At 41.7% G+C, this 50887-nt stretch overlaps 2 protein-coding genes across 2 annotated transcripts; both read right to left on the bottom strand.

Annotated features, from left to right (window-relative positions):
• Positions 1 to 7294: 7294 nt before the first annotated feature.
• On the bottom strand, positions 7295 to 9797 carry LOC109872078 (actin-related protein 2/3 complex subunit 5). The gene is made up of 4 exons (XM_020463179.2): positions 9533 to 9797; positions 8947 to 9019; positions 8630 to 8806; positions 7295 to 8410 (listed from the first exon to the last, which is right to left on the bottom strand). Exons 1-4 carry the CDS (start codon positions 9670 to 9672, stop codon positions 8348 to 8350), a joined length of 453 nt encoding a protein of 150 aa, XP_020318768.1. The 5' UTR covers positions 9673 to 9797; the 3' UTR covers positions 7295 to 8347.
• An 8988-nt stretch (positions 9798 to 18785) lies between these two features.
• Positions 18786 to 44700, bottom strand: pla2g4aa (phospholipase A2, group IVAa (cytosolic, calcium-dependent)). Its single transcript, XM_020462473.2, has 18 exons — positions 44607 to 44700; positions 42105 to 42208; positions 41690 to 41774; positions 41366 to 41514; positions 41037 to 41150; positions 40833 to 40870; positions 40557 to 40701; positions 40162 to 40298; positions 39621 to 39846; positions 37419 to 37533; positions 35102 to 35239; positions 34630 to 34719; positions 31327 to 31392; positions 30923 to 31168; positions 30458 to 30642; positions 27916 to 28105; positions 20131 to 20288; positions 18786 to 19505 (listed from the first exon to the last, which is right to left on the bottom strand). The coding sequence occupies exons 2-18, from the start codon at positions 42135 to 42137 to the stop codon at positions 19365 to 19367; spliced, it is 2256 nt and encodes a 751-aa protein (XP_020318062.1). The 5' UTR covers positions 42138 to 42208; positions 44607 to 44700; the 3' UTR covers positions 18786 to 19364.
• Positions 44701 to 50887: the final 6187 nt, after the last annotated feature.

Raw genomic sequence — 50887 nt, 5'->3', positions numbered from 1 at the left:
CAAATGGAACATGAAAAATAGATCAATGATGGCTAGAAGACCGGTGATGATGGCTAGAAGACCGGTGAGGATGGCTAGAAGACCGCCGAACAAGGAGAGGAACCGACTTTGGCAGAAGTCGTGACACATGGCGGTCGCTCAGCCCGGCGTAGCGAAACTATGATGTGAGGGACCGGGAGCTGTTGGCTGTTATCGGGGCTCTGAAGGCGTGGAGACATTGGCTTGAGGGGGCTAGACACACTTTCCTCATTTGGACTGACCACCGCAATCTGGAGTACCTCCGGGCGGCGAGGAGAATGAACCCTCGCCAGGCAAGGTGGGCCATGTTTTTCACCCGTTTTGTTTTCACCCTATCCTACAAACCAGGTTCCCAGAACGTGAAGGCAGACACACTATTCCGGCTGTATGACACAGAGGAGCGGTCCACGGATCCCACTCACACAATACCGGCTTCTTGCCTGGTGGCAACCGTGGTATGGAAGGTGGGCGCGGACATCGAGCGGGCGTCACGTACAGAGCCCACTCCAGTTGGGCGTGACCGGTTGAACTGTTGGGCCCACACGTCTGGTCATCCGGGTGTCGGTCGGACAGTGCACTGTCTCAGTGGGAAGTACTGGTGGCCCACGTTAGCCAAGGACGTGAGGGTTTATGTATGTTTCCTCCTGCTCGGTGTGCGCCCAGTGCAAGGCACCTAGACACCCGCCCAGAGGGAAATTACAACCCCGACCCGTTCCACAACGGCCGTGGTCACACCTATCGGTGGATTTCGTGACGGATCTTCCCCCGTCACGGGGTAACACCACAATCCTGGTCGGTTTTCTAAGTCCTGCCGTCTCCTTCCTTTGCCAGGTCTCCCTACGGCTCTACAGACTGCGGAGGCCCTGTTCACCAACCTATTCCAGCACTACGGGGTGCCTGAGGATATAGTTTCTGATCGGGGTCCCCAATTCACCTCTAAAGTCTGGAGGGCGTTTATGGAACGCCTGGGGGTCTCGGTCAGCCGAGAGTAACGGGCAGGTGGAGAGAGTTAACCAGGATGTGGGTGGGTTTCTGTGGTCTATTGCCAGGACCGGCCGGGGGAGTGGGCGGTTTTCATCCCTTGGGCGGAGATGGCCCTAAACTCCCTCCACCACGCCTCCACTAACCTATCACCTTTTCAGTGTGTGCTGGGTTATCAGCCGGTTCTGGCACCGTGGCATCAGAGCCACGGTATGGTCCGGAGGAGAGGTGGAGGACATCCTGGATCCGTCCTTACTGCAGGAATTTAATTAATTAATTAATTAATTAAATTTATGTTTATCCTTGTTGGATTATTGTTGAATTTGAGTAAATATCGTGGCTTTACTCATACCTGTGTCCTGCGCCTGACTCTGCCTTATTCCATTCACCTAGAACATTGACATGGCGAGTTACTGCAAGTCGTAAAGAAAACAGGAGCTGCCTCCACTATTGCAGCATCATTTCAACTTCCACATTTCAACATTATCAAATCACTTATGCTTAGTTTAAAGCTGCACTATGCAGAAATTTGATTGCTAAAAGTCTAATAGTTCGCTACTTTCAGTTTGTCTGAGAAAACAAGCACGTACAGTGTAGAGAATCATTGCACCATCTAAACTTCTGTGAAATATCCATAATTAAAAATATTGTTTTTCAACTGTTTGAAGCTGGGGTAGAAAACTGAAATTAAAAGATGCCAAAACTAAACTAAAGAACGTGAAGCATAGAAATAGAGCACATAGAACATATCTACTGCTTCTTAGACTTGCTTTCAATAAGAATGACCAGAGCTATAACTCACATTTCTATGTGAATTTGGTCGGATCGCCCAAAAAGTTACATATTGTAGCTTTAATACAGTGAAGATACCAAAAACAATTTAGTCCAATCAACATAAGTTAAATATAATGTGTCTGTCCATGGTGCTGATTGGTGTGTGCAAGTATAAAAAAACATGTTGACTCACACTACTTATAGAGAAATGTTAATGGCATCCTCCTCTCTTTCATGTTGCCGAAACGATCCATGACTCTGTCATACAGTACACGCTTTTAGTGTTTGTTGTCCTAGGCTACCTGGATAAAATGCTTGCTCGCCTGCCTAACTTTCTTTCATGGGAAAGATGCGCCAGGCCAGGTAGTTAACATTGGCCCACTACATCTAGCTACATATTGAACTTCCTTCCTCTCAGGCCAGGGGCACGACAATGTATGAATTTATGGTTGGATCAGAATCACCGTTATAATCATTGGCCAGTAGGGATAATTAAGTAAAACCACAAGTCCAAATCCCTATCCACATCCATGGCTAATTTAGGAAAGGGAGGATTTTAGATTCAGTGGCTAACTAGCCACCGGTAGTCAACTACACAACCATTCAAGTTGCTGTCCTCTCCACCTCGGGACTGAAGGAAGGGAGGAGCGGAGGATTGGTGAACAACGTTAAAGGTATAAACACCAGAGAGAGGAGTTGAAGGAGGGTCAGAGAGGAGAGCAGTGAGGAGTTGGAGGAGGGTCAGAGAGGAGAGCAGTGAGGAGTTGGAGGACGGTCAGAGAGGAGAGCAGTGAGGAGGGTCAGAGAGGAGAGCAGTGAGGAGTTGGAGGAGGGTCAGAGAGGAGAGCAGTGAGGAGTTGGAGGAGGGTCAGAGAGGAGAGCAGTGAGGAGTTGGAGGGTGTGGCCCAGGGAGGAGGTGAAGAGAAGTAAGAACAATAGAACCCCCAGTCTGGAGAGACCCGTCGTTGTCCACCATCTAACCAGACAAACGACAAAGGAGAGCCCAGTTCAGGAACCCACTACACAACCCCCACCCCCAACTCTAGAGGACCAGCCTCTTCAGACTCCAGCATGTTTAATCTTGGACCCAACCCAAGTAAGACCTGACTACACTCAGTATCAATGCAATGGAAGAAGAATTAGCCTTGTCCCAGATGCTTTAGTGTTGTCTTTCCATTAGCCTGACAATGACCACAGGAGACGGCACGACAGCACAAACACATTGGGGACCAGGCTAAATAACTAGTTCTGATATTATATGAACAGTATCTATTGAGTTTGATATTTGGTATTTGTGATGATTTGTGCTTTATTTCATGCGTAACTTTGTTACAGGCAACTTTGAGTCTCTCTACACAAAGGAGAGTATGCTGGGTAAAAAGGATGTGGGTCTATGCTGCCATGTGCAAAAGTGACAGCCAACAGGTGAAGCTTATTCCAGTTTGTTATGGAATTCTAATTCTGGTCATATAGTTGGAAAACTGTGTGAGATAGAACATTCAAATGTTGCATTGCTATTTATATTTGCATGATCGAAGAAGTGAAAGCACACTAATACAGTTGAAGTCGGAAGTTTACATACAATTTAGCCAAATAAATTTAAACTCAGTTTTTCACAATTCCTGACATTTAATCCTAGTAAAAATTCCCTGTCTTAGGTCAGTTAGGATCACCACTTTATTTTCAGAATGTGAAATGTCAAACTAATAGTAGAGAGAATGATTTATTTCAGCATTTCTTTCTTTCATCACATTCCCAGTGGGTCAGAAGTTTACATACACTCGATTAGTATTTGGTAGCATTGCTTTTAAATTGTTTAACTTAGGTTAAACATTTCAGGTAGCCTTCCACAAGCTTCCCACAAAAAGTTGGGTGAATTTTGGCCCATTCCTCCTGACAGAGCTGGTGTAACTCCAATACCTCCAATACCTTGACTTTGTTGTCCTTAAGCCATTTTGCCACAACATTGGAAGTGTGCTTGGGGTCATTGTCCACTTGGAAGACTAATATGTGACCAAGCTTTAACTTCCTGACTGATGTCTCGAGATGTTGCTTCGATATATCCACATAATTTAAAATTCCTCATGATGCCATCTATTTTGTGAAGTGCACCAGTACCTCCTGCAGCAAAGCACCCCCACAACATGATGCTGCCACCCCCATGCTTCACGGTTGGGATGGTGTTCTTCGGCTTGCAAGCATCCCCCTTTTTCCTCCAAACATAACGATGGTCATTATGGCCAAACAGTTCTATTTTTGTTTCATCAGACTAGAGGACATTTATCAAAAAAGTATGATCTTTGACCCCATGTGCAGTTGCAAACCGTAGTCTGTCTTTTTTTATGGCGGTTTTGGAGCAGTGGCTTCTTCCTTGCTGAGCGGCCTTTCAGGTTATGTCGATATAGTCGTTTTACTGTGGATATAGATACTTTTGTACCTGTTTCCTCCAGCAACTTCACAGGGTCCTTTGCTGTTGTTCTTGGATTGATTTGCACTTTTCGCACCACAGTACGTTCATCTCTAGGAGACAGAACGCGTCTCCTTCCTGAGTGGTATGACGGCCGTGTGGTCCCATGGTGTTTATACTTGCGTACTATTGTTTGTACAGATGAACATGGTTCCTTCAGGCGTTTGGAAATTGCTCCCAAGGATGAACGAGACTTGTGGAGGTCTACAATTTTTTTTCTGAGGTCTTGGCTGATTTTCTTTTGATTTTCCCATGATGTCAAGCAAAGAGGCACTGAGTTTGAAGGTAGGCCTTGAAATACATCCACAGGTACACCTCCAATTGACTCAAATGATGTCAATTAGCCTATCAGAAGCTTCTAAAGCCATGGCATAATTTTCTGGAATTTTCCAAGCTGTTTAAAGGCACAGTCAACTTAGTGTATGTAAACTTCTGACCCACTGGAATTGTGATAGTGAATTATAAGTGAAATAATCTGTCTGTAAACAATTGTTGGAACAATTACTTGTGTCATGCACAAAGTAGATGTCCTAACCGACTTGCCAAAACTATAGTTTTTTAACAAGAAATTTGTGGAGTGGTTGAAAAACGAGTTTTAATGACTCCAAACTAAGTGTATGTAAACTTCAAACTTCAACTGTATATGAATTTCTCATCATGTTGCTTTTTCACTCAGGTGGCCATAAAGTATGTGACCAGAGGAATGGCAGAGCCATACATAGAGCTTGTAAGTAACCTGTTTCAGTTTACACAACTGCAAGGACTCTCAGGTTAAGTATACAGAAAGTCACCTTTTTTAACCTTCTTACCCCACTATCCTCTCCATCCACTTTTCCCTCCCCTCTCACCTCCAGCCTGGGGAGCGGAGTGCCTTGTCATTGGAGGTGACCCTGGTGCAGATTGTCTCATGGCCCCCGTCCTGCTGCTACGTGCTGGGCCTGCTGGAGTGGTTTGAGGAGCCTGAGCGGTCCCTGCATGGACTTGTTTGACTTCATTAAGAAGCTAGGTGGACAGGTGGACAAGTGTCTGGCCAGGAACATCAGGTGATGCTCTCGTGAAGTCCTGTGTGGCTCAGTACGTAAACGTTTGGCACAAGAAATGCCAAGGTTGTCAGTTGAATTCACACAAGGATCACATACACCTACTACAAATGTATGGATTCCCTGTTCTGTACTCTACTCTCTAGTTGCTACTAAGTCACAAACTAAGTCGCTTTGGATAAGAGTGTTTGTTAAGTGGCATATATTCTGATTATGTTATTACAGGTGATGCTGGCTGTTCTATATTCTGATTATGTTATTACAGGTGGTGCTGGCTGTTCTATATTATAATGAATTTATTACAGGTGATGCTGGCTGTTCTATATTATAATTATGTTATTACAGGTGATGATGGCTGTTCTATACTCTGATTATGTTATTACAGGTGATGCTGGCTGTTCTATACTCTGATTATGTTATTACAGGTGATGCTGGCTGTTCTATACTCTGATTATGTTATTACAGGTGATGCTGGCTGTTCTATACTCTGATTATGTTATTACAGGTAGTGCTGGCTGTTCTGTACTCTGATTATGTTATTACAGGTGATGCTGGCTGTTCTATACTCTGATTATGTTATTACAGGTGATGCTGGTTGTTCTATACTCTGATTATTTTATTACAGGTGGTGATGGCTGTTCTATACTCTGATTATGTTATTACAGGTGATGCTGGCTGTTCTATACTCTGATTATTTTATTACAGGTGGTGATGGCTGTTCTATACTCTGATTATGTTATTACAGGTGGCGCTGGCTGTTCTATATTACGATTATGTTATTACAGGTGATGCTGGCTGTTCTATACTCTGATTATGTTATTACAGGTAGTGGTGCTGGCTGTTCAGCATTGCCGCGACTGGGGGGGTCCTGCACCGTGACTTCAAGGTTGAAAACCTGCTGGTGCAGACAGAAAACCTGTGAGTCAAGCTCATCGACTTCAGCTGTGGAGACCTGCTGAGAGAATCGTCCTATAGAGACTACTCAGGTAGGAGACAACAAGGGAATCGCTGGTCAGGGTTCAGTAGGCATGTTCAGTAGGCACGAAATGCAAGAAAACGCTCTGAAACTGAGTGAAATAGGTAGGCGCTATCTGAACTCGTCCAGTAAGAAGCACTTTTGTTAGTGTGCCCTAATGAACATGACCCAGTTGTAAAGATCTTGAAAATGTCTCAGAAAACAGGATATTAGTAATTTACAGTAATCTCCCTGTAATGTTTCCTCCCTTCTTCCTTCCCTCAGGTACAGAAGAATTACTGTCCTCCAGAGTGGGTGCTGAGTGGTGTGTACCAGGGTCGCCACCATCTGGTTACTGCAGGTACTGCTTTACGGCCTGGTGTGTGGCCGCCTGCCTTTCAACAAGGAGGCTGACATCATCGCTGGGCGCCTGTGCTTCAAAAAGGACCCGACAAAAGGTGAGGGGGTGCGCAGAGAGAGAGAAGTTTCTGTTGCTAGGTATGAGTATGTTCTTGGATGTGGTTATGGATACACGAGTGGGTTAAAGGTGGGTACCAGTCTTTTTAGCTAAAATTCCACACCTGTCATTTTCCAAAGAGCTTGGACAAATGACAGGAGTGGCAAGGAGTGGAATATTAGCTAAAAGGACTGGTACTCAAGACTAGATTAAAAGGTGATCAAATACAAAAAAAGATTGAAGAGACCCAAAGGCCAAATCTCCATCCTACCGCTGTTTCACCATGATACAGAGTGTGAGAGGCCTCTTCTGGAACAGATCCTCCTCCATGACTGGATGGCTGAGGGAGAGGTGACCCAGGGGGAGGGGTGACCCAGGGGGATGGGTGATGACAAGCTTTAGGAGAGTGGGAGACCTACCAGCTGAGTCACCTGTGGTGGCTCACAAGATTCAAATATGACAACAACAAAGATCATGGAAGAATTGCAAAAATAACCAGCATCTGAATAAAGAATTCCAAGAAAAATACAAAACACATACTCTGAGTGGAATGTAGTTTTTGCAGTCAGCAAATGTCCGAAAATGAAGAAGAAAAAAACTCATTAGGTGGATGTTTGTTTATTATGTCCAGAAAATTAATATACAGTATATCAAAAAGAATATCCCAATAAGGCATTTGGTCATTTGATCAGAAGGTTTAAAGTAACACATTATTTCCTCAATACATCTACAAATGGATTTGTCAAGAGATTATATTTTTCTATACTTGTTGTAAATACATTATAAAAGAGGATGCCCTCTGAGACGTGTCCAGGAACATGTGATGACATCACTACATTCCAAAGGACTTGTTCCTAGCTTGGTCCCAGATCTGTCAGTGCTGTATATTAATGCCCATTGGAGTTGGCTAAATAGGACAAATAGATCTGGGACACAGGAGGTTGGTGGCACCTTAATTGGGGAGGACAGGCTCGTGGTAGTGGCAGAGTCAGTGGAATGGTATCAAATACATCAAACACATGGTTTGATGCCATTTTATTTGATACGTTCCAACCATTATTATAATTCGTCCTCCCCTCAGCAGCCTCCACTGATCTGGGACCAGGTAAACTAGTTCAAGCATAATCACACACAAACTGCTCTGCATTAGAGGGAATGAAATCTTACCGTATGGTGCCATCTATCCACCATGATAGCACAAAATCTAACTCTGAAAACGGCATATTATTACATGTCATCCTTATGACATAAAGATGATTTAAATCTTACGATATAAGTATCTCATCTTCTTTCACAACAAAAGCACAAAATGTTTGACAAACGTTGGATTCTGATCAAATATCATAAAGCATTTTAGGACTGAGAAGAGGCCATTTGAGACAGGTCGCCTGGTGTCTGCGAGCTTCCTTCAAGCGTAGAAAGGAAACCAGTTCTGGGCCCGTAATTATATAGCGTCTCAGAGTAGGAGTGCTGATCTAGGATCAGGTCAACCCTGTCCTTGTAATCTTATTCATTATTATATAAAAAGCTAAACTGATCCTAGATCAGCACTTCTACTCTGAGATGCTTTATGAGTACAGGCCCAGGGGGTTATAGTGCCAGCACATCCCCTAAGAGGGTGGTCTCAGTGGAAGTCAGTCAGGTCCAGTGCAGCTCTACACAGTTTTCCTGGCTGTCAGCACTCTCACGATGGAACCCACTCCTCCAGCAGAGAGAGCCTAGAATCCCACACAGTATGAACACAGTGAATACAAATAACAACAATATAACAGGAATATGGAAATAACAGTTAATAAAGCAATCTAACAGTAAAGAGTACTTCAGTGAGCACTTCTTAATAAAAAATATATGCATGTGCTTCATCAGTGTGTGTGTTTCACACACGCCTACGACCTTGTAAGTGCTTCCAGCCATTCACCAATAAGGATAAGGATTACCTTTTCGTGCCACTGCAGCAGGGTAGCACTGCTGTTTTCAGAAGGCTTCTCAAAGCCCTTGTAGATGTACTTCATGAGCAGGTCAACTCCGTTCTTATCCAGAGACTGTACAGCCTTCTCAATGTCACTGCTCTTGAAGGCACTCAGTACTTTAAGCATCAGGGCTTCAGCACGATCCTAATCACACACACAGTGAAGGAAGTAGACACTTTTACATGCCTCAAGCTCAAGGTGTATTTTGAGGAACAAGCTAGTTTTGTTTCACATGGGACTGTTAACGCTCAACATGGTTCTATTATGTTGTAATGAAGGCTGACCTTAACATTTTGGTTTTTGGTGTTGATGGGGGGATTCTTGAGTACAGCCTGCAAAGCTTCCATCAGGTTCCCTGTGCATCAGTGTTAAGGAAAAGATAGACAGACAAACTATACAAAAGTTTTATACTAATGAGAGCGCCACAGTAATTCTTGATTCACCTCTCTTCAAAAATGTTTTAGAATCTCAATGACTGACTGATTGATTGACTGGTGGAATTCACTTCCTACCCACCAACTTGTCTGAACCTGCTTTGAAACAAATGACTGTCTTCAGGTCATAAACAAAATATTAGGCCTACTACTACCACCATCACCAAACCTTTACTGAATAAAACACATAATCTGACTGCAGAACGTATTCTCGTTATATGAAAAAGGAAGATCGTTGGATCAATGACATGAGAGCACCACGCCCTGACTTGGTGACGGGCGCACGCACAAGCACCGACTTTATCTGCAACATAGTAGCATCATGACTTGTCAGATGGTCTAAAATGCAACATTATAACATAACTGTGTCGGCTTCACGTCACTCCATTAAATTTAACAGTGCACTTAGTACATCAAAGCAGTGTAAAAAGGATATTGTCTGATCAGTGAATCCACTTCTGCTTCATCTGGACCGACCTGACTCTCTCCATTATCCTCATCGTCCACAAATTTGTTCTCGTCGTACTCGTCAACGTCCACCTTCCTGAATTGGTTCGAATCGTTATTCTTCGACATTTTGAAGCGATATTTCGTTGTTTAAAGAAGAATTAGGAAGAATACTGCAAGCTGTCTGTGCTGCTTTACAATTTAAACATTTCTGCTTTCATTTCCTGTCTCGAGCTGACAGCTTCACTTCCGTATAGAGGGCGCTCTCTAGTGGTTGATGTGTGCTAGGCATATACCGTCTATGGTGATATGTCTAGATGGGCCAGTACTCATACATAACAGTAGATGGTGGTATAGGTTGAGAAAAAGCTAACTCTCTCCACAACCAAAGAGGGTAAACTGTGGCAAAGCTTTGAAAGGATCTCGATTGGTACCCTTGACTGAGTTTTGCGAAGGAAGCAAGGAGAGAAGACGCGAGGAATCAAGGAAATACAATTGAGAATCTCCAGTTGTGAATGAGACTCAGACTTTTTGTGTGTGTTTGGGTTTTACTATCCTTGAGAGGACCAGAAGTGCTCACAAAGATAGTAAAACAAGGAAAATTCTGACAAGTCGGGACATTTCGCTAGTACCCACAAGGAAAATTATATTTTAGGCTCAGGTGTTAGGTTTACAATTAGGGTTAGAATTAGTGTTAGGGTTAAGGGTCAGGAGTTAGGTTTAGGGGTTAAGGTTAGGTTTAGGGAAAATTGGATTTTGAATGGAAATCAATTGTTTGGTCCCCATAAGGATAGTAAAACAAACGTGTGCATGGAAACACATATCCTCAAAGATGGACGGCAGGTGGGAGGAGGGGAGATCAGATGGGACTATTCTAGCCAATGAGAGGGCAGATACGTCTGCGAACAACAGGCACAATTTAGTAGTTTTTCCTCAAAGTTGCCTGAATGCCACTTGCATCCACTTACATCAGTACATTTGTATCAGCCTAAACATTACGAAACTTCTATTCCATCGAATAAATCTGATGTAATTCGATACTCTCATTGACCTCCATACAAAAAAATCCCCACTTGGCCTATTTATTTTACACGGACAGATTTTGGGTGGAATAAATCTTCCCGCTTCGCCTCTTCCTCTCTACTTAGTCAGCTAGGTTAACATATGACATGAGTCAACTGCACACTCCCGCTCCAGTTTATTCCAGTTTCTGAATGGAATACATATTGAGGGTATACAGTAGTTGGCGATTCACCTAGAAAAGTGGTAGTTTGTGTTTCACCTAGACAGGTTTTGCTCGCGGTTTGAGCAAGAACATAACTGATTCAATTATTTAAACAAGTGCTGCCCATAAACTATGTGAATGGCCTACATGTATCAACTTTCAGAGTGAATACTTTTGTTTATATTTTGTGCATATTAATTGAATATTGCCAAATGCATCCGAAAAAATATTGCGCCTATTTATTGGAACCCTTGCTGTTAATAGATCGCAAATTAAGCAGCATACAACTGACCTAAACGTTTGGAAATGATAAATTCACTTTCTCATCCATATAGCCTTAAAACGCATCTCAGGTGCAAGTGCACTGTTTAGCTTCAGACCCCTTCCCTTTCTCCACATTTTGTTACATTACAGCCTTATTCTAAAATGGATGATTAAATAATAGTTTTTTCTCAATCTACACACAATACCCCATAATGACAAAGTGAAAAAAAGGTTTCGAATTTTTAGCAAATGTATATATATAAACAGAAATACCTCATGTACATAAGTGTTCAGACCCTTTGCTATGAAACTCGAAATTGAGTCTCATAGCAAATTGAGTCTAATATATACTATACAGTCTTCAGACCCCTTGACTTTTCCCACATTTCGATATGACTTATTCTTAAATTCATTCAATAGTTTTTTCCCCCTCATAAATCTATACACAATACCCCAGAATGACGTAGCAAAAAAACGTTTTTTAGAAATGTTTGCAAATGTATTCAAAATATAAAACTGAAATATCACATTTAAGGAGTTAAGGTCAGGTTTAGGGAAAATTGGATTTGGAATGGGAATCAATTGTTTGGTCCCCACAAGGATAGTAAAACAAACGTTTGCATGGAAACACGTGTCCTCAAAGATGGACGGCAGGTGGGAGGAGGGGAGAACAGATGGGACTATTCTAGCCAATGAGAGGGCAGATACGTCTGCGAACAACAGGAGAACTATGTAGTTTTTCTCAAGATTGCCTGAATGCCACGTGCATCCACTTAAATCAGTACATTTGTAACAGCCTAAACATTACGAAACTTCTATTCCATCGAATAAATCTGACGTAATTCGACACTCTCATAGACATTCATACAAAAAAATCCCCAATTGGCCGGGCAGATTTTGGGCGGAATAAATCTTCCCGCTTCGCCTCTTCCTCTCTACTTAGTCAGCTAGGTTAACATATGACATGAGTCAACTGCACACTCCCGCTCCAGTTTATTCCAGTTTCTGAATGGAATACATATTGAGGGTATACAGTAGTTGGTGATTCACCGGGACAGGTAGTAGTTGGTGATTCACCTAGACAGGTTTTGCTCGCGGTTTGAGCAAGAAATACATGTATCAACTTTCAGAGTGAATGCTTTTGTTTATGTTTTGTGCATATTAATTGAATATTGCCAAATGCATCAGTAAAATAGTGCGCCTATTTATTGCAAAACTTGCTGTTAATAGATCGCAAATTAAGCAGCATACAACTGACCTAAACGTTTGGAAATTATAAGGTAACTTTCTCAGCCATATAGCCTTAAAACGTAACTCAGGTGCAAGTGAGGGGGGGGGGGGGGGGGGGGGTCGCTAAAATATTCTAATGATTATGATCATATTTCTTAATTTCAAATATTATGGCGACACTATACCAAAAAATGGTTTGGTATGGTTTAGAAACTTGGGAACCAAACTCGAGTTATCACTTGGACATGTTGAAATATCTTCATGTCTATAATAAAAACATTCAGGCTTCTATAATAACTGTCAATTTATTGAAAAAAATCTGAATTTGGAATTTGGCAGTTTGGAAAAAACTAATCCCGTCTGAACCGTCCTATGGAATAAAGGACGTTCTGGAGTAATAATTACATAACAAACGTTCTCTAGTAATGCTAGTCCCATACAAATAGGGTTTATGTGTTACTAATTACAGTGATGTAAAGTACTTAAGTAAAAATACTTTAAAGTACTACGGCAGTGTAGCCTAGTGGTTAGAGCATTGGACTAGTAACCGAAAGGTTGCAAGTTCAAATCCCCAAGCTGACAAGGTACAAAATCTGTCGTTCTGCCCCTGAACAGGCAGTTAACCCACTGTTCCCAGGCTGTCATTGAAAATAAGAATTTGTTCTTAACTGACTTGCCTAGTTAAATAAAGGTTAAAAAAAAAAAAGGTGTTTTTTGGGTTATCTGCCCTTTACTATTTATATTTTTGACTACTTTTACCTTTACTTCACTACATTCCTAAAGAAAATTATGTACTTTTTACTCCATACATTTTCCCTGACCCCCAAAAGTACTAGCTACAATTTGAATGCTTAGCATTACAGGAAAAAGGTACAATTCACACACTTATCAAGAGAACATCCCTGGTCATCCTTACTGCCTCTGATCTGGTGGACTCACTAAACATAAATGCTTCTTTTGTAAATTATGTCTGAGTGTTGGGGAGTGTTCCCCTGGCTATCAAAAAAAGTAATAAAAAAGGAAATTGTGCAGTCTTGTTTGCTAAATATAAGGAATTTGATGGATAGCATTTACTTTTACGTTGTACTTTTACTCAAGTATAGTGTTTTTTCCACCACTGTACTTAAGTACATTTAAAATCAGAGACTTTTAGACTTTTACTCAAGTAGTATTTTACTGGGTTACTTTCACTTTTACTTGAGTAATTTTATATTAAGGTATCTTTACTTTTACTCAAGTATGACAATTGAGTACTTTTTCCACCTCTGACTAATTATATACTGGGTGGTTCGAGCCCTGAATGCTGATTGTCTGAAAATCATGGTATATCAGACCATTTACCACATGTATGACAACATATATATATTTTTACTGTTCTGATTATGTGGATAACCAGATTTTAATAGCAATAAGGCACTTTGGAGGTTTGTGGTATACGGCCAATACAGCACGGCTGTATCCAGGCACTCTGCGTTACATCGTGCTTAAGAACAGCCCTTAGCCGTGGTATATTGGCCATATACCACAAACCCCCGAAGTGCCTTCCCATTCAAAACAGAAAAAGAAAAAAATAAGTGAGTCGGCATGCAATTTCTACATGATGAGTGTGCGAGTCTTTGACATCTGTGCTAGTGGAAGCAAAGGAGCATATTAGAAGTAATAATTCGATGTCTAGACAGCTGGTTCACTACAGAAGAGAAGTGGAATAGAGCTGAATCATTGTCTTGAAATCTATTTTTACCAAGAGCTGTATGTGTGGATTCCTTCCACTTGCATACATCGCATGTACTGTATACAATCACACAAATAAATAATCTCAATGTTCAAATGCATATTCAAAGAAACATACACATTCACAGAAAACTGGATCTATATTTCTTAACAATATTAGTGCATCAAGAATGACAATTCAATTTACATGGACTTTTTCTGTCAAAGATTTATTGCCAATGAAATTAGTTAATACAGAAACACTCATTTAGAAAGCAAATAGCAGTTACATTTTTTATGTAAAAAAAGATCTCCCATTTTCTAAACACATAAATTCACACACATATTGTCCAGTCCTTGTGATGCCAATTTCTTTATCATTAATTTATACTTGTAAACAACCTGGTCTACCTGTACAACAGGAGCCCATTACTTTAATTTATATGAACCATTACCTATACATTTACAGGTTTACAAAGATAGATTTCAAACACATTGAAACTGTTCATGAATCATTGCAACTCCTGGCCCACTTCTTGAATACGTCTCAGCAGGCCAGTAAACTATTCATCATCTATTATACAGTGCATACAGAAAGTATTCAGACCCCTTCCCTTTTTTCACATTTTATTATGTTACAGCCTTATTCTAAAATGGATTAAATATTTGTTTCCCCTCAATCTACACACAATACCCCATAATGACAAAGTGAAAAAAGGTTTAGAATGTTTTGAAAATGTCAAAAAAATTAAAAACACAAATATCTTATTTACATAATTATTCAGACACTTTGACTTTTTCCCCCCCAAAAATAGTGTTAGCCTTATTCTAAAATGGATTAAATCGTTTTTCCCCCACATCAGTCTACACACAATACCCTATAATGACAAAGCAAAAACAGTTTGCAAATGTCTAAAAAATATCAAACTGAAATATCACATTTACATAAGTATTCAGACCCTTTACTCAGTACTTTGTTGAAGCACCTTTGGCAGCGATTACAGCCTCGAGTGTTCTTGGGTATGACGCTACAAGCTTGGCAAATCTGTATTTGGGGAGTCTCTCCCATTTTTCTCTGCAGATCCTCTCAAGCTCTGTCTGTTGGATGGGGTGAGTCGGTGCACAGCTATTTTCAGGTCTCTCCAGAGATATTCGATCGGGTTCAAGTCCGGGCTCTGGCTGGGCCACTCAAGGACATTCAGAGACTTGTCCCGAAGGCAGTCCTGCGTTGTCTTGGCTGTGTGCTTAGGGTCGTTGTCCTGTTGGAAGGTAAACCTTTCCCCCAGTCTAAGGTTCTGAGCGCTCTAGAGCAGGTTTTTATCAAGGATATCTGTACTTTGCTCCATTTATCTTTCCCGCAATCCTGACTAGTCGCCCACCATGCCACCACGTGCTTCACTGTAGGGATGGTGCCAGGTTTCCTTCAGACATGACGCTTTGCATTCAGGCAAAATACTTAAATCTTGGTTTCATCAGACCAGATAACCTTGTTTCTTGTGGTCTGAGACTCTTTAGCTGCCTTTTGGCAAGCAGGCTGTCATGTGCCTTTTAATGAGGAGTGGCTTCCTTCTGGCCACTCTACCATAAAGGCCTGATTGGTGGAGTGCTGCAGAGATGGTTGTCCTTCTGGAAAGTTCTCCTATATCCACAGAGGAACTCTGGGTTCTTGGTCACCTCCCTGGCCAAGACCCTTCTCCCCGGATTGCTCAGTTTGGCCGGGCAGACAGCTCTAGGAAGTGTCTTGGTGGTTCCAAACTTCTTCCTTTTAAGAATGATGGAGGCCACTGTGTTCCTGGGGACCTTCAATGCTGCTGAAATGTTTTGGTACTCTTCCCCAGATCTGTGCCTGGACACAATCCTGTCTCAGAACTCTACAGACAATTCCTTCAATCTCATGACTTGGTTTTTGCTCTGACATGCACTGTCAACTGTGGGACCTTATATACATGTGTGTGCCTTTCCAAATCATGTCCAATCAATTGAATTTACCACAAGTGGACTCCAATCAAAATGTAGAAACATGTCAAGGATGAGCAATGGAAACAGGATGCACCTGAGATTAATTTAGAGTATCATAGCAAATAAGGTATCTGTTTTGCAAAAAAAAATGTTGCAAAAAAATGTAAAAACCTGTTTTCACTTTATCATTATGTGTATAGATTGATGAGGATAATAAAAAATAAAAAACATTTTAGAATAAGGCTGTAACATAACATTCGGAAAATGTCAAGGGGTCTGAAAACTTTCTGAATGCACTGTAAATAAGGGGTCAACCCTTCTACAGGTATGGGTTCACTTAGTTGCATGATAGGGCTAGTGGCAGAGTAGCTACAGTGGCTTGCGAAAGTATTCACCCCCTTGGCATTTTTCCTATTTTGTTGCCAACCTGGAATTAAAATTGATTTTTTGGGAGGTTGTATCATTTGATTTACACAACATGCCTATCACTTTGAAGATGCAACATATTTTTTTATTGTGAAACAAACAAGAAGTAAGACAAAAAAAACAGAAAACTTGAGCGTGCATAACTATTCACCCCCCCAAATTCAATTCTTTGTAGAGCCACTTTTTGCAGCAATTACAGCAGCAAGTCTCTTGGGGTATGTCTCTTTAAGCTTGGCACATCTAGCCACTGGGATTTTTTCCCATTCTTCAAGGCAAAACTGCTCCAGCTCCTTCAAGTTGGATGGGTTCCGCTGGTGTACAGCAATCTTTAAGTTGTACCACAGTTTCTCAATTGGATTGAGGTCTGTGCCATTCCAAGACATTTAAATGTTTCCCCTTAAACCACTCAAGTGTTGCTTTAGCAGTATGTTTAGGGTCATTGTTCTGCTGGAAGGTGAACCTCCGTCCCAGTCTCAAATCTCTGGAAGACTGAAACAGGTTTCCCTCAAGAATTTCCCTGTATTAAGCGCCATCCATCATTCCTTCAATTCTGACCAGTTTCCCAGTCCCTGCCGATGAAAAACATCCCCACAGCATGATGCTGCCACCACCATGCTTCAATGTGGGTATGGTGTTCTTGGGGTGATGCGTGGTGTTGGGTTTGTGCCAGACATAGCGTTTTCCTTGATGGCCAAAAGCTCAATTTTAGTCTCATCTGACCAGAGTACCTTCTTCCATGTTTGGGGAGTCTCCCACATGCCTTTTGGCGAATACCAAACGTGTTTGCTTATTTTTGTCTTTAAGCAATGGCTTTTTTTCTGGCCACTCTTCCGTAAATCCCAGCTCTGTCGAGTGTACGGCTTAAAGTGGTCCTATGGACAGATACTCTAATAACCCTGAAGGAGCTGCAAAGCTCCACAGAGGAGATCTTTGGTCTCTTTGTTGCCTCTCTGAATAATTCCCTCCTTGCCTGGTCTGTGAGTTTTGCTGGGCGGCCCTCTCTTGGCAGGTTTCTTGTAGTGCCATATTCTTTCCATTTTCTAATAATGTATTTAATGGTGCTACGTGGGATGTTCAAAGTTTCTGATATTTTTTATAACCAAACCCTGATCTGTACTTCTCCACAACTTTGTCCCTGACCTGTTTGGAGAGCTCCTTGGTCTTCATGGTGCCGCTTGCTTGGTGGTTCCCCTTGCTTAGTGGTGTTGCAGACTCTGGGGCCTTTCAGAACAGATGTATATATACTGAGATCATGTGACAGATCATATGACACTTAAATAAAGTCCACCTGTGTGCAATCTAACTAATTATGTGACTTCTGAAGGTAATTGGTTGCACTAGACCATATTTATGGGCTTCATAGCAAAAGGAGTGAATACATATGCATGCATCACTTTTCAGATATTTTTTATTTTTTATTTATTTTTAAAACAAGTCATTTTTTTTCATTTCACTTCACCAATTTGGACTATTTTGTGTATGCCCATTACATGAAATCCAAATAAAAATCCATTTAAATTACAGGTTGTAATGCAACAAAATAGGAAAAACGCCAAGGGGGATGAATACTTTTGCAAGGCACTGTAAAAGCAACCCAGAGGAAGAGGATCCTTTGTGAGACACCGTCTATAGCATAGGGCCATCCCAACATGGAATGTGTGTGTAATGAGCTTCCTGTGTGTTGCATGCCCATTTCAACTTGCCAGCCTCAGAGAAATTCTAGGTTTGTTCAACTCCCCACATGCCTTTTCACCCTCACATCACGCCATTCAGCCAGGCCTTCCCCTGGAGGAGTGAGCTAACACTCCTCCCCAGACATCCCCTGCTTCTCTCCCACTGGGTAAAACAGGGGGAAAGGAGGGGAGGAGACATTCCATCATCCCTTCCCCCACTTCTCTTCTACAGTCTGGCGGAGGGAGAAGAGGAAGGAGGAATTGAGAGCCAGGTCTCCATTGTGTAAATGCTGTGAATAGCAAGCTTGCCTAGGCAGAATGTGGGTGCCAATAGAATTTCACAGATTGCCTTACAGAAGGAGTGTTTTTAGAGGCGGAGCTGTGGACTTGCAAGCCTGAGCTCCTCATTAGTATAATGGTCAGTATCACCTCCTGTCACACGGGGGCCGGGAGACCGGGGTTCAAAATCCTAGACTGGAGAGTACAGGCACAGTGTGACAAAGAAAACACGCTATTTTCCCCCATCTGCTGCAACAGAGACAAGGTTGCCCTAAATCTCAGCAATGTTTCCACGATAAAGCAAAAGACCAAACAACCTTCCCCGGTATATATGGAACAAAATACTAATAAATAGATGAAAAAGGGACAAGAGACCGTTAAAGATAGTTAGAAAGGCATAAAGAAAATATCATTGGTAAGGAGTCATTCTAATTCAACTACAGATATTTCAAGTTTGGATCTGCAGCAAATACGTGAGTCAGTAAAATCCGTTTTAGAAGTAAATGTTCATCCCTTGACAACGCCACGCCTCGACTGACCCCTGCCAGAGATACATTGCATCGCTAGGCAGGCCTTCACACAAACATGCATTCCCAGGTGTGATCTCTCCTCTCTCCTCTGCCTGCTGCATGAAGGGACGGAGTGTGTGTGTCCTTGTGTGTGTGAGAGAGTGAGCGACCCGTTTAAAGATTAACCACACCACCCCAGATGCTAGGCCAGGAATATACAGAAAAAGGTGTGCTGCATCCTCTCCCAAACAATAGTCATACAGAGCTCAAAAGAAGAGGCTGCATAGTTGCTTTAAGTCACCCTGGTCTCAGATCAGTTTGTACTGTCTTTCAAACTCCCATGGCCATTGTCGTGAGTTGGCAAGAAATCACAAACAGGTCTGAGACCAGGCTAGCTTGAAGTGAGGCTTTATATCCCATTCAAACAGAGATAAGCCTTGCAGCTACAAGGATAGGTTGGTTACCATTCTTATCTGTTCTTAGAGCTGTAACGTTTTGTTCTATCAAAAAACTTGTCATGGATATAGAAAGGTGTCTCTGGTGAAGTTATATGGGAAGCTTAGCTGAGCTAACGTTCCGTTTCAAGAACTTCTTGTTTTCAATCTCATTGAGTGAGATGGAGACGGAGCAGCGTGAGGGGTTCTCCCGTCTCTGGCTGATGCTGTCCATTATCGCATCCTTGATCACCTACAGCAGACAGAGATGAAAGAGAGGGAGAGAGAGAAGGAGAGAGAAAGAGAAAGAGAGAGAGAGGGAGAGAAAGAGAAAGAGATGGGTGAGGGGGAGAGACCAACATAAGATGATAGAGGAAACAGAACAGAGAAAATACAGCACTGAAAATACAGATCATACATCACATACTACAGGCTAATAATAAACACATGTATATCACATTCTGGCTCTCCATCACAGCAGCAGTTACACACTGTCAACAACACCTGGCTGTGGTGAGATACACAGAGATTTGATGGGGAAACGAGAAAGTGACATTTTGTTCCAGAATAGTAAAAAAAAAAATTGAGGACGTTCATTTGCTTTAACTCGAGTGTTCCATTTGTACATGTGCATTTGCAGGGCACAACACAAAAGAAACCAAGCCAAGCATCATACAAGTTAGGCCTAATGATAAATAGGCACATATTATTTTCCAGTGCGGGCCTTAATTTAAATTTTCAATTTAAATTTGTATTATTTGAGTACTCGAGTACTCTAAATAAAATAATGTGAGTACTCGCAGTCAATTTAAAAAAAATGCCCATCACTACGTGCATCACTACGTGCATTTGCTTGTTTGTGTGTGTGTGAGACGCACCTCGATGTTGTTGAGCGTGTTGAACTCCATGAGGTTGTGGAGGCGGGTGAAGGCCTGGTTGGAGTACTGGAAGTTGAACGTGGAGTACGGACTCTCGGGGTCGTCGAAGACATCAAAGTCACCAAACTCCTTCTCTTTATCCGTCTCTCGAGGGACTCCTGATGGATAATAGAAAAGAAGAGTGGTTGTTGTTATTTTAATGCACATATAATCTTTACAACTCACTCACTAAAATATAAATCAGAAAGACAGTAAAAAACAAAAACAATGACAAAGGTGACTGGCTTATGTCAGTAAATAAATTCCAGCGTCTGTGTAGAGATGACGAAACAATGGCAGATACTGAAACGGAAAGATAGAGTGGAATTGGTAGAGGATAAAATCTCAAAGATAGTATTTTGCTGAAAGTAAGTTAAGAGAGAGTGAGGGGAGAAGGAGAGTGGGCATCCTACATTTTTAAACAACAGTGTCTTACAATAGGTTGGAATTCTGCAATAGTGGAATTTTTTAAAATCAGATATGTGGTAAGCCATATCCCATAGAGATGGAATGAACAACGAGTCAATACCTAAAATACCCTTTTTAAGTCATGAGATAAGTCTTTACAGTAATACTTAAGTTTTAAGTTGATAACAAGACAGTAAAGTTTAGGTAAGAGAAGCCAGTTTATCTGATGAGCAGTTACCTTGGAGGTGTAAATATGTGATGTGAGAAAGTTTAATTTTAAACAGCAGACTAAACATTTCTTTGAGACAACAGTTTAATTTGGTAACCAGTTTATGAAAGGTATAAGGCACCTTGAGGGTTTGTGGTATATGGCCAATATACCTTGGCTAAGGACTGTATCCAGGGACTCCGCAGTGCGAAACAAGCCCTTTGCCGTGGTATACTGGCCATATACCACAACCCCTTGTGCCTTATTGCTTAAACAGCCCTGCTGTCCTTTCCACGTATACTGTAGGCCTATGTCCCAATAAACAGTAGTTGTTTCCTCTTCTCATTTCCCTAGTGATAGGGAAAGATCCAAATGAAGTCACCAGTGGGATTTCACCTAGCTACCATGACAACATCCACCAATTCTGACATAAATCCCATTCATGGAATAGAGGAAGATGATGAAGCCATTGCAGTCATTAATGTAGCAATAGACAGATGGGTCGTTAAAACTTCTTATGGCTGCAGGGGCAGTATTGAGTAGCTTGGATGAAAGGTGCCCAGAGGTGCCCAGAGTAAACGGCCTGCTCCTCAGTCTCAGTTGCTAACATATGCATATTATTATTAGTATTGTATAGAAAACACTCTGAAGTTTCTAAAACTGTTTGAATGATGTCTGTGAGTATAACAGAACTCATATGGCAGGCAAAAACCTGAGAAGAAATCCAAACAGGAAGTGAGAAATCTGAGTTTGGTCGATTTTCAACTCAGGCCCTCTTGAATTCACATTGGGATATGAATAAAGTTGCACTTCCTAGGGCTTCCACTAGATGTCAACCGTCTTTAGAAACTTGAATGAGGCTTCTACTGTGTTGTGGGACTGAATACAAGCTGAATGAGTCAGCTTACTGGCAGAGAGCCATTTCCTAGTCATGTGCATTCCACATGATATCGCCCTGCGTTCCGCCAACCAGAATTCTCTGGTTGGAACTTTATTGAAGATTTATGATAAAAACATCCGAATGATTGATTCTATACTTAGTTTGAAATGTTTCTTCGACCTGTAATATAACTTTTTGAAGTTTTTGTCCGAAGTTTTTGTCCAAACACACAAGCATTTGGATATGTGTACCTAACGCTAACAAAAGTAGCTACTTGGACATAAATAACAGACATTATCGAACAAATCAAGCATTTATTGTGGAACTGCGATTCCTGGGAGTGCATTCTGATGAAGATCATCAAAGGTAAGGGAATATTTATCATGTAATTTCTGGTTTTTGTTGACTCCAACATGGCGGCTAATTTGATTAATTTTCTGCGCGCCGTCTCAGATTACTGCATGGTTTGCTTTTTCCGTAAAGTTTAAAAAAAATCTGACACAGCGGTTGCATTAAGGAGATATCTATAACTCCATGTGTTTAACTTGTATTATCATCTATATTGATGATGAGTATTTCTGTTGAATCGATGTGGCTATGCAAAATCACTGGATGTTTTTGGAACTAGTGAACGTAACGCGCCAATGTAAACTCAGATTTTTTATATAAATATGAACTTTATCAAACAAAACATACATGTATTGTGTAACATGAAGTCCTATGAGTGTCATCTGATGAAGATTATCAAAGGTTAGTGATTCATTTTATCTCTATTTGTGCTTTTTGTGACTCCTCTCTTTGGCTGGAAAAATGGCTGTGTTTTTCTGTGGCTTGGTGGTGACCTAACATAATCGTTTGTGGTGCTTTCACTGTAAAGCATATTTGAAATCGGACACTGTGGTGGGATTAACAACAAGATTACCTTTAAAACGGTATAAGATACATGTATGTTTGAGGAATTTTAATTATGAGATTTCTTTTGTTTTGAATTTGGCGCCCTGCACTTTCACTGGCTGCTGTCATATCATCCCATAACGGGATTGCAGCCCTAACAAGTTTTAAGTAACAAAACCGATGTGTGTCGCAACCCTTAAGGCAAAACAGACGTGGTTGGCTCAATATCAAAGGATTGATGGCAACATGTAAGCTATATTTCTTCTCCAAATTTTTATAATAAACAAATACTTTTGCACAATGAGCACTTGCTGTCTTTCAAATACATCGTTACAGTTGTTGGTTAGCTAGCTAATGGATTTTTGCTATATTAGTATAGTCGTGACATGATAGCCATGAAACTGCTAAGTAGTTAATAAATAAATAGTTAACCAAATGACGACCAACCCGTAGCACTCACGTCGGTAGCACTCACGTCGGTAGCCTTGAAGTGCTGTGAAAGGCTGGTCATGGCTCACATCAACATCATTATCCCAGAAACCCTCAACCCACTCCAATTTGCATACCGCCCCAACAGATGATGCGATCTCTATTGCACACTGCCCTTTCTCACCTGGAAAAAAGGAACACCTACGCACCTATGCTATTCATTGACTACACATTCAACACCGTAGTGCCCTCAAAGCTCATCACTAAGCCAAGGACTCTGGGACAAAACACCTCCCTCTGCAACTGGATCCTGGACTTCCTGACAGGCCGCCCCCAGGTGGTAAGGGTAGGTAACAACACCTCCACCATGCTGATCCTCAAAATGGGGGCCCTCAGGGGTGTGTGCTCAGTCCCCTCCTGTACTCCCTGTTCACTCATGACTGCATGGCCAGGCACGACTCCAACACCATCATCAAGTTTGCCGATGACACAACAGTAGAAGGCCTGATCACCAACAACGTTGAGACAGCCTATAGGGAGGAGGTCAGAACCCTGGCCATGTGTTGCCAGGACAACAACCTCTCCCTCAACGTGATCAAGACAAAGGAGATGATTGTGGACTACAGGAAAAGGAGGACCGAGCATACCCCCATTCTCATCGACGGGGCTGTAGTGGAGCAGCTTGAGAGCTTCAAGTTCCTTGGTGTCCACATTACCAACAAACTATCATGGTCCAAACACACTAAGACAGTCGTGAAGAGGGCTCAGCAAAGCCTATTCCCCCTCAGGAGACTGAAAATATTTGGCATGGGTCCTCAGATCCTCAAAAAGTTCTACCGCTGCACCATCGAGAGCACTGGTTGCAACACTGCCTGGTATGGCAACTGCTCAGCCTCCGACCGCAAGGCACTGCAGAGAGTAGTGCATATGGCCCACTACATCGCTGGGTCCAAGCTTCCTGCCATCCAGGACCTCTATACCAGGCAGTGTCAGAGGGAGGACCTAAAAATTGTCAAAGACTCCAGCCACCCACGTCATAGACTGCTCTCTCTGCTACCGCACGGCAAGTGGTACTGGAGCGCCAAGTCTAGGTCCAAAACACTTCTTAACAGCTTCTACCCCCAAGCCATAAGAATCCCGAACAGCTAATCAAAGGGCCAGACCCATCTTTTACACTGCTGCTACTACTGTCTGTTTATTATCTATGCATCACTTCAACTCTACCAACACGTACATATTACCCTCAATTACCTCGACTAACCAGTGCCCCAGCACATTGACTCTGTACCAGTACCCCCTGTATATAGCCTCGCTATTGTTATTTTACTGCTGCTGTTTAATAATGTGTTACTTCTATTTTCTATTTTTTACTTAACACTTATTTTTCTTAAAACTGCATTGTTGGTTAAGGGCATGTAAGTAAGCATTTCACTGTAAGGTCTACTATACTACATTGGCGCATGTGACAAATACAATTTGATTTGAAATGGTTACCCAGACTATCTTGCACTGACTCTATGCATACTCGCAATACTATACTGAACAAAAATATAAACGTAACATGTAAAGTGTTGGTCCCATGTTTCATGAGCTAAAATAAAAGATGACAAATGTTTCACACACAAAAAGCATATTTCTCTCAAATTTTGTGCACAAAATTGTTTGTTTACATCCATTAGTGAGCATTTCTCCTTTGCCAAGATAATCCATTCACCTAACAGGTGTGGCATATCAAGAAGCTGATTAAACAGCATGATCATTACACGAGTGCACCTTGTTATGGGGACAATAAAAGGCCACTCTAAAATGTGCAGTTTTGTCACACAACACAATGCCACAGCGTGCAATTGGCATGCTGCCTGCAGGAATCCCTACCAGAGCTGTTGCCTGAGAATGTAATGTTAATTTCTCTACCATAAGTTGCCTCCAATGTCAATTTAGAGAATTTGGCAGTGCGTCCAACCGGCCTCACAACCACAGACCAAGTGTAACCACACCAGCCCCCAGGACCTCCACATCAGGCTTCTTCACCTGCGGAGACCAGCCTCCTGGACAGCTGATAAAACTGAGGAGTATTTCTGTCTGTAATAAAGAACCTTTTGTGAGGAAAAACTCATTCTGATTGGCTGGACCTGTGTCCCAAGTGGGTGGGCCTATGCCCGCCCAAGTCCAACCATGGCTGCGCCCCTGCCCAGTCATGTGAAATCCATAGATTAGGGAAAAATTAATTTATTTCAATTGACCAATTTAATTATATGAACTGTAACTCATTAAAATCGATGAAACTGTTGTATGTTGCGTTGTATATACAGTTGAAGTCAGAAGTTTACATACACTAAGTTGACTGTGCCTTTAAACAGCTTGGAAAATTCCAGAAAATTATGTCATGGCTTTAGAAGATTCTGATATGCTAATTGACATCATTTGAGTCAATTGTAGGTGTACCTGTGGATGTATTTCAAGGCCTACCTTCAAACTCAGTGCCTCTTTGCTTGACATCATGGGAAAATCAAAAGAAATCAGCCAAGACATCAGAAAAAAAATTGTGGACCTCCACAAGTCTGGTACATCCTTGGGAGCAATTTCCAAACACCTGAAGGTACCACGTTCATCTGTACAAACAATAGTACGCAAGTATAAACACCATGGGACCACGCAGCCGTCATAGCGCTCAGGATTGAGACGCGTTCTGTCTCCTAGCGATGAACGTACTGTGGTGCAAAAAGTGCAAATCAATCCCAGAACAGCAAAGGACCTTGTGAAGTTGCTGGAGGAAACAGGTACAAAAGTATCTATATCCACAATAAAACAAGTCCTATATCGATAGAACCTGAAAGGCCACTCAGCAAGGAAGACGCCACTGCTCCAAAACCACCATAAAAAGTCAGACTACGGTTTGCAACTGCACATGGGGATAAATATCGTAATTTTGGGAGAAATGTCCTCTGGTCTGATGAAACAAAAATAGAACTGTTTGGTCATAATGACCATCATTATGTTTGGAGTTAAAAGGGGGAGGCTTGCAAGCCGAAGAACACCATCCCAACCGTGAAGCACGGGGGTGGCAGCATCATATTGTGGGGGCGCTTTTCTGCAGGAGGGACTGGTGCAATTCACAAAATAGATGGCATCATGAGGGAGGAAAATTATGTGGATATATTGAGGCAACATCTCAAGACATCGGTCAGGAAGTTAAAGCTTGGTCACAAATGGGTCTTCCAAATGGACAATGACCCCAAGCATACTTCCAAAGTTGTGGCAAAGTGGCTTAAGGACAGCAAAGTCAAGGTATTGGAGTGGCCATCACAAAGCCCTGACGTCAATCCTATAGAAAATGTGTGGGCAGAACTGAAAAAGCGTGTGCGAGCAATGAGGTCTACAAACCTGACTCAGTTACCACAGCTCTGTCAGGAGGAATGGGCCAAAATTCACCCAACTTATTGTGGGAAGCTTGTAGAAGGCTACCCAAAACGTTTGACCCAAGTTAAACTATTTAAAGGCAATGCTACCAAATACTAATTGAGTGTAGGTAAAAGCTGAAATAAATCATTCTACTATTATTCTGACATTTCAATTTTTTTAAATAAAGCGGTGATCCTAACTGACCTAAGACAGGGAATTTTTACTTGGATTAAATGTCAGGAATTGTGAAAAACTGAGTATAAATGTATTTGGCTAAGGTCTATGTACACTTCCAACTTCAACTATATATATATATATATATATATATATACTACTGTTCAAAAGTTTGGGGTCACTTAGAAATGTCCTTGTTATTGAAAGAAAAGCACATGTTTTGTCCATTAAAATAACATCAAAATTATTAGAAATACAGTGTAGACATTCTTAATATTGTAAATGACTATTGTTGCTGGAAACAATTTTTTTTATATATAGAATATCTACATAGGCGTACAGAGACCCATTATCAGCAACCATCACTCCTGTGTTTCAATGGCACGTTGTGTTTGCTAATCCAAGTTTATCATATTAAAAAGCTAATTGATCATTAGAAAACCCTTTTGCAATTATGTTAGCACAGCTGAAAACTGTTGTCCTGATTAAAGCAATACATCTGGCCTTCTTTAGACTAGTTTAGTATCTGGAGTATCAGCATGTGTGTTTGATTACAGGCTCAAAATGGCCAGAAACAAAGAACACATGCACATAACACACACACACAATATTTGATGATGCTACTCTGTTCTTTATTTTACTCTTATTATTATTTATCCTGATGTCTAGTCACTTTAACCTGCCTTTATGTACATATCTACCTCAAATAACTCATGTCACTGCACATTGATCTGGTATTTTCTGTATATAGCTTCATTCTTGTGTATTTTATTTTGTGTGTTACTATTTTTCTATTTATAATTATTTTTTAACTCTGCATCGTTGAGAATGGCTCGTAAGCAAGCATTTCACGTTAAAGTCTATACCCGTTGTATTGAGCGCATGTGACAAATAAAATGTGTTTTGAGTTAAACACCTCAAAATAAGACATGGTATCAATAACAAGAGACAACTAGTTGAAACGAGCCGCCTACGATTTCCCGAATGGCAACTTTTTGTCATTGTGTCTAGCTAACAACAACAACACACGGCCTTCAGCATTGTTTTCAGGCAACCCGTCTATAGATCATAACTAGGACCTTCAATTTTTCCCAACCATCTAAGCTCACCATGAAAAACTCTGGGACAAAGTTATAGCCTATAACACATTATAACACATTGTAGTTTATGGGCCTTAAACCAAGGCTTAGGGTGTGTCCAAAATGGACTCCATTTCCCTGTATAGTGCGCTACCTTTGGCCAAGGGGCTCTGGTCAAAAGTAGTGCACTAATAGGATGCCATTTCAGATGCAGCCTAGTTTTCCCTGATCCTACAGCCATACAGTAGTATCCCAGTTTCACCAGTCCTCACCGGGAGCTTTGAATTCCCTGAAGTTGATGTTGGCCAGTACAAAATGGATGACGGTGGGGCAGCACTTGTCTTCCTTGCGGGGTTTGAAGACATAACACTCCTTGAGGCCCTCACGGTCAAACACTTTGGGGTCGATCTTTGGGAAGGGAAGCTTGTTCATGCGAGCCCATTTCTCAGCTAGCAGGAGCTCCTTGACACACACACAGAACAGTAGATTGAAGAACAGACAGAAAACAGTCAATAAACGGACACACACACACACTGTCGTAAAAAATGGTATGTCATATAGATGTATTACATTCTCAAATGTCTTTGTAAAACAGAGTAAATCTTGGTCTAAATATATTGTTGTGCAGAACTAAAATGAGCTTGTATATCCAATCCATTTTGTATCACGTTGTATAACATGAGTCAAATGAAAGAGTCTGTTTCACATGTTGTTAATGGTTGCCGTTCATACAAGGACTTATACATAGTTAGACATGACCGCCTCGTCAACCTGATAGCTAGTGAGGTGAGACAGACAGTAACAGTGCTTATTCACAACCATTCTATTGTCAGAGGAGGCTGGTTTGATGTTGATGATGTGTTTCCTTGCAAACCAAATAAGAGATTTTGTTGTGGGGGGAGCCCCGGAGGGAGGTGCTCATTTTGCGAATGCGTTGTTCTTTTGACTCCTACATGGAGAAGGTCTTTTCTGACAAGTTGTTGAAATAGCAGCACCTCCTGTCACGCCTGAACAGCCTTGGTTATCAGTGCAAACTTGTAGTGTGGATATTTGGGAGTCTCAGCCACGTACAGTGCATTTGGAAAGTATTCAGACCCCTTGACTTTTTCCACATTTTGTTATGTTACAGCCTGATTGTAAAATTGATTAAAAAAAAAACATTTTCCCTCACCAATCTACACACAATACCCCATAATGGCAAAGCAAAAACTGTTTTTTAGGAATTTAGGCCAATATATAAAAAAACGGAAATATAACATTTACATAATTATTCCCTTTACTCAGTACATTGTTGAAGCACCTTTGGCAGCGATTACAGCCTTGAGTGTTCTTGGTTATGACGCTACAAGCTTGGCACGTCTGTATTTGGGGAGTTTCTCACATTCTTCTCTGCAGGTCCTCTCAAGCTCTGTCAGGTTGAATGGGGAGCATCGCTGTACAGCTATTTTAAGGTCTCTCCAGAGAGGTTAAGTTTCAAGTCTGGGCTCTGGCTGGGCCACTCAAGGACATTCAGAGACTTGTCCCAAAACCACTCCTGCGTTGTCTTGGCTGTGTGCTTAGGGTCGTTGTCCTGTTGAAAGGTGAACCTTCATCCCAGTCTGAGGTCCTGAGTGCTCTAAAACAGGTTTTCATCAAGGATCTCTGTACTTTGCTCCAATCATCTTTCCCTTGATCCTGACTAGTCTCCCAGTTCCTGACGCTGAAAAACATCCCCACAGCATGATGCTGCCACCACCATGCTTCACCGTAGGGATGGTGCCAGGTTTCCTTCAGAAGTGACGCTTGACATTCAGACCAAAGTGTTCAATCTTGGTTTCATCATACCAGAGAATCTTGTTTCTCATGGTCTGAGAGTCCTTTAGGTGCAAACTCCAAGCGGGCTGTCATGTGCCTTTTACTGAGGAGTGGCTTCCACTCTACCATAAATGCCTGATTGGTAGAGTGCTGCATTGGTGGTTGTCCTTCTGGAAGGTTCTCCCATCTCCACAGAGAACCATCAGGTTCTTGGTCACCTCCCTGGCCAAGGCCCTTCTCCCCGGATTGCTCAGTTTGGACGGGCGGCCAGCTCTAGGAAGAGTCTTGGTGGTTCCAAACTTCTTCGTTTTAAGAATGATGGAGGCCACTGCGCTCTTGGGGACCTTCGATGCTGCAGAATTTTTTTGGCACCCTTACCCAGATATGTGTCTCGACACAATCCTGTCTCTGAGCTCTATGGACAATTCCTTCAACCTCATGGCTTGGTTTTTGCTCAGACATGCACTGTCAACTGTGGGACCTTATATAGACAGGTGTGTGCTTTTCCAAATCATGTCCAATCAATTGAATTTACCACAGGTGGACTCCAATCAAGTTGTAGAAACATCTCAAGGATGATCAATGGAAACAGGACGCACCTGAGATTGATTGATGAGGACATTGTTAAAAAAAAATCAATTTCAGAATAAGGCTGTGGAATATGGGCAGGGGTCTGAATACTTCCTGAATGCACTGTACATAGGCTGACAGTAAGTGGCCTTCAGATTGCAGGCCTGCACAGGAAAAAGGCAAAGCAGATAGCAAGGTACTGCGCCGTGTCAGCTGTCATGGGCAGCCTTGCTGGGTGGAGAAAAACTGCTTTCTGTATCCAAAGTGTCCATATATCCATGACCTATGAAATGTTTGAATCCTTCTTGACTGTAATGTAATTTGTGGAATCAAATAAAGTATTTAAAATGTGTATGTATGTGCAGTATGTTTGTATATAGAGAACGCATACGTGTGTGCCTATCTGCATGTGTTTGTGTGTGCGTGCTTGAATGTGTGTGCGTTGCTCACCTTAAAGGGAGGGCTGGAGTCACTGGGGCGGGCTGAGAAGTCGAAGGAGATGATGAGGTCGACGCCACGCTGCGGCCGCAGGATGAGTGGGTACGGGAGGTTATAGGTCAGACCACTGTCCACTATGTGGATCTTCTTACTCTTCACGTCCAGCGGCTCGTAGATGCGGTCAAACTCATCTGGGTCTGAGGAGGACCGCAGTAAGGGGACAATAAATAATGTTATCATCTATCAAATCAATCACCCATTCTCACAAATAGTCTATAATAGTCATTCAAAGCCTTGATTTGATAGTTGATGTATTCCTTTACCCATCTACATAGAGATGGGTTAATGGGTCTGAACAGTCTAACAGGTTTCCAATCTTAGACAATCATGGTGATAGACTTGTTACAGACTGTTAACCCTTTGGCTGTTAACCCGCTGACCCACCCACTCAAACCCCCCGTTAAACTGATCTCAGACCTGTGACGGCGTCCTGTTCCTCCTCCAAGTTGTGGTGTGTGTATGATCTGTTGTTGAAGGGGGAGAAAGGCATGGAGGAGTTGAGGTTGAGCCCCAGCATGAAGTTGTGCACCTTTCCGGCTCTGCCCTCACGGGTGTTGAAGAGGGTGGACTCCCCCACCAGGGAGGTGAACATCCTGCTGGTCCAGCTGGCCTGGGCATTACGCTGGAGCTCTTCCTCTGCCTCCTGGTTTTCTGTTCCACCCGCTGGAGGGGATGGAGGAGAGGGGGATGAGGAGAGAGGGATGAGGAGAGAGGGATGAGGAGGGGAGGATGAAAGGAGGATGAGGAGAGGGGGGAAATGGGGATGTCACTACCAAAGCCCTAAGACACACAACACACCCTTTCTCTTTCGTAGACCGTACCTTTTCTTGGCTCGTCCTCATTTTCCTGCGTCTCCTCACCCACAATGTGCTGAGGCTTTATTTGCTCTGAAAAACAGTGACAATATTCATGTGAAAACCAAACCCTCACTCAGTATCCAACTTAATCGTTTCACTGTACTCTAGCATGTGACAATAAAACTTGAACTGACTCACTATCCACAGTATGAGCTTGCTGACTGGACTTCCTCATTCCCTGTGGAGTTTCACAACAACATTCAGAGTACTGTCCAGAGTACTGTACATTGGTGTGACTGTGAACTACCATGGCGTTCTCAGTGAATGTGCTTACCAACAGCTAGTATTTGCAAGACATTAAAGTGCCATTAGAGTTGCTTTCACATTAGGTCTGGAAGAGGAAGTTGTTATCATTTCTATCTGCTACCCAAGTGTTCTACGTGACTTTGTTTATTTGAGAAACTGTCAATCGTGTAACCTTTAACCTGGCTGAAGGTAAACCGGTAAATGCTGTGTCAATGGTAAAAGGGTTCAATTAGCAACTTGATTATGACTCAATGAGCTGATATTCAGTGGAAGTAGGGTTATCCACTGCTACATCTATATTTGGACATCGAGAAACTGCACATAACGGTACGCACACACACACACACACACACACACACACACACACACACGTACACACACACACACACACACACACACACACACACACACACACACACACACACCACGGTTTCCATTTTCTTTTGGATAATAAATAAATAAAAATCCGATAAATAAATCTGCCGCCGGACAATTGTCCGGGAGAAGAAAAAAATCCTATCACAAAATAACGCTTTTTAGCCTATTCAATTGGTAATTGAAGCGCATTTGCCATTTAAATGTACATAGGCAACAGTAGGCAGGCTTCAGCATGTCACACACCACTTTGCAATGAGCTGAAGGCAGTATTCATTTTGAAAACATAGGGAATACTTAATTGTTTGAAACTAGGGATGCACGATATATCGGTGAACATATCGGAATCGGACGATATTAGCTAAAAATGACAACATCGGTATTGGCCCGATGTCTAGTTTAACGCCAATGTGCAAAACCAATGTCAAAGCTGACGTAAATACCTATATAACGTAGGTACATGACGTAATGACGCCACGTAAACTTTTGGGCTACACGTGCAACACAGCATTCCTAACCTAGCCCACAATGCCTGCTGTGTGGATCGAGCAGTCAACAAGTCGAGCAGTCATTTGAAAGAGTAAGAACATTTCAGCGAGACAACGCAAAGGCGAAATCTATTAACGCCAAGATAATGGAATTCAATGCCCTTGACAATCAACCGTTCTATGTCAAAAGCCTGCAACTTTTCGAGCACCGGTACACATGTTGCACTACCGGAGTTACACAGTAATAGCGCCACTGCTATTAGCTTCACAACATAGTATGAAACGCCTTTTGGATCTTAGTGTATCAAAAATGATAAATGTCGGGCCTCCCGTGTGGCGCAGTGGTCTAGGGCACTGCATCGCAGTGCTAGCTGTGCCACCAGAGACCCAGGTTCTGTCGCAGCCGGCCTCGACCGGGAGGTCCATGGGGCGACGCACAATCTGCCTAGCGTCGTCCGGGTTAGGGAGGGCCTGGCCAGTAGGGATAACCTTGTCTCATCGCGCACTAGAGACTCCTGTGGCAGGCTGGGCACAGTGCACGCTAACCAGGTCACCAGGTGCACGGTGTTTCCACCGACACATTGGTGCGGCTGGCTTCCGGGTTGGATGCGCGCTGTGTTAAGAAGCAGTGCGGCTTGGTTGGGTTGTGTTTCGGGGGACGCATGGCTTTCAACCTTTGTCTCTCCCGAGCCCATGCAGGAGTTGTAGCGATGAGACAAGATAGTAACTACTAACAATTGGATACCACGAAATTGGGGAGTAAAGGGGGTAAAATTTGTTTTAAAAAAAAAGTAAAATAATACTATTTGACGCATTAAATAAGCTTTTAATTTGACACGACAAATAACACAGTTCTATTATAGAATGTTGTGTGTTCTGAATTTGCACGTGTAAGCTAAGCGCCACCACTACTATTACTGCCGTACAAAAAGCCTGCAAACAAGCAAACACCAGCCACAAACGATGTGTTTACAATATGGTAATAAAACATTATTTGTTTGACCGCAACTTCTGGGGTACCTAGCTAGCACCAAAAAAAACAGCCTGAAAACAATGACCAGTAAAAACAGCAGTCATTTTCATTAGTCTTAGCAATGATTTAGGAATCCTTGTGAGTAAGTATTAGCTAGGTAGCCACTTGTTGTTTGCCTATTGAAATTGAACTTCAGGTCATGAAAATAAATAGCTAGCCAGCTACTTAACCCTGTTGCCCAAAGCTAACATTATAAACAGCCAGCTAGAGTTTTTGACAACAGTGTTTTCCCGCTAACTGCATTATGGAACGAACATTCGCACGTAGCCTACTGCCTTTTGCGCATTACTGCGCTTACAAATGTGAATAAATAATAGTTTAGTAACATTTTAAGCTAAATGTTCTGATCGTTTGCATCAGCCTCATTGCTTTAAAAAATTGTTTTTTGTAGCCTAGGCCTACTGCAGGCGTGTCAAACTCAATCCATGGAGGGCCTAGTGTCTGCAGGTTTTTGGTTTTTCCTTTCAATTAAGACCTAGACAACCAGGTGAGGGGAGGTCCATAGTAATTAGTGACCTTTAACTAATCAGGTAAGTACAAGGGAGGAGTGAAAACCCACAGACACTCAGCCCTCCATGGAATGAGTTTGATACCTGGTTGTATGAATTTGGGATCTATCATCCAAAAACTGGCCCAGAGTGTTTGGAATAGGCCATTTCTTTTTCACACAGAATAACAAGCTGACCAATAGAATATGTAAACTTTACTACTATGGGAGATAGTAGATTGACATAGGTTAGTGATTTTGCTGCTTGTTACTCATCTTGTCGGTTGAGGAAAAGTATATGTGGCAGTTATTCTAACATCTGCAATGTGCATCAGAATTCAGTAAGGACCCACACTGTTCTATCCTCGATTTGCATGTTCTGTTAAGATGAATTACCATAATCTAAATGTGATTTGTCATTCTGAGCACCATGGGTAGACACCCTAGTCAGGTTACACACACAATGCATATAGTACATTTGTCAAATGTATGGTCAATTAAAATGCTGCCGGTCAAATGTCCTGCGCCACATTTTCCTAACAGAAAACATGACGCGCACGTATGCACGCACAGAACATGCATTTAAAGAGACAGAGAGACAAAGGTAGGTTTTGTACGATGGTTTGTCAGAATCTTACCAAGCTCCTCTTCCATGGTGCTACCTCCAGTGGTCCCTTTGACCCCCATGACCCGGTTGAAGAGGATGGAGAAAGCACTGCCCCACACCCCTAGAAGAGACACAGCAGACAACTTTGTGTATGTAGTGAAATGCGTATCTAGTCTATGTTTGTGAGTTTGTGCTCATGTATGTATGCCTGTATGAAAGCTCAGGTGCATATCGTACTGTGTATAGTGTCTTAATTTGATCACCTTGTTGCAGGAGAACTTTCCTGCAATGCAGGAAATGTTTAAACATAGTGTATTTGAGGTTTAAAAAGGCTTCTGATGTTTATAATTTCCACTTTGAAATTTCCGACATGACATCAACCCCTACAAAAATGCCCATTAATTATAATCTGCATAATAAATCACATTTCCTGTTGCTGCATGATTATTTTCCAGGCTCAAATTAAGATCCTACATCTGTACTGAATGTGCAGCCAGTCTTACCCATGAGGAAATGCAGGGGGTTCTCCTCGTACTGTCTCACCACGCTGCCCATGAAGAACTTACTGCCAAACAGGCCCGGGGACATGAAGGTACCATACTTGGCCATGCCAATCTCGTACGGGGTAAACTCCACCCAGTCTGCTCGTCAAAACACACAATAGGAGAAATATGACACATCTATTACTAATAATGATACAGACAATAAGTGGTTTTGTACTGTAGAAATAGCCTTGTGACACCAGACTGACAGCTGTATAATCAGCTTCACTCCAATTACTGTTGGGACAGTGTTTTAGCTCAAATGGCTGCTACTGTGTATCAAGCTCACGGAATCCTTCCAATGGTGGAAACTAGCTGAGTTAACCCAATACAAGGTTATTATAACCATATCACATTCGGGCCCTTGCTTACAATGCAAAGCAATTTACTATAATATCATAATTAATACCCAAACATTGAAGCTCTCCCATTGATGTTTAACCATACAAGAACTTTGATGAATTGACTCCCAGTAAGGCTCGGCGATATATTGTGAATATCGGTATTCCTGTATGTACCCACATACCGATATTTCTTTTTTTTACAATACAGTCTATAAAATTTTATTTTTATACAGTACAATTTTTTTTTGACTACTTTCACTGTCCATTTTGTCCTCATTTAGTTGAGAACAAAACCGTCAGCATGGAAAAAGCCTATTAAAATCAAATAGAATTGATTTGTTGCCATTCTAGAGTCATGCACTAATCATTTAGAACATTTTATTTAGAAACATAAAATACAGGCATACTGTCAAAATTGCAAATAAAATATTGTGATGTGATATTTTGGCCGCAGCTCCAAGTCATAATACTTCAGGGCATTACCATTGTCATGTCTACAATCTGTACCTAAGTGTCTGTGAACCATTGAATCTTTAAGGTGTGTCCTCTCCTTTTTAGAACTAATGTCACTCACTGTTGTGTCTATTTCAGTTTCCCTTGATGACAGAGTCAGACAGAGATGGGTCAGCGTGAGTATCTGTACTAGTGAAACTGACACCGATGGGAATGTTTGCGCAATAATTCCACATGTTCCACACCCGCATACAAACACGCACACAGTGCACACACCCACAGGCGCGTACACACACAGCACACAAACACAAACGTTATGACGTGACACTAGTCCTGGGTAAACACTACCATACCCTGTATTCAAATGGCTCAGACTCAAATGCAAAGATGACAATAATTACATGCATGCCTGCAGTCATTCAGAAATTAACTTGGTTCATTCATTCGTTAATTTGTTTGTACTTTCATTCATTCAAAGATTCCAAAGTCACATCTAATTTGCTTGATGCCATGATTCCAATATTGGGTGACTAACGATAGACAACAGTGCATGGTCCACAGTTTCTGTTAGAGTTAACTAGCTACATCCTTGGGTCAGTGTTTCCCAACCCTGGTCCTCCAGTTCCCCCAACAGTACACATTTGTGTTGTAGCCCTTGACAAAAACACCTTGTTCAGCTCATTGAGGGGTTGATGATTAGTTGCCCATGGTTACTGTTGGGGGTACTGGAGGACCAGGGTTACTGTTGGGGGTACTGGAGGACTAGGGTTACTGTTGGGGGTACTGGACGACCAGGGTTACTGTTGGGGGTACTGGAGGACCAGGGTTACTGTTGGGGGTACTGGAGGACCAGGGTTACTGTTGGGGGTACTGGAGGACCAGGGTTACTGTTGGGGGTACTGGAGGACCAGGGTTACTGTTGGGGGTACTGGAAGACCAGGGTTACTGTTGGGAGTACTGGAGGACCAGGGTTACTGTTGGGGGTACTGGAGGACCAGGGTTGAGAAACAGTGATGTAAATGGTAACCCATCAGATAAGGAGCTGTGACACATTGACAGATGGAACCAACCAACACCAAAGTCAGTTCTGTTTCACTGGGTCATTTGCATATTATCCAGGAAAGTAAATACAATTAAACAAATGCAGCCATAAACATAGTATATGTTCACATTGACACATGGCTCCACAATGGGAATGCCATGCAGTGTACCGCTCCAAAGATGCATTCTGCTTCAAAGTTGTCTGCCTATCTTTCCCTTCATTTCAGGCAGACATGAGTCCTGTAGCTGGATCTGCTCAACCGAAAGCGTGGGAGGTGACTCATCTAGGCGTTAGACCACTTTAAGAAGTGTACTTGAAAAAGATGCCTTGCTTGAACTTCCTTCCATCTGTTCTAAACTGGTAGTATGATGCATGCGTTAGAAAATAACCCATTAGTAACACGTGGATCATTAAAATTGAGTCTTCCTTTCGGTCTTACCAGCGAACATGAGTTCTGAGACGTCTGGCTTGACGTGCAGACAGGTGAAGAGAGGCATTGGGCTCTGACCCTCGCTCACAGTCTTCTGCATGTGGCTCAGCTTGAAGTCCATCCTCTGGAGAGAGAGAGAGAGGTTGTTCTTACACTCCCCAAAAAGTGAAGTGGATATAGTTGTGTATGCCTGTATGGATATAGTTGTGTATGCCTGTATGGATATAGTTGTGTATGCCTGTATGGATATCGTTGTGTATGCCTGTATGGATATAGTTGTGTATGGATTCCTACATTTCTATATCAAATGTAAGCACCTCACTGACTCTGTCACCATGAGTTCCCTGTCCTAATAGAGTCATAACAGAGGTTTGTAGTAGGGCTGGACGATCTATAGAATTTATATGATTAATTCCAATTTATATGATTAATTCCAAGCCCCTCTCCGTGCCACTCACAACAACAAAGACAAAATATCACTTCTTCTGCTCTGATAACAAGCACTTTCAAACTCACTCTTTGCTTTTGAAGTTTAGTTCAACAGAATCTGTCGATTCCCCTTCTAATGATAGCCTTGTCTCAACTCCCAAAATTTAGAAAGGAGCAGACCCTATTAAAACAGGAGTATCAATGAACATGATTATGGAAAATGATTGCTCAGTTTCTGTCGAGCGCAGCCACATAGTGTTGTGTCCTAGTTGTCTAGTCTCTGTTTTATAAATGTGCAATGAGCATAAAAATAATCAGTTACATAAGAAATTGGCAACTCGTTCTCATTCTGAGAAATAAGAATCTTATCCAGGTAGGCCACTTGACTTCAACATCTAAACAAAGTGAACAGACGGACAAGAGGGAAAGATTTTAAAAAAGGGCATATTTCCAAAGCTTATATAGAGAAAACATTTAAAATAAAAAAATATATACAGTATCAGTCAAAAGTTGACACACCTACACATTCAAGGATTTCTTTTCTTTTCTTTTATATTTTCTACATTGTAGAATAATAGTGAAGACATCAACTATGAAATAACACATATGGAATCATGTAGTAACCAAAAAAGGGTTAAACAAATCAAAATATATGTTATATGCCAAGAGTGTGCAAAGCTGTCATCAAGGCAAAGGGTGGCTACTTTGAAGAACCTCAAATTGAAAATGTATTTTTATTTGTTTAACACCTTTTTGGTTACTACATGATTCCATATGTGTTATTTCATAGTTTTGATGTCTTCACTATTATTATATAATGTAGGAAATAGTAAAAATAAAGAAAAACGTGGAATGAGTAGGTGTCCAAACTTTTGACTGGTACTGTGTGTATATATATATACTTTTTTGAATCGCCCATGAATTTGAAAAAATCTAGATATGATTTTTAGGCCATATCGCCCAGCCGAAGTTCGTATACATAACATTGTGGGTTTCCCTTCTGATGGACTGTTCTTCAATCGCATCTGATCAGAATATATATATATAAAATATAATATATATATTTGAACCTTTATTTAACTAGGCAAGTCAGTTAAGAACAAATTCTTATTTACAATGACGGCCTACCCCGGCCAAACCCAGACAACGCTGCGCCAATTGTGTGCCGCCCTATGCGACTCCCAATCACGGCCAGATGTGATGCAGCCTGGATTCGGACCAGGTACTGCAGTGACACCTCTAGCACTGAGATACAGTGTCTTAGACCACTGCGCCACTCGGGAGCACAAAATCCTTCACGTCATAGATACAGTAGTAAAGCCACTGGACAGACCGTGTGTGAAACACTCAGATAATACAAGTGAACAAAGAACAATAAGAGCCAGACAATGGCAAAGTGGTATCCCTAAATGCAACCGTCTGTCAGCGGTGCTGGATCATCTTCTGTGACAAAGTCACCGTTTTTTTTCACCTTTATTTAACCAGGTAGGCCAGTTAATAACAACTTCTCATTTACAACTGCGCCCTGGCCAAGATAAAGCAAAGCAGAACAACAACACAGAGTTACACATGGGATAAACAAACGTACAGTCAATAACACAATAGAAAAATCTGTATACAGTGTGTGCAAATGAAGTAAGAAGAAACACAGATGTAATTGACTGATAATAAAGGCTGGTTAGGACCTCGGTCAAAGGAACACAATGGCTGGTATTGAAGACGGTACACTAATATCATTACTTTGTTGATATCACATTTGCTGATATCGCACCCATATCTCACCCCGGGCATGAGCGTCTCCCCGATGAGCATGCCGAAGATGTCGGTGAAGGTGACGGGCTGCCCGGCAGCCTTCTTTCTCCACAGGGCCTTGATGTAGCGCTTGATGTTCTGGGGCAGCAGCAGCCTTAGTGGGTTACTGCTCACACACCTCATCAGCTCCTGGTTGATCTCCCCTGGACCCTTACCCTTAGGGAACTCAGGGTGGGAGTACAGCGTAGACATGTACCTGGTGGGGGGGGAGAGAAAGAGAGAGAGAGAGAGAGAGAGAGAGAGAGAGAGAGAGAGAGAGAGAGAGAGAGACAGAGAGAGAGAGAGAGAGAGAGAGAGAGAGAGAGACAGAGAGAGAGAGAGTGCGAGAGAGAGAGCGAGAGAGAGAGCGAGAGAAAGGAACAAGGGGACACAATCACTTTCTGTGTATAATAACGTCATTACTTGGTCAGTTTCCGTGCTAGCATAGGAATGGTAGTTATAAACAGTTGAAGTATGTTGCTTTCCAATGATCTTATAAGTACAGTGGAATGAAAGCAGTGTTCCTACTAACCAGGTAGATCCAGAAAGTCCAGCCACGTAGGTAGCGCAGTCCAGAACTCCAGACTCATACAGAGCCTTCATCACTCCAGAGAAACACACCATGGCTCTGAACCCTCCCCCTGACCCCACGATGGCGATTGTAGGGACCTACATAGACACACACGCGTACACAGGCACACATGCATGCACACACACATGTGCGGGCGTACAAATATGCACACAAACATACACAAAATGACAAGGCACGTGTCAGAGATCACTACTGTCATTGTGAATCAACTTAGCTGATTTTGTCTGTATATCTCCCTTTTGAATCAGCAATAAAACTCCATTCTCTATTTGACACTTGAGATACACCGAAAAATGCATAGAAGGCCTCAGTTTCTACTATGTTTATGGTCGTACCTCTCTTAATGAGGTGGGGAGGTGTTGTCCTTTCTCCATGTTGAGTAGTTTCTTGATGCCCAGCATCACCCGGTCTCTGCGTGTCTGTCTGAACAGCTTCTCCTGGTCACACAGGGCCATGCTGAACCGCAGGTCTGTGGATGAACTGGAGGAGATGATGGAGACAAACGGATATGTCAGTAAGCTTTAGATTAAATCTCCACAAAGAGAATGACGTCAATGCTCCTGGCTAAAAATGAAAAACTAATTGAAGCACCCATTGTCAGTTATACATACCACACCTCTAACGACATCTCCAAGTACACCTTGGTTAACTGGGGAAACAAGATGTAGGAAGTTTTTGTTGAGATTGACAAGGACTGGGCTTTTAGACAGGGTTTAGTGCTGTGACACAGTATGTATTTGATGGAGGCAATGTGGACAACATCAACTGTCTTGTGCTTTCTATGCAATCTGTAAAATTGAATAAGACTGACCTACCTTGCCAATGGGGAATGGAACCACTTCTGGTTGTCCCACTTTGAGTTTAGCAATGGAGTACGAGGCCGTTCCCAGGGTCTCATCCATGACATAGTTCGCATCCATCAATGTCAACTGAAATAGCAAATTCACAAACAATGAAATACAAAAAAATACATTTATCTTGATAGATGATTCCCAACATAGGGTTTCTTGAAAGCAAAAGTATAACTGAAGTTACTATCTTACTGCAAAGAAAGAATACATCATGCTTGAAGGTGTCTATCCATAGCTTGCTGGGTTATGTAGTGTAATGTAGCTCAGTTCAAAGTGTAGTGCAATGTGTTAACCTCTAGAGTGTTTTCCTGATTGGGGTCCAGTATGAACTCAAAGGTCTCGTTCCATATGGGGTTGATGTCATTGTCAATGTGCCGCGTCCTTTTTCTTGAGTCTGGAGTGGTTGGGATGAACAACTCCACGTAGGGGTCTGGAGTGTCCACTGTTCTTAGAAATACACACACAACCACACACACAGACAGTGTGATTAAACATGAGAAAAACCATAGGCACTGAGAAAACAACATCACTTCTATGTGTATCACCTCATCTCTCAAACACACCCACAACACTGTAATGTGGACACAGTGAGTTATCTTGAACATGGAGGAACTCACAAAAGTCTCCCAGGGTAGAACCCTTGGTCACCTTCTCAGCTCGTACCACAGTCACTTTGAACTTATGGGAATACTGGTGTTCCACCTGCAGAAGCAATACAACAGAGACTTTCCAGTAAGTCATTCTGTTTCCCAGATGGGAGGCGTCCAGACTGGATGCAAATGACTGGACAAAATATATCCAATAGCTCAAGCAGAACATTCATAGAATTTAACCAGCTTAAACAACAGCCTGAAGTACTAATACAGTCAGTAACACTGACGTATGTGTGTGTGTACATGTCTTCATCTATCTCTTTGATTAGCTGTGTGTGACTCATTTAGCACAGTAACAATTTGATAACAGGACATACAACATGTCAAATGATTTGTCCGTCTATAATGTCCTGACAATGACAACATGATGTTTACTTACCACAATGTACTGATAGGGATCTATAGAAGACATCTTTCAGGAGCCAATCACGGTACTTTGAGGGAATCAGGTGTCCAGTCAACCTCTAGATTTGGAAGACCCTTCTGAATAAAATTGGATAGGAAACACATTTTACTAACACAGGACACTGACAACATCAATGTTCAGGAGAAGAAATTAAGATCACTATTGGTCAATTACACAAGGTCCAACCAAAATTTGACTTCCACTTTTAACCCAACCCCTCCGAAAGGCACAATACATATTTTTGGAGAGGTGTGGGGGAAGAGCAGGCAATGGCATCATGGATTTGATACCAGCAAAGCTAAGGTTGCCAGCTCACTTTCCGCTAGATTTTTCCCATCTGACCTGGGATTTGAACTAGCAACCCTCCAGTTACTGAGTCGCCTCGCTAACTGGTAGGCTACCTGAACATGAAATCATATTGACCTCCAGGACATGTTTCAGTTTACACCTTCAAACATTACATCATAAACATCATAAAGCTCCACCTTATCTCAGTTCACTGGTCACGATGGCAACACCCACCCGTAGCACGCGCTCCAGCAGGTGTATCTCACTGATCATCCCTAAAGCCAAAACCTCATTTGGCCGCCTTTCCTTCCAGTTCTCTGCTGCCTGCGACTGGAACGAATTGCAAAAATCTCATCCCCATACTGTTTTTATTTGATTTACTTTTCTGCTCTTTTGCACACCAGTATCTCTACCTGCACATGTTCATCTGATCATTTATCACTCCAGTGTTAATCTGCTAAATTGTAATTATTCACTCCTATTGCCTATTTATTGCCTACCTCCTCATGTCTTTTGCACACACTGTATATAGATTATTTTCCCCCCTACTATGTTATTGACTTGTTTATTGTTTATTGTTTACTCCATGTGTAACTCTGTGTTGTTGTCTGTTCACACTGCTATGCTTTATCTTGGCCAGGTCGCAGTTGCAAATGAGAACTTGTTCTCAACTAACCTACCTGGTTAAAAAAAGGTGAAATAAAAAAAATATAAATAAAAATTACAGTAGTGCTTTTGTACAATATGTAAGTTCTTGTCATGATACAGAAACGTTGAATCCATATTTGATTTGGGTCAACAAAAAAATAGGTTACAGCAATGCAATTAGTTTATTTGAACTGACTGATACATTTTCTACATTCTCTCCATTATCACAGCCTGCCCAATTCTCAGTTAGATTTGGAGATATGCAACACTGTGTTCAGCAGAAATTTGAAATATTTCAATGTCCTTTTTTAGATCCCATCCATAGCAAGCACTAAGACCATACATTTAGATGGTAGTTGGCCTACCTTACCGTTCTAGCTCACTACCATGTAATTAACACACACCTTTTTTGTGCTGCTGACTACTATGATTTCAGTGATGTAAAAAGTATTTTAGTAAAAATTGTTTAAAGTACTACTTAAGTAGCTTTTAGGGTATATGTACTTTAGTACTGACTACTTTTACTTCACTATAGTCCTAATGTAAATATTGTACTTTTTACTCCATATATTTTCCTTGACACCAAAAAGTATTTGTTATATTTTGAATGCTTAGCAGAACAGGGAAATGGTCCAATTCCCACACTTAACAACAGAACATCCCTGGTCATCCCTACTGCCTCTGACCTGGTGGATCATTAACCACACATGCTTAGTTTGTAAATGATGTCTAAATGTTGGAGAGTGCCCTTGGCTATTTGTACATTTAAAAAACAGATGAGTGTGCCTTCTGGTATGCTTAATATGTTAACCTTTATTTAACTAGGCAAGTCAGTTAATTAAGAACAAATTCGTATTTACAATGACTGCCTACAATGACAGCTGAAAGAATTTGAAACGACTTATGCTTTTACTTTTGATACTTAAGTATATTTTAGCAATTGCATTTACTTTTGATACTTAAGTATATTTTAAACCAAGTACTTTTAGACTTTTACTCAAGTATAATTTTACTGGGTGACTTTCACTTTTACTTTAAGGTATCTTTACTTTTACTTAAGTATGACAATTAGCTACTATTTCCACCACTGTATGATTGTTTACATTATCTAGTCTAAACAAAAAAAAGGCATACTACTGAATATTAGCCTGTAGTAAAAAAAAAAAAAAAATGTAAAAAAATTTGTAAAAGTGTAGTGATGAGTTTTAAAGAATTTGGTCTATAGCCTACGTCGATTTAACTCTTTTAAAATTACTCTCAGTTTTCTATCGACTAGGCTACTCGCAGAAGCCTATTTTACACTAAAACACTGCCATAAACAAAACTTGGGCACCACTAGCACCATATAGGACGCCGTGCATCCGCGCATATACAGGGCTAGCGCACCGGCAGAACTGATGTGGACAGGTAGCCAACCAACTACTCTCACTTTTAAAAGGTAAATATTGAAGAAGTTACGAACTTCATAATGTGTTATAAATGTAGGCTATCATTATCATCATTACTTGAGTAAAGTTCTTAATCGAAATATAAGCTCACCTTTAACGAATGTCAAGTCATGAGACAAGTTTACCGCATTCCTTCAAGTGCACTGCCAGTGTGAAACTGCCCTCGAGCACTGCTTGGATGTTGTGACTACATGGTAGAAAGCTACGGATGAGCTTTACCATTGAAGTACCGCGAGATTTTGGACGTTTTCGGGTACGTTCGTAAACTAACTCTGGCTTTCTACTCTGATTTCAGAGCACTCTTGTCAGTGTTCCAAAGCACCGAATAAAGGATGAATTTACCAACGCGCAACACTCGTTGAATATGAATGGTGTCATTAAACATCAGTAAAGAAACGTAATTAAATTGTTGCCAGCAGCACAGTGACAGTCACGTAACGTTCTAGATAACATGAAAACAGCCTAACGAACTCTGCTAGGGCGAGTAAAATGGTCAGAGTGAGGTGTTCTTCTCAGTCATGTCTTAACTTGGTTGCTTGGCTGCCATTGTAAGTTCAGAACACTCTGCTCCCAGAACGCGTTCGCTTTGGAATGCATGAATGACCCAGAGCGCACTCTGACACACTGTATGCAATTATGAATTCACCCGTAGACTGGTTTTGGATTTCCCCCTGACCAATATGGCTGCGATTTAGCCTCATTCTGGAATTTTGAAGAGGATTATAACATAGCCCACCCCCGCCCCTCTAGTCATTTAATATGATATCTAGGGTTTCCCCATTCATCTGTGATGACAGCTAGCTAATATCCTAATCATATGGACGTCACAGTGACATGTCAATTGGCTAAGGCCACTGCTATCGGGGAGCACGAGAAGCCAAATTGGTGAGAATGACTAATGCACCAGTGTGGTATAGAGGTGCTTCCTTCTGGACAGCTGAATTCACGGGTTCACTGGTGTTAGCCAATGTTTTCACTCCAATTATTTTATTTTGACAGTTTTTCCCCTCCCATGATTTTTTTTTCGATGAGAATGCAAGTTGGTACGAATAACTAATGCACCGGTGCTGTATCGAGGTGCTTGCTGATGTAAAGTGCTTCATTCTGGGCAGCTGTAGTCACGGTGTCGCCGGTGGTATGTGGCCATTTTTTTTCTCTCCCATGGTTTTATTTCAAGAATTAGTAGTAGCCTACACAAAAATAACTCATCTAGATGTCACCTTGATACAATAATGAACGGCAACACCGGTCAAGGGACAGTTTCTTCGCTCCTACTTGTCAAGCACTGTGGTCACGCAACGGTTTGGGAAGTAGCTGGGCTAGTGTAGCCAGTTTTAGGGTTCCAATCACAGTAACTACACGCAGCACGCATACAAACAACAGTACACCCATCATCAGTACTTTAATCGAAAAAAAACAGTCGATTTAATTGACTGAAAAGGTACATATTTTGTGTTAAACTAACAGTGAAATGCAAGTCAAAACTCATCATGTAGCTTCAAATAGTTTAGTCCAACTCTCGCGGTAGTTAAACTATAAATATCGTCTATAGCTGTACCATACAAGTCAGTCAGTCACAACCAATGATTTATATATACTGAACAAAAATATAAACGCAGCAAATTCAACGATTTTTCTGAGTTACATTTAAGGAAATCAGTCAATTGAAATAAATGAATTAGGCCCTACTCTATGGATTTCACATGACTGGGCAGGGGCACAGCCATGGGAGGGCATAAACTTGGGAGCCAGGCCCAAGTAAGTTTTTCCCCACAAAAGGGCTTTGTTACAGACAGAAATACTCCTCATTTTCATCAGCTGTCTGGGTGGTTGGTCTCAGACGATCCCGCAGGTGAAGATGCCGGTTGTGGAGGTCCTGGGCTGGCGTGGTTACATGTGGTCTGCGGTTGTGAGACCGGTTGGACGCACTGCCAAATTCTCTAAAACAATGTTGGAGGTGGCTTATGGTAGAGGAATTATCATTAAATTATCTAGCAACAGCTCTGGTGGACATTCTTGCTGTCAGCATGTCAATTGCACTCTCCCTCCAAACTTGAGACATCTGTGGCATTGTGTTGTGTGACAAAACTGCACATTTTTGAGTGGCCTTTTGTCTCCAGCACAAGGTGCACCTGTGTAATTATCATGCCATTTATATAGCTTCTTGATATGCTACAACGGTCAGGGGGATGGATTATCTTGGCAAAGTAGAAATGCTCACTAACAGGGATTTTGTGCCCAAAATTTGAGAGAATGAAGCTTTTTGTATTTCAGCTCATGAAACATGTGACCAACACTGTACATGTTGCATTTATATTTTTGTTCAGTATAGTTTTGACTTCCGTGTTTTAATGTCACATTCACAAGTACAGTGAAATGCCTTTCTTGCAAGCTCTAACCCCAACAATGCAGTAATCAATAACAATGTAATACTAAAAATAAGGTAGAACAAGAACAGACAAGATAAGAACACAGTAAAGTAAGTAAGCACACTATATACAGTGTCAGTTCCAGTACCATATTTACAATGTGCAGGGATACTGGATCGATAGAGGTAGATATGTATAGGGCTAAAGTGACTAGGCATCCAGATATATGATAAACATAGTAGCAGCGTATATGATGATTATATGTGAGTGGGTGTATGTAGAGTCAGTATAAATGTACGTGCATATTATGTGTGTGTGAGCAAATGATAGAGTGAGTGTTTGTTTGTGTGTTGGAGTATTAGTGTGCGTAGTGTCTGGGGTCCTGAGAGTGTGCATAGAAACAGTGCAAAAATAAGAATAAAATACTTGAGTCCTTAGCGATTTTTCAGGCCTTTCTTTCACATCGCCTGATATAGAGGTCATGGATGGCAGGGAGCTCGGCCCAAGTGATGTATTGCAGTGGAGGCTGCTGAGGGGAGGACGGCTCTTAATAATGTCTGGAATTGAGTCATTGGAAGGGTATCAACCGCACGGAAACCATGTCTTTGATGTGTTTGATACCATTCCATTGACTCCATTCCAGCCTTTATTATGAGCCGTCCTCCCCTCAGCAGCCTCCACTGATGTACTGGGCTGTCCGCACCATGTAGCGCCATGTGATCAAAGGTGGTGCTATTGCCATACGAAGCAGTGATGCAGCCAGTCAAGATGCTCTCAATGGTACAACTGTATAATGTTTTGAGGATTTTAGGGCCCATGCCAAACATTTAGGCTCCTGAGGGGGAAGAGGCACTGTCTTGTGTCTGGACCATTTTAAGTTCTTAGTGATTTGGACACAGAGGAACTCTCGACCTGCTCCACCCTGTAGTCCACGGTTAGGTCCTTGGTCTTACACTAGATGATTCATAGGGGGTGCTGTGTTGAAGCTTCCATCTTGGCACTCCCACACCATTGTAAAAAAAAAGAAGAAGAAAGTTATAGAAATGCATATATTAATGTCCACATTAGTTTTTGCCACAATTTATTATATTACAGACACCTTAATGCATACTTTCACATTATATGTGAGCTAAACATAAAATATTTATACTTATTGCGCTTCATAGAGCAGTGCAGAGCTGTTCAGCATAGCTGTTGTGAAGGAAGTTGTCAAGGAAGTGAGTTTGTGTTTATACAGGACCTCCTGCCCCCACCTACCATCAATCAATCATGTCAATGCAGGGCTATATGGAGTCCTCCACATTGTTACAAAATTTGTGAGGTGCATGGCGATGCGGTAAGGAGCTCAATTTGCTCTGCATTCCTCCAGAGGCTCAGAAATTGCGTCACACCCTCCATACAGAGACTCCGACAACATTTTTGGATCAAGCATAAATTCGCTTTAGCACAGTGTGTTCTCCGAAAAAACGAGCTCAGACCACTGAGGTATTATGAACAGCTCAGACTGGGAAAAATTGTGATGTCGGAGAAGTCAGAGCTCTGATTCAGCGTTTAGGTGCTACTCGGAACTAGGAAACTCTGAATTTTCTGATTAGCTAACTGGTTGAATGGGGCACCTGCAATGGTGTAGTGGATGGTATACTCCGTATACCCACTTATTTTTCAGTGGGCATTGCGTATACTCACTTCTTAATCCCCACTGATAGGTATCAAAGTAGTGTAGTGGAGGTATAAGCCATGTCAATTAATAGGGCTGATCGGAATGTTTAGCTTTACATTTTGATAAACTATTCACATTTTAGGCACAGCAAGGTACACGGTAGTAGGCTTACACGTGAATGTTTCAAAATACAATTAGCGGGAAAACACTATTCTAAAATGCAAGCGGTTTCATAGACAGAGATCATCATTGACGACCTGAAATGGTCCACCCACACAGACAGTGTGGTGAAGAAGGCGCAAGAGCACCTCTTCATCCTCAGGAGGCTGAAGAAATTTGGCTTAGACCCTAAAACCCTAAAACTTTTACAGATGCACAATTGAGAGCATTCTGTCTGGCTGTAATCACCGCCTGGTACGGCATCTGCACCCCCTGCAACCCAGGGCTCTTCAGAGGGTGGTGCGGTCTGCCCAACGTATCACCGGGTCGGAAAACTACCCACTTGTCCAGGCACCACTGCACCACTGGGCACATGTATAACTATAATAAGTTAGCAAGTGGAACATTTCAGTTTCCTTGTTTCAACTAGCATGTGAATGCGGCATGTTGCCCAAGTTTTAGCCTAATTCCGAGTTGGATGACTGTTCAAAACCATTTTTCCCAGTCCAAGCAGAGCTCCTTTGTTTCAGAGTTCCCAGTTGTCTTAAACGCACTGAAGTCGTAGGTCAGAGATTTCCTTGTTACAAGTTGTCTTGAGCGTACCATTTATTTGAGGGAGTTCACTCACTGATCTAAGGTCATTATTAGATGACACACTTTTCACATAATTTCGCCTGGTGGGCAGTGCTATACTTCACCGTGGGCTTAGATTTCAGGATGCAAACGGGGCACAATGTCGAGAACAAGCCGAGCACTTGCTCAAGGCCGGATTGTGGAATCTATTCAACATACCACTAAGCCATATGTAGCCTGGCGAAAGTAAACCCAGCACAGGACACAAACTAATTTGGGGTTGTTTATTCTGTCAAAGCTTAAATTTAAAATAGGATCATGTAGAAGGGAAATCACCGCAAGGTGAATTCCCCATAAAGTAAAGTCTAAATCACAATCAAGTGAAATAAATATGTTAGTAAAGTGCATAATAACAATCTAAGTACAATAAGTACAAAGTGAAATACATAAATGGTAGTGGCTCTGCTCTCTATAGAAAAACACAAGAAAATACAGAGACCACAATGTTCCCAGTTAGAATGGACTTTCTAACATTTCTGGGTACAAGATGTCCATAAACAAAATGACATTGTGCATGAAAAACAAAAATTAATGTTGTCATAAAACAATCGGAATACTTACAAACACACTGTCCACATGATACCCTAACCCCACATGGAACAGTAGATCCTCATCTGACCCATACTGCACTGGGAGAAATATAATATCAACAGATAAGTTACAATTCGAAAACAAAATACAACACACTGAAGCTTTACAGGAAACAGAATGTAATTCTGATAATTACTCACGCTTCAAATAATGTTATCAACTCCACAACATGGTTCTGAGAGCACTGGTATTCAGTTGGCAAGAAGCTAACATCCTCGTGTCAATCTGAGAGTATCAACATGCTAACATGTCCATCTGGCATAAATATTACAAAACAAACTCTTATACATTGCAGATTTTGCTAAATAAGTTATATTCCGGTACAAGAGTAAGATAAAAAGTATTATTTACCCACCTAAAGTAACGACAGCTCTCCAGTCAGTGTAATTGCTTGCTCTCACTCTCACACACTGCACATACGCAATCCCAATACCGCTTCCACACCTCATTTATGAATCTCTTAAAGTGCCATCTAGCGGATATGTCTAGCGGATATAAATGAACACAGCTATGTTCTTTTACACACCTGGCTACACATTGGAAAGCCTAACTACAGTAATGGATGTTACTGTTTTATCAGGGAGCCACAAAGACGAAGTAAATAAATGTCATTGTTTAATTCACTTTGTTTGAAATTTCATGCAGCCACATAATAGAAAGGAACTTTAAAAAATGATTTTTTATTTGAATATGGCATTGATTAAAGTATAATTCACACAAAGTAATGAGACGGCACTCTAAAAATGCTGGGTTATAAACAATCCATCGCTAGGTAAATAGGGGACAAAACACACTTTGGGTTATTTTGACCCTGCCAGTTGGGTCACGTCTTTGGGTTGAGGTGTTGCTTAGTAGCGGTGCGGCTTTCAGTTCTTTTTAGCCACCCGTGAGAGTAAATGTCATTCCGGTTAATCTGTTCTGTTGCATTGTCATCACATATTAAGGTTGAGCAAAGACACT

This window comes from Oncorhynchus kisutch, linkage group LG27 (genome assembly GCF_002021735.2).
Source record: "Oncorhynchus kisutch isolate 150728-3 linkage group LG27, Okis_V2, whole genome shotgun sequence".
Classification (NCBI taxonomy): Eukaryota; Metazoa; Chordata; class Actinopteri; order Salmoniformes; family Salmonidae; genus Oncorhynchus; species Oncorhynchus kisutch.
The sequence above is the reverse complement of the archived record's forward strand: the minus strand, read 5'-3'. Positions and strand labels throughout refer to the sequence as shown.

Bases quoted from the DNA above. Each gene is read 5' to 3' on its own strand.
- LOC109872078 (XM_020463179.2), bottom strand. From the start codon at position 9,672: ATGTCGAAGAATAACGATTCGAACCAATTCAGGAAGGTGGACGTTGAC. The intron at 9,020-9,532 runs ATATCCTTTTTA...ACACTGATGCAC, and splicing joins GTGGATTCACTGATCAGACA to AGGGAACCTGATGGAAGCTT. The intron at 8,807-8,946 runs GTCAGCCTTCAT...GTGTGTGATTAG, and splicing joins CCAAAAACCAAAATGTTAAG to GATCGTGCTGAAGCCCTGAT.
- pla2g4aa (XM_020462473.2), bottom strand. From the start codon at position 42,137: ATGTCTTCTATAGATCCCTATCAGTACATTGTG. The intron at 37,534-39,620 runs GTGAGATATGGG...CTCTCTCTCCAG, and splicing joins GGGAGACGCTCATGCCCGGG to AGGATGGACTTCAAGCTGAG. The intron at 35,240-37,418 runs GTAAGACCGAAA...TTTGACGAGCAG, and splicing joins CTCAGAACTCATGTTCGCTG to ACTGGGTGGAGTTTACCCCG.